General features: G+C 40.2%; 2 protein-coding genes across 5 annotated transcripts in view; one reads left to right on the top strand and one right to left on the bottom strand.

The window, feature by feature from the left end:
* Positions 1-3,349, bottom strand: part of LOC131300583 (thioredoxin X, chloroplastic) — a 9,693-nt gene extending 6,344 nt beyond the window's left edge. The window contains exon 1 of the mRNA XM_058326495.1: positions 2,846-3,349. Coding sequence (XP_058182478.1) covers positions 2,846-3,181 — 336 coding nt within the window. The 5' untranslated portion in view covers positions 3,182-3,349. The remainder of the gene's footprint in view (positions 1-2,845) is intronic.
* Positions 3,350-38,752: 35,403 nt separating this feature from the next.
* LOC131300580 (uncharacterized) lies at positions 38,753-45,633 on the top strand. Of its 4 annotated transcripts, XM_058326489.1 has the most exons (6): positions 38,936-39,060; positions 40,252-40,342; positions 40,490-40,607; positions 41,758-41,889; positions 44,728-44,893; positions 44,979-45,633. In XM_058326489.1, the coding sequence occupies exons 4-6, from the start codon at positions 41,793-41,795 to the stop codon at positions 45,232-45,234; spliced, it is 519 nt and encodes a 172-aa protein (XP_058182472.1). In that variant the 5' UTR covers positions 38,936-39,060; positions 40,252-40,342; positions 40,490-40,607; positions 41,758-41,792; the 3' UTR covers positions 45,235-45,633. The 4 variants fall into 4 exon arrangements, with proteins under 4 accessions (XP_058182473.1, XP_058182474.1, XP_058182475.1 ...); XM_058326491.1 differs by lacking the exon at positions 40,490-40,607 and having other exon boundaries at positions 38,904-39,060; XM_058326490.1 differs by lacking the exons at positions 40,252-40,342; positions 40,490-40,607 and having other exon boundaries at positions 38,753-39,060.
* The last annotated feature ends 26,456 nt before the right edge of the window (positions 45,634-72,089 follow it).

Raw genomic sequence — 72,089 nt, 5'->3', positions numbered from 1 at the left:
CTTAAGTATGTTGTAGATGAAAAATATTCGGGCCAAAATTGAAGAAGAAGAGAAGGACAAACTTCAAAAGCTACAACAAGAGTAAGTATAAAACATAGGATATTTGTTGATGACTTGAGATACAAAGTGCTTGCCTGTAGTCTCTTATGTGTTATTTTTGTTTTTCAAATTGCTTTGGGTGTCCTCTTTTTTGCTTAAGTAGGGAGGGGGAGCTTCAAGCACAAAAGAGGTAAAAGCGGAAGATAAAGGGGAAACCACGATTATCTTTCTTTCACCGTTGATATTGAAAATGGAAGCGAGGAGGAAGACGAGAAAACAGCAAGTATATATCTTGAACTCACTTACCTCGAGCTAACAGTTTTTAAATAGATCAATGGTTAAAAGTTATAAGCTAGCTCCCTGGGATCTTGGGGTGATCTGGATGGTGCCGGCTGATGTGGATGGCTACTATATTTTTTGGGTGGGGTGTGAAGATGATGTGATGGGATTGAGACAGGATTAGGTGTGGTTGAGTTGGTGTCTCAGTCACATTGTTACGTAAGTGACAATGTAGATGAATGCGATTGGATTTTAAGTTCTTTCTTGTTGCAAGCGTTAGGTGACACTGGGCACATAAAGTATATTTAAGTTGTATCCGGTGGTTGAAAGGAAATTGGTCAATTTGGAATTTTAAGTTTTTATGTCAAAAATTCATTTGATGGTGGAATGTTAGCGGAGACGGGTGCTTTTATGGTCTGGGGAAATAAGACAATGTCTCTAATTGTTAGCTTAGACCATAAATACTTCTATGTCTACTCTTCTCTAATTGGTAGGAGCAAAAGTGTTTGATTATGTTGACTGTAACGTCTCTACACCTATAGATTTGATTGACAAACGCTTCAAGAACATCTTAGAGACATTTCATAGATTACTTCCCCTACTGTTAGAAATCCTAGACTAAGGAAAATGGATGTTTCCAGTTACACGAAAGATGAAACTCAATACAGATGGATGCACCCAAAAGTAAACCCGGGAAGGCAAGATTTGGTGGCATCTTCAAAGCTGAGAGAGGTCAACGCGTAGCCAGCTTTTATGGCAGGATGAAGGATATTACAGCTTTGGAAGCTGAGCTTTGGGGGATCTCTGAGGCTTTTATTACCTCCTTGAATAGACAGAAGTGGACCTGGAATCAGTCTCTCAAGTTCCAGTCAACATGATCAAAGAAGTAAGACACGCAGCATGAAGGAAATAGAGTGCCATATGGTCTTGCCTACATGGGTGTCGAACAAGAATGCGACATGGTGTCACTTCTCAATCTTGTGACTCACATTTGAGAGCTCCAAGAGTTTATGTTTAATTTTCTTTTGGCTCAAAAGGAAAAACAAAGAAGGTAATTGCAACACATATCTAGAGCTATTGTCTTATCTTCTGATATAATATGAAATTTTTCTAATAAAATCGCAATGTGTCTCCAAATGCATTTGACTCATTGGTTGTATATCAAAAGACTCCATGCTTGAATATTTGCAGTGGCATGCCACGAGAAAAATGCTACTGTAAACTCCATCTAAGAGGCTTGAATTTTTATGGAATTCCTTTTACTAAATGCTACATGTGTTTTGTAGGTTGAGCCGTTGAGAAGCTCTCGTGTTATACACATGTGCATGATTCATTTCATTAAATGGGCCTTCTTAACAATGTTGTTCCTATAATTGGCTGGTTGAATGGAAAAGGCATGGAGAAAACGAAGAGGACTGTTAGGTGTAATAATTGTTTTAGCGAAAGTAAGAACGGCCATAAACCAACTTGTATATCATAGATTGATCACTACTTTGATCCAGTTTTTATATATTGGTCGTATTTTCAAAAGAAGGATTATATTACATGATATGTGATTATAGTTAGAGAGAAATGTCTGGACAAATTGTTCATGTGCTCTCAGGCATGATGCCTACATGATTGCATACAGGAAGTTGGTCAAGTTTATGGGATACTCGTCTGCTACAATAGTACATGGTGAAGATGTTGTTGGGGAACAAGACAGGTGAAATATGCAAGCCAGAGCTCGTTTGCTTTTGCTATTAAGCTCTAACCTTAGTACTAACTTACCTTAAAGATGCAGTGAGATGGTTGTGGAGTTCTTTTTTGGCCAATGGTGTATTTGCTTGTGTATTTACTCTTTTTTTCTCAAATCAGACCACATAGTAAAAACTCAAATTCGAAAGCATTATAATGAGCGCGCATATTCATGCAACGCACGAATAGTGGCACTAGTTTTAATGGTGAACAACTTATGCTCATATGCATTGTCTCTGTCACAAGGGGATCAAAATTTGGTTTTTACTGCTAGAGATAAAGCCTTCAACCCAAAGTCACATAATCCTTCGGGCACTCACTCCTCGCTCTCCACTCCTCCCGCTCTCCATTCTTGTTGTCGCGAATTTTAGTAGTTGGGAGGTTTTCAAAAGATGCTCTCCCAAGTCAACTAATTGGCCGTGTCAAGTTGGCTACATGGATCCTGTTTCACCATTCCGCTCTATAAGGGGCATAACAATATTAAAACATCCTTCCAGCTAATTTATGCAATAAAAAGGAAACAGCAAATAAAATACATGCACGTATGTGCTCAAAAATATATTTTTTCCTAACTTAGGTGTCGAGCTTACACGCATCTCGACTAACCATAGGGCCTAATCCCAACGCCCACTTGAACCAGAGAGGGAGCAAACCCAAGTCTCCGGCCTTTGACCACCAGGCCAACCCTTGGGGTTCGTGCTTAAATATATATATTCAACTTGGGTTTTCAATGAAATTGAACAGATAGAATCAGAAAAAAAGAAAGAAAAAAAGAAGGAAACATTCGTACTTGTGAAACCCAGTCGATGGCGGGAGAAATCAAACGGCAAGGGCCGCACCAATTGGCGACGAATTCGACGAGGACGGGGCGGTCGGAGTTGAGTACTAGGTCGAAGAACTGGCTCTCGTTTAACTCCGTAACGCCACGGGTAATCACCGACTTCCTTCGAAACGAAGACGAAGAAGAATCAAGCCCTAACCATATTATCTTCCGACGGAGCAAAAGTTTATCCGGCGGAGGAGCGAAGCAACTGGCTCGGCGCGAGTTACAGGTGGAGCCCGTTGTACGGACCGGAGCCAACGGTCGGCCTGAGAAAATGGTCGGATTCGAGACCATTGTCTCCATGTTGGATCTCTTCAGTTTTGGAGAGAGAACTGGAGAGAGAGAGAGAGAGAGAGAGAGAGAGAGAGAGTTGAGAGCGTTATCGTTAGCGAAGGAAAACTGCGTGCTGTGTGTGTTCCAACTGATTGGAATTGGAGAGAGGAGAAGTGATTTGGTGCGAACAACTCCGACCACTCGGGCGTCACGTGTAATTCGCGTGTTCATATTTCCGTTGGTTGATTACACTTTGCCGCCTTTAAGTATGCCAGTTCGTTCAATGTGGCCCTTAAAAGAAATTTATTCTCGCATTAGCCTATAGTTGCTCCCTTTGGCTTTTCGTAAATCCCATTACATCGGGATAAAATGAACCAAGCCTACTCGAGTTTTAGAAACTTGTTCGAGATTGATTTGGTGCATAAAAATTCAAGTATAAGAGCATCTTCTTCTCTCTTTTTTTCACGAAAAAAGATAGGAATTTTATTAAGAGGAAAGATGGCCCGAAGACCGTACATCATCAAGGGCAAGGTTAGCCAAAAAATGGGGGACAGGACCCCCACCCCAATTCTCTAACCTAACACCTAATAGGGATTGCTTAGCTAACGAATGGGCTACCCTATTGAAAGAACGCTTAGCATATTTAAAAACACAAGAGGAAAACAAATGAATAAGCTCTAAACAATTAGAAAGAATAGAACTACAATTGGAGAAAGATTTTTCAACTTGAGTAAGAGCTTGCACAATCTAAGAAGAATCACTTTTGACAATAATGCTAGAGAAACCTTTGTTCACAGTAGTAACCAGCGTTTCACAAAAGCCCAGTGCTTCCGCAGTTCTCAAGGAGAATAAACCAGGAAAAGGAATGGATAACGTTCCCAAAATTTTCCCCGCATGATCTCGTGCTATTATCCCAACACCAACCAGACCACCACTCTTATCCGCAGCACTATCAACATTAAGTTTAATGATACCAGGAGGGGGGAGACACCAATTAACAAGAGGGGAATGAGCAGCATTATTAGAGGAAACACAAGTAGTTTAGACACCCCATTCTGGACTGTCCAGATAGCGCTATTTTCCAATCTTTTATTCCCCCAATGATGATTATAGTCGAGAACAGTCTGAGGATGATGGTGTTTGAGCTTTGAGCGTCCCGAGCCTCTTTCAAACCCATGTCAAACCCTTCAAACCAGAGCCAAACGGCCCCAGAAAAACCCAACTGGCCTACGCTAGTACCTTGATGACGTACGCCAGTCATCTGCCACGTGTCGGTCATCGACCATTGACTCAATTTTTACTGGCGCACGCCTGTCCATATCTGGCGCACGCCAGTCAATTCCAGTCAAATCAACTTTATTCAGCCACATGGACGAGACTTCGGTGGCCACCCTGACGTCGGCCACAGTATCCCTGATGATTACTCTCGGCAGAGGCATTCCCTCTCTCTCCTACACCCCCCATCAAGGCAAATCCCATGCATTTAATGCATGGGAGGCTCCCTTCTTAACCCAAGCCAGCCAAACAGGCCTTAAACCAGACTGATCTCAGTCTATCTCTCCTCTATAAATTCCCCCATTGCATTCATTTGCAAGGGGTTAGATACATTAAGAAGAAAAAAGCCTTTTTCTCCTCTCTTCTTGCTCCATATCTCTCTTCTTCCATTGAAAGAGAAAGGAAAGCAACCCACTTCCATATACCCACTGATGTCCAGTCACCATACAACCTCCATCTTCAACCTTTAAAGCTCAATACCACCTTCAAACCTCAACACAAGAAGGTATACCACCTTTGTGTTCCTTTCTGTTTTCGGCCCCTGAAGGGAACCAGTAAGGCCCAGACTAGTGAGCAATACTAGTCCTGGCCTTAAACTGGTGAAATATGACAAATGTATGAGATGGGACATGGCGCACGCCAGTACACCTATGCCGTACGCCAGTCATGGCAGTACGAGCACTACTGGCATGGGGATCATGGATCATCATTCCTGTTGTCTTACATTTCTGTCAATCACCTTAGCATGCTAAATAACCAGTTTTACAGCTTTCTGTATCCTAGAACTGTTTAGCTATAGCATTCAATATTCGCTTTCCTCCGCTTTAGAAGGCCCTTGGGATCCTTCTGGTCATGTTCCAGAACCCAGATGATGCAAAGTCAAGCATTGGATCAGGATCAAAATGGCGTACAGCGTTCCATAACTGGCGTACGGCAGTTTGTCCCAGGATCCAGTGGCTGGCCGTTGCATCTTAGCTTAATCTTGGCCTCTTTTATGTCCCCACTATGTTTAGGGGGTTTCCTGTCTATTTTTATGGCTTCAAGCCATTTCATCCGTCTGTAACTATATATATTCTGCTCTGTTGACTGTGTGGTTTGCCCTGGTGTGCGCTGTCCCTTTCCAGAGCCCAGAGGATTGCAAACAAAGACTGAGAGACTAGATAAGTGGAGTACGCCAGTTGTAATGTGGCGTGAGCAGGTCGTATCAGCATGCACTGGTTCGGCCAGTGCATGCTGGTGCGAAGCCTGTTCACGACCCTTCGGGGCAGTGTACTCCAACTTGCTCGGGTTGCTCTCGGTGCTTGTTCTCAATCTATATTTATCATTGCAAGCAAGTCATCCATAAATATTTTGTCACGTAATCGCAACTTGTTACAGTCTTAATCCCCATTAACTGTTCACCCGCCCTAACTGGCTAAAAAATGACTAAATGAGAGAAAAATGCAAATGTTTTTACAAAATGCCTGAGTAGAGACCGATCTCTGGATTGGGCGAGAGGGGTGCCATAAAACCCTTTCCCTCTTGTAACCTGGTTCCCGAACCTCAGATATCGAAGGTGACGACGGACCGGTCTACAAGCCTTTTTTCAAATCAAACAAACGTGGCAAACGTTTTTGAGTTCGGTTCCTTGGGTGTTTTCACCGCTAAAACCCGAGTGGCGACTCTGAATCGAAGCGTTTCGCCGCGCTTTTCCAAAGAGGGCCGCACCCAATTTTGTAAACTTAAAATTTTCGGGGCGCGTGCCCACAGTGGCGACTCTGCTGGGGAGCTCATTGCATTAATCAAAATTTGGCGATTAATACATAATCGAACAATTTTCAAAAGCCTGTCAAAAATAGCACGCTTCGCGCTGCTGAAGAACGGAATGGTAACGTAACAGGATCTCAGCATCCGACCAATCCGAACTGGGGCTTTTACTATTGTTCACTTGTGTAATTTTCTCCAAGTATTGATTAATAAACGTGAGCCAAACTTCAAAAGGCATTTTTTTCCGAAACGTTGCATTTTTTTCTCATTCAAATCATTCTTCGGCATTCTTCGTTCGCATAGATGGTTGGTCAGCCCCGTTGAGGTGTTTTAGGTAACCGGCACAATTTATTGGAGCCCGGGGTCCTCGAACGCCCAACAACCTTGGACGATGATGAGTCGTACTACCGTTCGACCATTGCTTTGCTCTACGCGTTGCAGTGGGAGGTATATCGCGGCTCTAGTCAGAGGAAGCCCTTAAGCCAAAACTGGCCTCTACAGCGCTTACAAAGCACTAGAACCTTTCAACCTAAGACAGGAACCCGCAGGGTAGGATTATTTGCATCTAACCCCTATATCCTGTCTATGTGTTACCGCTTTCCTAATCGCATGCCTGTACATACATTCATGACCGATTTGCGTAGGAGCATGCTAGGGCGGCTTTTAGGATGTCTTTCGTCGAGTCTGTCTCGCGTCCCTTCGACATTGCCTTGGACCGATGACGAGTCGTGCATCTCGATGTTCCACGTTACCGAAAATCTTCAAGTCCTTAATCAATGAGACTTCGGGAAATCAACACTTCCTAAGTCTTTGTCCAATACCCCATCGAGATTTTAAATCGAAAAACTAGGAACAACGGAGAGAATGGCGTGTTGCTTACACCACTCAGGTTAAAAGTGCTAATCACTTACACCGTCCAGGCTCCGGCACAGTGCTGCTTATGCCACTTCGGTTACAGTATCACACCATCTACACCGAGTTGTTCCGAAATCAAACTTTGAAACTTCGAGAAGGGTGAAAGCCAAAGGCTTAGGCTGTTTTGGCGTCTCTTAGTGACAGTCGATTCAATCAAGGATACACCGTCGAAAAGAAAATCCGAGGATCCTATGGCAAATGTTCGAGTGTTGTAGGGCAGACTCTCTCTAGCTCTAGAGTCTAGGAGGACACCGACGACGTTGGCATGCTCAATTTCCATTCTTTTCGTTTCTTTCAAATAAAATGATTGCAGGCTATCGCTGAGCTCTTATACCTTGCTGTCTAGTCATGCCGATGTCAAAGCAGGGTTTCGAAATCAAGAGCCAAACCTACTTGGGACCGTCCGTCGAGTCCATCTGAGGGTTTGATTTGGGGTTTGTCTTTCAGTCGACCGCAACGAAAGCTCTGGCCTGCACTGTGTCACGGGAGGATTCGCCGCCGACTACTCCGCACGAGTCCCCTCCGTCTCCGCCAGCATCTCCAAAACTTGTTAAAACAGAAGTTCTAGCCATGGCAGATGTCCCACCTCCGAATCTCGCTACCGTATTGGCCGATCTACAGCACAACCTAGCCATCATGCAGCAAAGGGCCGACCAGGCCGACGCCTCTATGGCCAATCTCCGAACCCTAATCGAAGAAAGACTTCCCCTTGTAGCAGGAGGGGAAGGCGGCGAAAGGCGAGAACGGGAAGTCGCTGCCGAAGAGGAACCATTGATTGAGAATCCGGCTCCAAGCCCAGAAATGGCAGCCTTGGTCGCCAAAATGGCCAAGTTGGAAGAGGCAGTAGCTAAGATCGAAAGAAAAGGGGCAGGAGTGCTAGACATGGATCGCCTTTGCCCGTTCCCGAATGCCAGGCTGCCCGACCGGTTCAAAATGCCCGATTTCGCAAAGTTCGACGGTACCGGAGATCCGAAAACTCTCCTGTTGGCCTATCATGGTGCGATGAAACTACATGGTGTTGGGGAGGATGCCATGGCTCAGCTGTTCCCACAAACCCTTGCCGGCCCTGCCTTCCAGTGGTTCTTATCACTCGACATTTCCAAGAGACGGACATGGGAAGACATCGGCACAGCCTTCAATGCTCAGTACAGCTACAACGCCCAGCTCAAAATGACCACCCGGGAGTTGGAATCCACTAAGATGAACGCAAAGGAGTCTTTCGCGGACTTTATTCAGAGATGGAGAGCCAAAGCCGCTCTCATGCCCGATCGCCCGAGCGAGAAGGACCAGATCCGCATCATCTCCCGCAATCTGCAGCCGGACTTTGCCAAAAACCTTGTGTTGGTTCAGGGTGCGAACTTCAAAACTTTCTACGACTCCGGGCTGGCCATCGAAGAAGCCCTCCAAACTGGTGTTCTACCCAGAAGTGACAATTCCTCCTCCACCTCAGCCTCAAAATCGAAGCCCCGTGCATGTACCGGAAACAGCACTGCTTTGTTCGGTGGTAACAGCTATGCCAACGCAAACTCTGCTAACAACCCCTCTGCCCAAAGCTCCAACCACATCGCCGACATCAACCAAGTTCAAACCCCTCAAAGACCCCGAAACCGCAACCAACCCCGTAACTTCGCCAATTTTGAGGCACCACTTTCCTCGGTATTAGAGAAGTTAGTCAAAATCGGGCACCTTCGGCCTCTAGCCCCAACTCCACTCCCTCAAAATCCACCCCATAGCCATAACCCCAACGCTTTCTGTGCGTATCACCAAATGCCCGGCCATTACACTGACTTTTGTTATCGCCTCCGTCATGCGATACAAGATTTGGTGGACAATGGCACCCTTCCAACTCCGCCTACCAAGCCCAACGTTATTTCCAACTCCTTGCCTAAACACGACCCCAACCCTCAAGTAAACCAGATAAACCTCACTCCACCATATTCAACCCCACCGACCATATTACCTCAACCGTCAACCCTAAACCAGTCGTACCCTTTCCTTCCGAGCCAAGTATTAACATGATGGCAGCCGGTTGGGCCACAGAAGACAAAGCTAAGGAATGGGAGGAGCTTTGCAATGATTGGGTCGAACAGTATAACATGGGATTTCCCGCACACCCGCAGGTCAATCCAATCAGATGTGGCTAGATCAGTGGGAAGGAGAATGGAATGCGGCACAGGCTAACCCTCTGGACAGACTCTCTTCGTTCGCACTCTTTTACCAGCCCGAACTGAACCAAGTTGAGGTAGAAGTCAAGGAATATGTGTGGGATCCACAACCCGATGAATGGCAGATAGATCAGGGTCTCAAAGCTGATTTGGACCAAGACGACATCAGTGAGGAGTACTGGGACCACTTTCAAGAAGGGGAGATTGTGCCCAATATCCGTCGCCCGCTCGGCGCCATGCTACCTTTGATGAATACGATTACCGGGATGGTCGGCCGTTGCGCCCATGAGGTTGACCCCACTCTCGACATCGTTTCCGTGGAACAGCCTCGCCCTATCGTTTCGGCCCCCGGAGACGACTACTCGATCATGGTCCTGGATGCACCTCCTGCCGACCTTTGGGATGCAGAGGAAACTGTTAAGACTCCACCGCCTGCTGATATTTGGGATGTCAACAACATTGTCGATCTGAACATGGGGAACGAGGTGTGGACTGTCAACACTGCTCTTGTCGATGGAGGGTTTTAGGACGTTCCGTTCATCACTAACCCGGGGGCGCCCTTTGAGGAAGATGCTACACAGGACCCTACCTTTTGGGAAGGATTAGTGATGGAGGATTTGGAATGGGACACAGCTCTGGGGCCAGACTCGTCCGCAACGGTGGCGTCGACAGACAAAGGAAAGCGCAAGCTGGAAGAAGTGCCCGCCGATCTGTGGGATTCTATTAACTCGTCTTCTTGGTGGGATGTGGCCAACATCACAAGGAATGGCCGAGTGTTTCAGCTATCCAACCTCCAGGCTGGAAGCTCGTCCAATCCGCCGGCTCAAAAAACCACCGCTCCCGCTGCTCAGAGGAATGATCCGCTCTTTCCAAATAGGGTTCCCGAAGAAGACGCCATTCTGAAACAGCTTGAACAGATCCCGGCCACCGTATCTATCTGGGGTTTGATATCTTCGTCAAAGGAGCATCGTGAAAAGCTATCCTCCGCGTTGGCCCGACTCACAGTGCCAATTGACATCACCCTCGAGGCCATGATTGCTCTGGTGCTGCCCCTCCTCTCTAAGCACTCTGTCACGTTCACCGAAAGGGATTTGCCCGTCGAAGGAACCGCTCACAACCGCCCGCTGCACATCACCGTCAAGTGCCGGGGACATTGGGTGCCAACCGTGCTAATCGACAATGGCTCTGCTATCAACGTTTGCCCGATGAGAGTTGCTTACCGTTTGGGGCTCACCAAGAATTACCTAACACCTTCTAATCTGGCCGTCAAAGCATATGACAGCACTCGCCGTGCGGTGGAAGGAACTCTGATGCTGAAACTGGATGCTGAGGGTTTCGAGATGGACGTAGAATTTCATGTCGTCGATGTCCCTGCCACCTTTAACCTGCTGCTGGGCAGGTCATGGCTTCATAGGGCCGACATCATGGCAGTACCTTCAACTCTGTACCAGAAGGTCATGTTGGGGCTCCCTACTGGAACTTTGACAATCTGCGGGGACTCGGGGATCCGCCCGCTCACGGATGATGGAACGCCTGTCTTGGGCATTATGCATGGGGAAGAAGACTCGGACTTTGGAGGATTCTCTTTCGACACCTCTGGCTCAGTCCTCGCCATCGCCATGGATGATGATTTCACCATAAGCTCAACTATCCTCGAAATGATGAGGAAAATGTCATTCATGCCTGGCCTAGGACTCGGGGTCAACCAACAGGGGATCGCTGAGTTCCATGTCTTTCCTTTCACCGAAGGCCGCTTTGGCTTGGGATACACTCCGCCAGCCAAAGATGCCAAAAAGAGGAAAGACACGGGAAAACCTTGAACCCTTTTTGGTAACCCCGATAGCTATTTTGTTCGAGAGGGAGGAGGCTCTGCTTATTCGGGACAGATAGAGCCATTTTGGGATCCAGAGACTTCCACTTGGCTGCCGGGATTCGAAATCTTTGCTGCGGACACCTGGGCCGACGGTGAAGAGGAAACAGCCGAAGAAAAGCTTGCTAAAAGGGAATTCGAGAAACGGCTGGGTCGGACCAAGGAGGAGTTTGACTGGCTGAAGGCTTTTGATCAAGGGGGTCTGGGGATGCTGTTCTCTCAAGTAGGTTTGGTTGGCAAGGGCGAGGAAGCTGAAGTGCTGATGCTTGGGCCCGACTCATCAAATGCTCCCGAGGATCCTACTTCCCTCATCGTGAAGGCACAGGGAAGTATCAATAACTGTATTTTCACTCCGTGTCTAACATGCATTGACGATGTATCTGAGTCTGACACAGAGTCTGTCAAGTCTAAGTCTAGCTCAGAGTCGGAGTTTGTGCCTCTTGGCCCTCCACATCGTAGCTTTTGCTTTGAGTTCGAGTCTTTTGTACTTGGCAACCCTGTTGGGTTTTATGAAATGCATGATCCTACTTCCGACTACTTTGCTAGCTTCTATATAAACTGTGTCGACCCTGACGATGAAGGAACAGACTTCGACGGAGACTTCCCGGCTGAGTTGCGTTCCCTCATCGAAAAGGAAGACGAAAGGCGTGCTCAGCCTCTAAAAGAAGAAGTAATTTTTGTAAATTTGAAAGACGAGGATGAGCCCCGCATGATGCAAATTGGTGCGAATCTGTCCCCGGAAAATCACACTGGAACAATCGAGCTTCTCAAAGAGTTCCCCGAGGTTTTCGCATGGTCTCACAAGGATATGCCCGGCATCGACCCTGAAATAGTACAACATCGAATCCCGTTGGAGCCCGGGGCTATCCCCGTCAAACAGAAGTTCTGCAGGATGAGGCCGGATTGGGTTCAGAAGATCAAGGAGGAGGTTACCAAGCAAATTGACGCAGGATTCATAAGGGTAGCAAAGTACCCCAAATGGGTGGCCAACATCGTGCCTATCCCCAAGAAGGATGGAAGGATCCGAGTCTGCGTCGACTTCAGGGACTTAACAAGGCAAGCCCCAAAGACAGTTTTCCCTTGCCACACATTGACGTGCTTGTGGACAACATGGCGGGGCATGCCTTGCTCTCTTTTGTCGACGGATTCTCCGGATACAACCAGATCTCTGTGGCACCCGAGGACCAAGAGAAAACGACGTTTGTCACGGAATGGGGCACTTACTGCTATGTGAAGATGCCGTTTGGGTTGAAGAACGCCGGATGTACTTTCCAAAGGGCCCAGATGACCCTATTCCATGACTTTATCCATAAGACCGTTGAGATCTACGTCGATGACATGATTGTGAAGGCAAAGGAGGAAAAAGACTATCTTCCTTCACTTAGGCAGTTTCTTGAAAGGCTTCGCAAGTACAACGTGCGTCTGAACCCACAAAAGTGCACATTTGGGGTCACATCAGGCAAGATGCTGGGATTTCTGATCACCGCAAGGGGAATTGAAGTGGACCCTTCCAAAATCAAAGTGATTCTCGAAATGGAGCCGCCAAAGTCTGAGAAAGGTGTGCGAAGCTTTCTAGGGAAGGTCCAGTTCATCAGCAGGTTCATTTCCAAGCTAACTCTAACCTGCGAGCCATTATTCCGTTTGCTCAAAAAGGGGGTCCCATTCGAATGGACAGGGAAATGCCAGGCCGCTTTCGAGTCTATTCAGAGGTATTTGCAGAACCTGCCTGTACTGATGCCGCCTACGCCCGGCCGACCTTTGATTCTTTATCTGTCTGTCTCTCCAACCTCCATAGGATGTCTGCTAGCACAGGAAGGAAGCAATGGGGTCGAGAAAGCTGTATACTATCTGAGCAAGAAGATGGTCGGATCCGAGGAGCGCTATACCCCTCTGGAAAAGACGTGTTGGGCTCTGGTTTGGGCTACCAAAAAGCTTAGACACTACATGCTAGCCTATTCGGTGAGACTGATTTCTCGGATGGATCCTATCAAGTATCTATTCGAGAAGCCTGCGCTCACCCATAAGCTAACACGTTGGTTGCTTCTGCTGGCTGAGTTTGAACTCCAACACGTCACGAGAAAGTCTGTGAAGGGGCGTGCTGTGGCTGAATTTTTGGCTGATCATCCGGTCAATGGTCCAGAAGACGTGGATTTCACTTTCCCCGATGAGGAAGTGTTAGCAATGGTCGAGGAAGTATGGATGCTCTATTTTGATGGGGCTGCTAACCAAAAGGGATTTGGGATAGGAGTGTTGTTGATTACGCCTGCCGGCGCTCACATTCCGCTCGCCTTCAAGCTGAATTTCGATGTCACCAATAGTCAAGCTGAATACGAGGCCTGCATCGTCGGAATGGAAGCTGCTATTGCCTTAGGAGTCGAAAAGCTCGAAGTAATTGGGGATTCAAACCTGGTGGTTACCCAAGCCAATGGAGATTGGAAGGTTCGTGAGGAAAAGCTGAAGCCTTATCACCAAGATTTGGAAGAACTGATTCCTCGCTTCAATAAGGTGACGTTCACCCATGTCCCACGCTTGAAGAATCAGTTCGCCGATGCTTTGGTGACTTTGGCTATTTTCAGATAGCGCTATTTTCCAATCTTTTATTCCCCCAATGATGATTATAGTCGAGAACAGTCTGAGGATGATGGTGTTTGAGCTTTGAGTGTCCCGAGCCTCTTTCAAATCCATGCCAAACCCTTCAAACCAGAGCCAAACGGCCCCAGTAAAACCCAACTGGCTTACGCTAGTACCTTGATGACGTACGCCAGTCATCTGCCACGTGTCGGTCATCGACCATTGACTCAGTTTTTACTGGCGCACGCCTGTCCATATCTGGCGCACGCTAGTCAATTCCAGTCAAATCAACTTTATTCAGCCATATGGACGAGACTTTGGTGGCCACCCTGACGTCGGCCACAGTATCCCTGATGATTACTCTCGGCAGAGGCGTTCCCTCTCTCTCCTACACCCCCCATCAAGGCAAGTCCCATGAATTTAATGCATGGGAGGCTCCCTTCTTGACCCAAGACAGCCAAACAAGCCTTAAACCAGACTGATCTCAGTCTATCTCTCCTCTATAAATCCCCCCCTTACATTCATTTGCAAGGGGTTAGATACATTAAGAAGAAAAAAGCCTTCTTCTCCTCTCTTCTTGCTCCCTATCTCTCTTCTTCCATTGAAAGAGAAAGGAAAGCAACCCACTTCCATATACCCACTGATGTCCAGTCACCATACAACCTCCATCTTCAACCTTTAAAGCTCAATACCACCTTCAAACCTCAACACAAGAAGGTATACCACCTTTGTGTTCCTTTCTGTTTTCGGCCCCTGAGGGGAACCAGTAAGGCCCAGGCTAGTGAGTAATACTAGTCCTGGCCTTAAACTGGTGAAATATGACAATCATATAAATGGGACATGGCGCATGCCAGTACACCTATGCCGTACGCCAATCATGGCAGTACGAGCACTACTGGCGTGGGGATCGTGGATCATCATTCCTGTTGTCTTACATTTCTGTCAATCACGTTAGCATGCTAAATAACCAGTTTTACAGCTTTCTGTATTCTAGAACTGTTTAGCTATAGCATTCAATATTCGCTTTCCTCCGCTTTAGAAGGCCCCTGGGATCCTTCTGGTCATGTTCCAGAACCCACATGATGCAAAGCCAAGCATTGGATCAAGATCAAAATGGCGTACGGCGTTCCATAACTGGCGTACGGCAGTTTATCCCAGGATCCAGTGGCTGGCCCTTGCATCTTAGCTTAATCTTGGCCTATTTTATGTCCCCACTCTGTTTAGGGGGTTTCCTGTCTATTTTTATGGCTTCAAGCCATTTCATCCGTCTGCAACTATATATATTCTGCTCTGTTGACTGTGTGGTTTGCCCTGGGTGTGCGCTGTCCCTTTCCAAAGCCCAGAGGATTGCAAACAAAGATTGAGAAGCTAGATAAGTGGAGTACGCCAGTTGTAATGTGGCGTGCGCAGGTCGTATCAGCATGCACTGGTTCGGCCAGTGCATGCTGGTGCGAAGCCTGTTCACGACCCTTCGGGGCAGCGTACTCTAACTTGCTCAGGTTGCTCTCGATGCTTGTTCTCAATCTATATTTATCATTGCAAGCAAGTCATCCATAAACATTTTGTCACGTAATCGCAACTTGTTACAGTCTTAATCCCCATTAACTGTTCCCCCGCCCTAACTGGCTCAAAAATGACTAAATGAGAGAAAAATGCAAACGTTTTTACAAAATGCCTGAGTAGAGACCGATCTCCGGATTGAGCGAGAGGGGTGCCATAAAACCCTTCCCCTCTCGTAACCTGGCTCCCGAACCTCAGATATCGAAGGTGACGACGGACCGGTCTACAAGCCTTTTTTCAAATCAAACAAATGTGGCAAATGTTTTCGAGTTCGGTTCCTTGGGTGTTTTCACCGCTAAAACCCAAGTGGCGACTCTAAATCGAAGCGTTTCGCCGCGCTTTTCCAAAGAGGGCCGCACCCAATTTTGTAAACTTAAAATTTTCGGGGCGCGTGCCCACAAGTAGGAGCATTGGCATCATCCTTTAAATTCAGAACAGATCGCAAAACTTTCTTCCAAGATTCTGGAGCTATTCCATTTTTGACTTTCAAAGTGGGTTTTATTGTGGGCTTTCCATAAGAACCAGCAAATTGACGCAAGAAGAGCCCCCACATCAATACCACCAACATATGACTGGGAGATGATAGCAAGACCAAACCACCAATCTAAAAAATGAGCTGAATCCAAGGAACTAGAAATAGTATGAGCAAAGAGGGATTGACACCACACATTTCTCAAAAATTTACATTGGAATAGCATATGTTCCAAGGCTTCATGCTTGGAGCTGCACCTTGGTGTAGACACCATATTTTAGGCTTTCCAGATTAGTTTACTTATGGTATTCGATTCCCCGATGATGAATAAGATCAAGAACACCTTGAGAATGTTAGTGTGTTTGAGCTTTGAGTGAATAAATCCCTTGCGAACCCTTTAAGCCAGAGCCAAAAAGCCTTAACCGAACCCTACTTGCATACGCTGGTCCCATACTAGCATGCACTGGTCCACTACCACGTGTTGGTCATCGGTCAACTTTGACCATTGACCAGGCTTGGACCTGCGCACGCAGGTCAACAACCAGTGTACACCGGTCAAAGTTAGTCCCATCACCTTTATTCAGCCACATTCACAGGACTTTTGTGGCACCCCAGTGCACTATTTGATCGTCTAAGAAGCAACCTTGGGGCATAGAATGTTCCTACCCCTCTCACATGCCACCCATCACCTTGTCTAGTGCATTTAATGCATGAAGACTTCTTGGACAAGGCTAACCAGCCCTTTCAGCTGGTTACACCCCTAATTCTTCTCCTATATATACCCCTATGCATCCCCATTACCAAGGGTTACCAATTTGAACTCTCTTTAGTTGAAAATTCAAGCCTCAAAGCACCTTGTTCATCCCTTTCTTCCCTTTGAAAGGCATTGACAAGTAACACCACCATACACCACTCCATTCTCACTTATTCACTCTCATCCTCCATCAACCTTCCAAGTTCAAAGCTCAAAACATTCCTACAAACTCAAAAACCAAAGGTATACCACCTTTGACAACTCTCTGTTTTGATCCCTAAAGGGGCTGGCAGGGTCAAGGCTGGTAATCAATACTAGTCCTGGCCCTAAAGTTGGCAAAGTTTCAAAGTTGTTCATGGCTAGAACTAGTGCACGCCAGTCATATGTTCGCGTACGCTGGTCATGGCTGTATGTGCAGTACTGGCATGGGGATGAGTGTCTAGCTGTTTTATCTCTTTCTTTTCATTTTTATCACCTTTGAGCATGTTAAAACCAGTTTATTGCTTTCCATAATTAAATCTGCTAGTTTTACTTTTCAATATTTATATCTGCTGCTTTGGAATGCCTATGGGGTCTTTCTGAACATGTCTCCGAACCCAAAAAGTGCAAAGCCATGCACTGGACAAGAGGTTACAACAAGCGTACAGTAGTCTTCTACCCACGTGCGCTAGTCCACCCCAGTCCAGTGGCTGGCCCTTGCATGGCAGTTAAGCCTTAGCCTCTATCTTATTCCCCACACTGGTTATGGGGTGCTTTATTCATTCTGTGACTTCTGAGCCCATTTAACCTGCTTAGAAATGTACATATCTGTATATAGAACTACTTGGTTTGCCCTAGGTGTGCACTGGTCATTTCCAAAGCCTAGAGGGTTGAAAATAAGAAGTGTGGGGTTAGGCTTACTAGCGCATGTTGGACCGATAATGATGTACGCAGCTGCAATTAGCATGCAGTGACTTGGTTAGTGCATGCTGGTTTCTTCCTCCGCACGTCACTCCGAGTCAGTGTATTCCAGTCTGTTTAAAACTCCCACAAGAGTCTGTTTTCAATCTATACTAATTGTGTCAATAAACAAGCATGTCATTTTATCACATCCAGCCAATATGTTACAATTTTAAACCCCTTAAGTGTTCCTCCGCCCTAATTGACTAAAAAAATCGATTAAAAAGAGAGAATCAAACATTTTTGCAAAATGCCCGGGTAGAGACCGATCTTCGGATTGGGCGAGAGGGGTGCCTTAAAACCCTTCCCCTCTCATAACTTGGCTCCCAAACCTCAGATATCAAGGTGACCTCTCATAACTTGGCTCCCAAACCTCAGATATCAAGGTGACGACGGAGTAGTCTACACCTTTTTAAAATCAAAAACGTAGCAAGCGTTTCAAGTTTAGTTCCTTGGGTGGTTTACCGCAAAACCCGAGTGGCGACTCTGAATTAAAGCGTTTCGTCGTGCTTTCCATAAAGAAAGGGCGCACCCAATTTTAAACAAAGATTTTTAGGGGCGTGTGCCCACACTTGGACAATATGGGGAAATATCTATGTTCTTCCGATTTTAATTATTGAGAGCCGTAACAGCATTATGGGAACAACGCCATAAAAACATCTTAATTTTGTTTAGAACAGATAAAGACCATAACGCTTTCTAAAAAGAATCTGTAGGGTTACCTGAGCTAGGTCCCCCATGTTCACGAGAATGGTTCGAAACAATACACCTTCTAGCCAGGTGGTAGGCTGACTTGACAGTAAAAGATCCATTACAAGTATAGTGCCATATTACTTTATCACCAACACCTTGGGAGCTAATAGGGATTGAGATGAGAGATTCTTCATCATTCTTTGAGAAAAGCGATTTAACGAGGGGATATTCCATCTATGGGTATCGGTATCAATAAGATCAAAGACGAAGCTTACTTGGCTAAAGGGGGCATCTAGTGGTGGAGGTGGGCTTAGAACTTTGAAAGAGAGGGAACGGGGAAGCCATGGATCATGCCAGATATCAATTGGGAAGCCATTACCCACATTCCAGCGCCACCCCCTACAAAGAATGGCCAAGCCCAAGATGACAAGCTAGGGCAACAAGCATCCCAAAAAGAAGTGTTGTGGAAATACTTACCTTTAAAGAGGCGCTGGCATAAGGATTGGAGGTTTTGTAGCAGCCTCCATCCTTGTTTAGCAAGAAGAGCTAGATTAAAAGCATGGAGATCTCGAAATCTTAGCCCTCCTTCAGCCTTACGATCACAAATTTTATCCCAACTCACCTAATTAATTTTGCACTCCCCAGCCTTAAACCCCCACCAAAATTTGCGGATGGCGCTACAAATATCTTTGCAAATCCGTTTTGGCAAAAGGAAACACTGCATAACAAAATTAGGCATAGTGAGCGCAACTGATTTAATCATGACTTCTTTACCTGCCATGTTAAGAACCAAATCCCTCCAGCATTTTAATCTGCTCATAACACGATCAGTTACATATCGAAATACTTCGGTTTTTGATTTACCAATGATAGATGGCAATCCCAAATACTGTCCACCTTGGCTCTCACTACGGATGTTCAAAAACTGAGAAATACATTCCTTGACATCATTTGGAGTGTTGGGGCTGAAAAACAAGGAGGATTTTTCACGATTGACCATTTGGCCTGATGCCCCTTCATATTTTCGAAGAATTTCCTCAATTTCATGACATCCAGATGCAGTGGCTTCCTAAAAAAGAATTGAGTCATCGACGAAAAAAAGATGGGAAATGGTTGGGCAGTACCTCCCCATCTTAATTCCATAAAGAGCTCCCTCCCCGATTGCCTTCTAAATAAGGTAGTGAAATCCTTCCGCACAGAGAATGAATAAATAAGGGGATAGTGGACATCCCTGTCGAATACCTCTAGAGGGGCTGAAAAGATCACCCTTCTCTCCATTGATAATTGTAGCAAAAGATATCATAGTGATGCAAGCCATAACCCATCGAATCCACTTTTCGTCGAATCCATATTTGTGTAGAACTTCTTCCAAATATGTCCACTCAATATGGTCAAAGGCCTTTGCCATGTCCAGCTTAAGAGCTACCCAACCCTTTTTACCATGACGCCTATTTTTCAACGAGTGCATTAATTCATGGGCAATAAGAATACTGTCTGAAATCTGGCGACCACCAACAAAGGCACTTTGGTTTTCTGAAATTATCTAGGGAATAATAGGTTTCAATTGGTTGGCTAGAATTTTGGTAATGATCTTATATGAGACATTTAAAGGCTTATAGGTCGGAATTGACTGGGTTTTGTGGGGCAATTAACTTTAGGGATAAGAGTTATGAGGGTTTGGTTAACACTCCGTAAAAGATAGGATGTGTGAAAAAAACTCCTCACTGCAGCTATAACATCTTCCCCCACCGTCGACCAATAAGTCTGAAAGAATAATGGGGTCATACCATCAATTCCAGGGGCTTTAGTAGATCCCATATCCTCAATAGCTGCTTTGACCTCCCAATCCGTAACAGGTCGAACTAACGACTAATTCATGGCGTTAGAGATTTTCCAGGGGATAACATCAACAGTTTCCTAGATATTAAGGTTAAAGCTAGCGGTAAAAATACCTAAGAAAATTCTGAAACACTGTTTTTGATAAGCACCCGATTATGCAATAGAGCGTGCCCTAGTTATTTAGTTTTAGTTTATTTTATCGCTTAAACTCAGTTGTTTTGATTGCTTTCTGCTTGCGAGATGTATTGGTTTTGTTTTGTAGGAAATCACCTAATAACAAAGTTTAAAGACCCGATGGCCAAGGCATGTCAAGAGACGAAGGTGACCCGACAGCTCGCCAAAGCAAGACAAGACAAAGCAGAGCAAGAACCAAGGGCTGGTCATAATTATCTCGACATCGGTAGACCATGTATCATTCCATCGGTACCGACTGGCTTCAGCAGCAACCCTTAACAACTTCGGCACCGGTAGGCCATATTACATTCCATCGGTACCGAGGCCTCCATCACAGCAGCCTAAGTCCGTTGCCATCAGTACCGAGAGCCTTAGGAGAAGGATTTTTGGATCTCCTGGAGATTATTCCTTGCACGTACCTTGGAGTATAAAAGCCCGTGATGTCATTGTACAAACAAGTAGAATAGATTTGATTACATTATTTTTGGATCTAGATCTAGATTTTGGATTGTTCTTCATTTTCAGTACTTTAAATTTAATTTTCTGCCTTAGTTAATTAGTTTTTGCTATTGTAGTTTTCATTAAAGTTGTAACCGCTACTCCAATCTATCGTTTAATCTAATTTTCTTCTAGTGTTGTTATTTTAATTATGCTAAGTAGATTTTTACTTGCTCTTATCTTCATAGATATGTGTGAGTAGTTTTCCAAGGTTAGGTCATGGGGTGATTAGCACCTCATGACTCGAGTAAAAATTGCATTTTTCACCAATAAAGTTTGAATTTTGTATTCGAAAATCGATGTGGGGTTCGGGTTTATTTGTCAAATTGCTAAGGTGTTAATCTCCTTGATCATATGTAGGTAAGAGCATCGCCTACTTACCACACATGATGCTTGGAGCTCTGTCGCACGAGGCATTTGCTAAATAAATCCTAGAGCTAGCTTGGTAATCGAACTATCTTATTTTCCAGTTTGGGAACCTTAATTGAGTATCTTAAACCATGTAATTGGGTGAAAAATGCAGTTCAACTCGAGTCGTCGGTGTTAGTAAATCCTAGACCTAACCTGCTTTTTATCCTAGTTTATTCTCGTTTAATTTAGCCTTTGTACTTTCCACCGCAAATGTAAAACAAAGTTGGCTACCTAAAAGCCGAAAACCCGTGCTTACATCTACAAATCCAGCAAAGCCATATTAATTATTCCCGTGGGTACGATTCCAGTCTTCCGGATTATTATGCTTCAATTGGACACTTATACCCTACGCTTGGGGCGATCTTATTTGATATATCGACGAACGAAGCATTTTTGGCGCCGTTGCCGGGGATTTCTTATTATGGCTTTCTTGGAGGTTCGACAAACCACTTTAAGTATCCCACTTTCATCTAGTAGTAGTAGTAGTTTAGTAGTTTATGTGTTAGTAGTTCGTATTTAATTTGGTGGATACCTCTCACCTGGTTTCATACCAAACCTGAGGTGTAACGAAGCCAGGCTAAATATCGAGATTGTTCTTAGTTTAGTGTAGTTAATTTAGTTAGCTAGTTTAAATTTGATTGCATTGCTTAGCCAAGGTGGTGGCATAACCCCTCGCATATTCTGTTGTTGAGATGAGGTGGCGGCATAGCCCCTCCAGTCTGGTAGTTTATTGGTAGTTAGTTAGTATTTGTCTTTGTTTATGCCTGTTTATCGAAGCCCAGTTTCCAATCGGTTTCATCGTTCTTCTTCACTGCCAAGAATCCGTAGCATGGCCAGGGCGTATCCTGCCCACTCTCCGCCTTGCAAATTAAATCGCACTCGCAAAGGCCCAATGGCCGAAGAAGCTCTAGTTCGTACTCTGCATGATTATCTGAATCCAGAACGGCCTCCTCAAGTATCACCTATCGTTATTCCGAGTCCAACTGCTGGGAATACGTTTGAATTCAAGGTTGAGTATCTTCGGATAATTCCAGAATTTTGGGGGCGAGAATTGGAGGATCCTTATTTGCATATCCGGGAGTTTGAGAATATTCTACACTCTTTCGTTACAATTTCGGGGCAACTTGATCAAGCTCGCCTGAAGTTATTCCCATTCACTCTAAAGGACAAGGCGAAACAATAGTTCAACTCTCTGAAGCCTCAATCTTTGCGTAACTGGGGAGATGTCCAGGATGCTTTCACCACTAAATTCTTTCCAGCCAGCCGAACGAAGTTACTTATCGATTAGATTCAAAGTCTCAAGGAAAGGAATGGAGAGACTTACCACAAGCATTGGGAGCGATACAAGGACATGCTCATGTCGGTTCCTCATCACAACTTTCCATTGTATCTCAGAGTTAACTATGTCTACACAGGATGTTCCCAAAAGAGTAAACAACTTCTAGATACTATGGGTGGAGGTGATTTTATGGGGAAGACATCGGAGGATGCTTGGGATTACTATGAGTCACTAGCTGAGAAGACCCAGTCTTGGCAGTTTGCAGATCCAGGAGATAGAGCAATGTACAATCAAGGTCCTACTGGTTCAGGGAAATTCTCTATTGCGGAGCATACAACTTTTGAAACTCGATTGGAGGAGATTGCTCGAAAGCTTAATAAGTTGGAATTGAAGAGTGCTCAATCTCAGGAGGTGAAAGCAGTACGCCAAGTGACGGAAGTATGTGTTATTTGTGAGATTGTGGGCCATTCTACCGAGACATGCCCCAACATTCCTGCTCTTAAGAACGTGATTAATGGGATTGCTCCAGAAGAAGTACATGCAGTGCAACGTTTTGACCCTTATTCTCAATCTTATAATCCGGGGACTCGTCAACATCCAGCCTTCCGTTGGAATCAACCTGATGAAGGGAGTTCTTCTCAAGTTCCACCCCCCGCTCCTCAATTACCTTGGAAACAACCTCAGAATGCTTTATGTTTCCCTCAAGCTCAAGGTCCGCCAGGATTTGCTCCTTCTGCTCCGTTCCCACATGCAAACCAATTTCAACAGCCACCTGCCCAGTTCCACCAACAACCACCAAAGCGTTCTTGGGAAGATCAATTCAATGCTCTCTTGCAAGGTCAAACTGCTATCAACGAACAACAAACTCAGATGATGAATGATATCAGAAACCAGTTGGGGAAATTGACAACTACGGTGGGTTTATTACAACAAGAGAAAAGGAAGTTTCCTACTCAACCTCAACCTAATCCACAACCGAATTCTAATCCGACTTCTCAAAGTCTTCACTTTGCTAGCTCTTCGGTGACTTTCCCCGAGCAAGCAAGGGCTATTATTTCTCTTCGAAGTGGCAAGACGGTGGATAATCAAATGGTAATGCCTCTGGAACCTACCTTATTGCCCCCTCCTATCGAACGTTCAACACTAACTCTTGGGGAATCTCCCAAGGAAGCAAGCAAGGAGGTTTTAGAGGAAAAGGATAAAGGAAAAAGGAAGGAAGAAAGTGTATCGGAACCTCGAGCTATTCCAACACCGGCTCCATATCCTAATCATTTGAAGGCTTTGGCGAAACCAAATTTGTAACGCCCCGAATTTTGGGTACGTTGAATAGACAATTTTATTGAAAACTTAAATGGAGTCTGGCTCATTATTACATCATAACTCTCATGAGAGCACCTTTATTACACAAGGGAAGGGAACTAAGGTTCCTAACTACAGCTCCGCCTATTCCTCCATCTGAGCCAGCTTTTCAGCTCCAAAGGCTTCCAAGGTGTATAGCTCACCTCGATCATTTACAAAGTCTGACACATTATACCAGCGTCGCCACCGATATAATATGTCAGGGTCACCAAAGGTAACACCATGAGCTAAAAAAGCTCAGTAGAACAATCTCATACCCGCTAACCCATAACTTACAAACAATAGATCATATACAATAGACAGTAACAATAACACATCCACATTTGCTATTCAAACTATTGTAGGTGTCCATGATTCTCTTGGTTTCTCCTACGCGACTCATCGTAGACCGTGTCATCGTTTTCACTTTAATTTTCCAAATCAACATTTCCAAAATAGTTTTTAACACACCCAACCTCTGTTCCGCCGTTCCGGGTTCCCGAGTATCCTCACAATGGTTCCGCTGCACCGGGTTCCCATTGGCACACAAAATCTTGCATTGGCTCCTCTCCGCGGATAACCAAGCCATACCTCACCATGGTTCCGCCGGTCCGGATTCCCATGGGAACGCACACAACCTCACAATGGTTCCGCTTTTCCCGGATTCCCATTGGAACACACACAACCTCACAATGGTTCCGCTTTCCGGATCTCCATTGGAACACACACAACCTCACAATGGTTCCGCTTTTCCGGATCTCCATTGGAACACACACCATTGGAACACACACAACCTCACAATGGTTCCGCTTTTCCGGATCTTCATTGGAACACACATAACCTCACAATGGTTCCGCTTTTTTCGGATTCCCATTGGAACACACACACACGTTCCCACAATGGGCAAGTCCGGCCACATTGGGGTTTCAAAACTTTTTCTCTTTTTCAAAACACACCTTGTCATTAACACACCCTAGGCATCATGTTTCTACTTCCTTGATTTTTGTGTCTCGTTTTCATGCAACGACTCCGCGGTAGGACATATCACATACGTAAACATAAATCAAACATCCAACATGCTCTTATTACTCTTATCAAGCAAATTTACTAATTATCATGCATTTCAACATATTAGTAAAACGAGCTTGCTAATTACTTCTAATACTTCAACTTGCCTTATCATAGACAAAAATAACTAAAGTTATACTAGGGAGAATGAGTAGAGATTTATCTACCTTGATCCGAAACTAGTCGGGGCCGAATAAGCTAGTTGGAAAATCCTACGGGTGGTGAAACTCGCAAATCTGGACCGAACTTTGGATGGTAGTAACTTGGTCAATCTTTGGCCGAATATGATCGTTCTTGGGTCGAAATCAAAGTTCTAGAAGCGCTCTACAACTTTCGTGAAGGAAGTTAATCCTAGAAACTACTTTAGGTAGGAGAAAAATGGTGATAAAGGAAGAGACAGTGTGCTGTCTAAAAATGGAAATCCGAGATTTTTACTGAACTTCGGATGCCAATATCTTTGTCATTTCTTCACCGATTGGGGTGGTTCTTGGGTCTAACTTGTAGGCCTCGAAGTGCTCTACAACTTTCGTGAAGGGAGTTAGCTCTAAAAACTACATTAAGCAGGAGAAAAATGAAGATTTGTGAAGGGCAGTAGGCTGTCTGGAAAATGGAATGGTTTCTATAGAGAAGTGAGAGCAAAGAAGTGAAGGTGTGAGTTGACTGGCATGAGGGTGGCTCTATTTATAGCCAAAACTTTGGCTCTCCCTCTCTCTCTCAAGGCCCCCCCCCCTCTCTCTCCATATCTCAATCTTTAACAACTTGTCATGAAATCTTAGAAAGATCAAGGCCTAACCCTAGGCTTCCATGGCTAGGATTGGTACTTTGGATTGGATTATGGAAGATTTGGTGTTAAACAATCATAGGACAATTGAGAGATAGATTTTTGGCTAGGAAGAAGATACACCTAAGGATTTGAAAGGATGTAAGAAGATCATGGTGATCCAAGCATGTACAACAAAATCTTCCTCTCTCTCTCTCTCTCTCTCTCTCTCTCTCTCTCTCTCTCTCAAGTACATTTTATATATATATATATATATATATATATATATATATATATATATAATGGCCAAGTACAAGGGTACTAGATTTTCCAAATCCAAAATCCCATTAAAGAAATCCAATTAGGTACATGTCTCCCTTAAACTAATAGATATTGTACCCTTGAAAATCTATATCTATATATAATATTGTATATATGTACACATGCCTATATATACATACGTACCAAGAATCAATAGCTTAAGATTTCCCCATTAAAATATAATATAGGTACTAGTACTAATCTACTAATCAAGGTACTAAAAATCTAGGGTTTTGATTTATCCACATATTCTAATGCTTAAAAGCACATGGAAAAATCAATACTTGAATATTAAATAGGATTCTTGTACTTAGTAGGAAGATTGGAGCTATTACCCAATGGGTAATAGTTTCCCTAGCGGTTAATAACCAATGGACAATGGGGGGTGGGGTGATATCTAATAAACAATGCCTATTTGTCCTTTGCACATGTGGATATACCCTATATAATACTATATCCTTGTCCTTATCAACATATCTTAAAGGAAAGCCTATTGTCCAATGGATAAAGATTACCCTAACATCTATGGACCAATGGGTAATGGTTCAACTGGTAACTAGGTGAGTTGGTAGGTGAATTGGTAGTTTGGTTTTTTCAACTAGTCGGTTAAAAGCTAACTAGACTTGCCAAGTTGGGCCTCTAGCTAAGAAATATACTTTTAAAGGACTAAAAACTAATTATGATGAATTAAAAGAGATTTAAAAGAAATCCAAGTAATTTTTAAAAAATAAATTTTAAATATTTAACGAAATTTTTATTTACCGAAAATCAGGGCCGTTACAAAATTACAATGCGGAGTTGCATGAATTATTCAATCAGGTGAAGATCAACATTCCTCTTATGGATGCGATAAAACAGATTTCGTCATATGCTAAGTTTCTTAAGGATCTATGCATTCGGAAGCGCAAGCTTAATGTTCAAAAGAAGATTTTCCTTACTGAGCAAGTGAGTTCTATCATTCAAACGAATATCGCGCCCAAGTACAAAGATCCGGGGAGCCCTACTATCGCGATTACCATTGGAGGGAAGCGTATTGAACAAGCCTTACTTGATCTTGGGGCCAATGTTAATCTACTTCCATACTCTGTTTATCAAGAACTTGGTTTTGGGGAGATGAAGCCTACTCGTGTCACACTACAGTTGGCCGATAGAAGTGTTCGTGTACCAAGAGGAGTAGTGGAAGATGTTCTAGTGCAAGTTGATTAATTTGTCTATCCGGTGGATTTTGTGATTCTCGATACAAATCCGACCGACTCTTCTGCTGCTTCGACTGCAGTGATTCTTGGAAGACCCTTTTTAGCCACGGCAGATGCAGTTATCAACTGTCGAAATGGACTTCTCAATATGACCTTCGGTAACATGAAGATGGAGGTCAATGTTTTTAATGTGGGCAGTCAAATGGGAGATGACGAAAACGTGAATGAAGTGAGCCTTATTGATACTCTTGTAGAAGAACACGTGGACAAGTTGCTCTATAGTGATCCTTTGGAAGTTGCTCTTATTGCCGACGAGGTCGAATTTCTGGAGTCTTCTGAAGTGAGTTATTTGTGTTCATTGCTCAATGAGGAAGATGAAGCTTGTGCTATGAATTCTTGGATTCCAAAGTTTGAAGAATTTGAAGAGCTTCCACCAATCGAGAAGAAGGTTCTTCCATCTAGCGTTGAGCCACCAAAATTGGAATTGAAACCTCTGCCCGAAACTTTGAAGTATGTTTTCCTTGGAGAAAATGAGACCTACTGCTTGACCGATTCCTAGACCTAAAATAATGGGTTACCCCAAGCGTAGGGCTGAGACCGATGTAGCACAATACCCGGTAAGACTGGAGTCGAATCCACTAAGGACGGTAAAGTGTGTGTTGTGGAACCTCGGGTTGTAGTATTAAAATAGCTCTTAGGTAGCCACCCCTTGTCTTTTAATTGATTAACTAATGCTACTGATAAATTGCTTGAAAGATTAAAAAGAGAGGCGCGATCGTAGGGAATCTAGCGCTTGCTACCCAATCAGAATCCGCTCGCTTTCTAAAGTTCTAAAACAAATGATTAAATTCAAAGAAAATTAGAAACCCCGAAGAATGCGAATCCTAAGGTTGCCGGTCCCGTACACAGTGGCGAACAGGTTTTGGTCCCCCATTTCCGCTCACATGAGCCCTGGCAATGCCTTAGATTCATCCAACGGATGTAGTTTTCACCAACTAAATTATTTAATTAAATTAATGTGCAGAAAAATTGCGAGATGAATTCTAATTGGGTCGTGGTGCGCCTTTACCCAGCGATCATACCTCAGAAAAATTACTCACTCATTATTAAAAATAAAAGGAAATAAAAATAAACCTTAACTTGTATCATGCTTGAAATCTAATTTAAACAAGAGATTAAAACTAAGTTAAGATCCACGAGCAACTTTAATTAAGAACGAAACGTAAAATAAGTTATCGGAAGATGTGTTCTTGAACAAAACTTGAAGATTTCGAAGGAAAGAGCTCTGAAAAATTAAGAACGTAAAAAGAAAGCTGCTACCTCAAAATTCGAACCCTAAAAACGGAGTACGGATAAACCCCCAACTATTCGGAAATAATAAAATAAAAGAATGAAACGACGAAAACCAAAATTTCCCGTTGCGACCTGCGGTATCGATACTGGCAATTGGGGTATCGATACTCATAGTTCTGTTGAGCCTCTAGATCAATTTTGCAATTCATTGTATTGATACATGCATTTACTGTATTGATACCGTGCGTGTTAAAATCATTCTCCGGGCTTTGCATGGGGTTTGGCCTCCCGATGTCACCCGACGTTCATGACTTAGCCTTGGCATCCCGGCAACGTATGAACCGACTTTGAAAACACTCATTCCAACCTTGGCGCTAAGTCCGCCTTATTACCTGTGAAAATAATAAAAACACAAAACCAAGACAAAACACGGCATCAAGTAGAAAATGAAATAAAACGCGCCTCTAATGCGCTAATTCGCCCTACTTAGGCGCTCATACCTACGATATCACGCGCCTATCACCTACCCTATGGTTATATCCTCCTCTCTTGGGAATCTCTGAGAGACGAAGTTGATTAATTTATTAAGGAGGCACATGAAGGCTATAGGATGGACCATTGCGGATATCAAAGGAATTGATGCTACTCTTTGCTCTCACCATATTGCTTTGGAGAATAATGTCAAGCCGTCTCACCAACCCCAACGCCACTTGAACCCTATTATGAAGGATGTAGTTCGCACCGAGGTCTTAAAGCTCTTGGATGTTAGGATCATTTATCCCATCGCTGATAGTAAATGGGTGAGCCCGATTCAAGTTGTACCAAAGAAATCCGGGGTTACAGTTGTGCGTAATGAGGAGAATGAGCTAGTGCCAACACAAGTTCAAACGGGATGGAGGGTATGTATTGATTATCGGAAACTCAACGCAAGCACAAGAAAGGATCATTTCCCTTTGCCGTTTATCGATCAGATCTTGGAAAGGATAGCCGGACATGCATTCTATTGTTTCTTAGATGGTTATTCCGGTTACAATCAAATTGAAGTTGCTCTAGAGGATCAAGAGAAAACGACTTTCACTTGCCCCTTCGGAACTTTTGCTTATCAACGTATACCGTTTGGTATGTGCAATGCTCCGGGAACGTTTTCAAGGTGTATGATGGGGATTTTTAGTGACATGGTCGAGAAGATTGTAGAGGTTTTCATGGATGATTTCTCTGTTTTTGGTGACTCATTCGAAGCTTGCTTGTCCAATTTGGAGAAAGTTCTGACAAGATGTAAGGAAAAGAATTTGGTGCTAAACTGGGAGAAATGTCATTTCATGGTTACTCAGGGTATCGTTTTGGGCCACATTGTATCGTCGAAGGGAATTGAGGTGGATAAGGCCAAGGTTGATTTAATTGGGAATCTCCCTACTCCGAAGTGTGTCAAAGACATCAGTTCTTTCTTGGGGCATGCTGGGTTTTATCGACATTTCATAAAGGATTTCAGTGCTATTTCTCGACCCTTATGCCATCTTCTTGCCAAGGATGTACCGTTTGAGTGGTCTCCCGCATGTGAGCAAGCATTTGTCAAGTTGAAGGATAGTCTCACTTCTCCTCCTATCATGCAACCACCCGATTGGAGCCTCCCATTTGAGCTTATGTGTGATGCAAGTGACTATGCCGTAGATGCTGTTTTGGGACAAAGGAAGGACAAGCATCCCTATGTGATCCATTATGCAAGTAAGACGTTGAATGATGCGCAAATGAATTACACTACCACAGAAAAGGAGTTATTTGCCGTGGTGTTTGCTTGACAAATTCCGGTCATACCTGATCGGTGGCGCTCCTATTACCATTTATACGAATCACTCTGCTCTCAAGTATTTACTCACCAAGCAAGATGCCAAAGCTCGTTTGATAAGGTGGATTTTACTTCTCCAAGAATTCAATTTGACCATTAAGGATAAGAAGGGTGTCGAGAATGTGGTAGCCGATCATTTATCGAGGCTACAGTTTGAGGATCCTACTCCGAATCTTTCGATTATGTACACGTTCCCGGATGAACAGTTGCTCACAGTTTGAGGATCCTACTCCGAAGCTTTTCCTACATTCTTCCAAATCACTTGTTGAAGCTTCTCGTCGACTCCAATGGGTTTGTTCATGCATTCTTTCAACTGTTTTGGAGAGTATCACTTGTTTCTCACTTAGAATGGTACCCAATGGACTAGAGTGAACTCATTGTGTTAATAAATGAGAAATGGACGTTATTGCACATTGAAATACGAACGATACACTTGAATGTCTAGGGATCCGATGAGTAGTATTGCAATCCGTTTTCTCTCGACTCGTAGAATTCTTTAGATTCCTTTAGTATATGCTTTACGGACTCCAAGTATAGAAACTAGAAGACCGGGCATCGCAGAGTCTAGTCGTGGGTTGATATGTGGTATGTGAAGGTACGGGGGTGTACTTAGAGGTACGGTGAGGACGTGTGATATTGTGGTATGCTTAAAGGGAAGGACGTGTATTAATTAATTAGTCGGAGTCTTGATATGGTTGACAGTTTGGAATGTTTTGAAATGTTTTGAAATGTAATCAATGTGGTGGATTGGTAGATTGTTTAGAATGTTTGAAGTTAAAATCGATGTTGTGAAAGAACTGTTTGAAATGATATAATAACCGGTGTCCTCACGACTCGTCAAGTCTTTCAATTCTTTTGGCACCCTTCCTATGAGGTTCAAGTGTAGAAACTAATGAAAAGGCATGAACATGTACATTTGGGGAGTTATGTAATGGTTGATTGAAGTTTTGTGGTACGATCGATAGATTGATGATGAAATTGATTATGAAATGATGACGATTAAGAAAAGTGTGAGAGGTGATCCAATTGATTATTATTATTGAGCGAATAGACTCAGGGTGACCCTACGCTCGAGGGAACTAGACCCGAGGTGACCCAAGTGATTATTATTATTGAAGGAATAGACTCAGGGTGACCCTACGCTCGAGGGAACTAGACCCGAGGTGACCCAAGTGATTATTATTATTGAGGGAATAGAATCGGGGTGACTCTACGCTCGAGGGAACTAGACCCGAGGTGACCCAAATGATTATTATTATTGAGGGAATAGACTCGGGGTGACCCCACGCTCGAGGGAACTAGACTCGAGGTGACCCAAGTGATTATTATTATTGAGGGAATAGACTCGGGGTGACCCTACGCTCGAGGGAAATAGACCTGAGGTGACCCAAGTGATTGTCGATGGGAAACACCTGATTAAAAGAAGGGAAAGGTTTTTGCAATACAGGGACTTGATGATGATCAACGTGGACATGAGAAAGATTGTAGTACCGTACGAAGAATAATAAGATGTTTTTGAATTGATTATAAACAAATGTGGAACGACGTGAGTTTATTAATGTATTTAGTTTAAAAAAAGTAAACGGTTAGTGACATTTATGTGAAGTCTAGGACCCTTAGACTAAAGCTTGCAGCTTGTTGGTAGTCACTCGTACTATGGCCATATCTGTCAATATTCACTCATTCATGGTGCATGATTCATCAAATTTACATATAGTTTGAGCATAGAATTCTCTGCTGGGCACGTGTTTGCTCAACCTACCATTTCAAGTTCATTGCAGGTCATGGTTATGGAGTACTTGAAGTGCATGCTGGCATTATCAAGTAAAACTATTTTGGAGAGTACTTTATATTTCTTGTAAAACAAACTGCTTGTTATGAAACTCCTATTTTGAAAAGTTGTAGTTGTAGGCTAGTTCGTGGATATTTGAAAACTACATTGTATTTTGGGGTAATGTTCGTACGATTGTGAGGACTTTATATTCCAAATGGTATTGTTAATATATGTTAAAAACGAGGGGGTGACAAGGGGGCTGCCCACACCCTGACAATTCCAACAAATCATTGGGTGGCGGGAGACAATTTGAGGCTGGTCTCCTCCACCATAGCTAAGCTTGTATCTTCATTCACCAACGCCAAACCATTCACATCATGTGCCTTTTTCCAAGCCCCGGTAGATGAGTCGTTTGTGGTACCTATAACTCCAAACAGTTTCGGATCTTAAATGTAGAGACCCATATTTTTCAAAAAATTATTTAAAGGTTTATTAATATTAAAAATTGTGGAAAATATGAAATATGTGTTTATATGATTTAGGTTCGAATGAAGGTATTGGGAGTTGAGGGGGTGCAAGTGTGATTAGTGTATAAGTTAGTATATATAGGGTGAGAGTGTGTGTAGGGGATAAAAAGTCCTCCTCTCCCTCTCCCTCTCTCCCTCCCGTTTGACTCTCTTTCCCTCTCTCTCGGCTTCTCACTCTCTCTCTCACTCATTCCACCACCAAAGCTCAAAACCCAAAGAACCCAACATTCTCTCCATCTTCCTCACGTGCTATTGAGTTCGTAGCTCGTCCAGTTTGGCTCAGAAAGGAGTATTTTGGGCATATTTCTAAGTTTGAGTTCAAGGGTTCGTGTGGCCCGATCTCTTCGCGTGTTTGCTCTCCTACTTCGAGGTAGGGATTTCTTACTCCTTCTATATGCCTATGAGTTAAATTTATACTTTGATCGTGCTTGAAATTGTTGGTTTGAATATTGGGAATAGTTTCGAAAATCTACAGAAAATCTGCTCGAACTGGTCTGGTATCGATACCATTTGGCAAAGGTATCGATACCTTTATGTTTTAAAACCCAGAAAATCACATGTTATCGATACCATTTGTCTTAGGTATCGATACCCTTGCGTCTGGAAAGTTTCTTGGTCAAATGGTATCGATACCGTTTGGCTAGGTATCAATACCTTTGGCTTATGGACAGTTTTTCAGCTTTGTTCTAAACTTCATCTTTTTGACCTCCGATCATTTCTAACACCTCTAAAGCATCATTGAACCCTCTCTAAGCATTGTTGCTTGTCCTCTAATGACTTATTGCTCGTACTCCAATGATTCATTGATCATCTCCCATTCCTTAGTTCTCTTTTTTTGAGAAAGAAAAGTGTAGGATTAAGTAAATGTGGTACTCGTGTAGTATCGGTGCATTTGGTTGGTCAAAGTAGATATTGTGACATGTTTCATGAACAATATTGACTTGTTAAGTGCTATGGCATGACTTGATGTTTGGTAAGAAGAAGACGTACTATAGAGTGTATAAGGCGTACTGTCGATTATAAGGATCATTGTGGGGAACATACGGGTGGATGTGAGTGTGTCTAGTGATCCAAATGACGTTAAGATAATATAATAACTTGTGTCCTCACGACTCGTCGAATCTTTCAATTCTTTTGGCACTCGTTCTATGAGGTTCGAGCGTAGTAACAAATGGATAGAGTATGGTAAAAATTATATATATGGGCTTAGTACGTTATGTAGGATGCTGATTTGTGAACTAATGAAAATGCATGAACATGTATATTTGTGGAGTTATGAAGGGCTGATTAAAGTTTTGTTGTACAACCGATAGATTGATGATGAAGTTGATTATGAAATGATGACGATTATGAAAAGTGTGAAAGGTGACCTTAGTGGTCGTTATTGAGGGAATAGACTCGGGGTGACCCTACGCTCTAGGGAACTAGACCCGAGGTGACCCAACCGATTATTATTATTGAGGGAATAGACTCGGGGTGGCCCTACGCTCGAGGGAACTAGACCCGAGGTGACCCAACCGATTATTATTATTGAGGGAATAGACTCGGGGCGACCTTACGCTCGAGGGAACTAGACCCAAGGTGACCCAACTGATTATTATAATTGAGAGAGTAGACTCGGAGTGACCATATGCTCGAGGGAAATAGACCCAAGGCGACCCAAGTGTTTATCGATGGAAAATACCTGATTAAAAGAAAGGAAAGGTTTTGTAATGAAGGGGTTTAATGATGATAAATGTGGACACGAGAAAGATTGTAGTATCGTACGAAGAATAATAAAATGATTTAGAGTCGGCCATAACCTAATGTGGATTGATGTGAGTTATTGATGTATCTAGTCTAAGAAGTGAACGGTCAGTGACATTCATCTAAAGTCTAGAATCTTTTGGCAATAGTGTGCAGCTCGTAGGTAATCATTCATACTTTGGGCGTATTTTGTCAGTACTCACTCACTCGTGGTGCATGATTCATCACATTTCCATATAGTTTGAGTATAGATTTCTCTACTGGGCTAGTGTAGCTCAACCTATCATTTTCAGGTACATTGCAGGTCATTAACATGGGATGCTTGAAGTGCGTGTTTGACTTCATCTTTGAAAGCTAACGAGGGGGAACTACTTGGCAACTTAGTAAACTCTTTCGAAGATGTAATTGAAATTTCGAATATTGTAAAAATCATTTTGACTATGGAATCTTGTAAACTCTTAATCATCTCTTTCAGTATTAGTACTATGCCAGTTTGGGGCCTTCGAGCCGGTGACAAAATCTTTGAGTTCAACTTGTGTTTATAAGAAAGAATTGTCCTTTGGGGTATTATTTGTATTATCGCGAGGATTTCAATTATCCAAAGTTATTAATATTTATGTTGAAAATCGAGGACGTGACATTAAATCTCCAGAGAACGTTTGCCATTTGAATTGAGGTGAGGTTTAGGAGCAATTGAGGGGTTGAGGGCAATCTGGCGATTACCATTAATTTCCCTTAAAGCTCGTCAGCGACTAAGAGCAGGAGTTCCACTTTAGGCAAGCATTTTTTCCAACCCTTTAGAATGCGAGGCCCATCAACAATGGGAACATCAATGAGGATGGGGGTAATAATAGAAGAATTATATGTAAAGATGGGAGATAGGGGATCATTAGACGAGATGAGAGGATGGTAATTTCTGGGGAGGGAACTGGTGTAGAGTGAGGTGCACCAAAATTTTGGACGAGAGAGGTATGGACGATATTGGGATGAGATTGTATAGGGTGAGATGGATGGGAGATGGGTTTTGAGCTGGATTGGTTAGAGATATATCGGGTACCGGTAGGTTCGGTAGGATTTGGTGTGGTATGGGCTAAGGGGATTTTGGGATTGGTTTCAAATGGAGTATTTGGGCCTGGTGGGATAATTGGTAAAGCTGCTTGAGAGATGGGTTGGGCCAGGGTGGATTAGGCCTAGGGGTGGGTATAGGCCTTGAAATTTTTTTGAGGATCTGCTCCATAAATGGGGTAAGTTGGTTTCCTTTGGGCTCAGGATAAGGATGGGGATTAATTTCCACGAATTTCTCCGCAAGAAAAGCTTATGTTAGCATTTTTTCATGGGCAGAATCTTTGGCCTTATCAACCATTACTGAAATATCCTCCTTCCTCAATTGTCGAGAATTTGAGTTTGAATTCCCAACCCGAGAATCCCTCCCTTGATTTCCGGCTGAAGATTCTCCAGATGCCGAATTCGATTCCTTCGCCCTAGAACGCCCCGCCGGAGCAGGACCATCATGACGCCACCCTTGGGAATCTCACCATACATCCCCGCTTAAGAGGTTGCGTAACATTCAAATTAGTTTTGATACGAAGGAAACGACCATCTCTACTACGAGTTTGGGGGATTATAACCTCATCGACATCCCCAAAACGTAGACCAAGTTTGACCCCCACATCTTTGGACAGAAATTGCAGAGGTAAACCCCACGCCTGAATCCACATAGGTGTAAGATCAAAAGAATAAATCCTTGATGGCCTTATCAGGCTGCCATCGTACAAGATTAAGGAAATGATTATTAAAGAACCATGGTTTTACCCGGAGGACACGTGAAGCATTCAGTTCCGTAGGAAAGATGAATTGGAAGACCCCGTCCTCGACCGCTAGAACACGAAAATTTCGTGGGTTTCCCCAAACTTTCTCCATGGTGATCTTGAGGCCCACCAGATTAGGGGGCTTTTGAGAGATCACTTTACCTAACAAGCTAGTACGGCACTCAGCCAAACTTTCCACAACATCATATTAGGAAAGGAGGATCTCCCCTTGTTCAGCATCAGTGAGAGTAAAAGACTTGAGACGCCGCGATAACTCATCATCAACTTGAGTGACAGCAGCAATCTCTAAAAGTGGAGAAGTTTTTGCCATGGTAAGAGAAAGGAGAGTGAAAGAAGACGAGAAAAGGTTTAAGAGATATGGTGGAAAAACTGTGATAGTGGGACGATGGGAAATAGATGAAGAAGGTGATCGGAGGGTGAGTAAGGACGAGATGGTAGTGGAAGAAGAGAAAAGCAGGGAAATAGATGGGAACCCTACTCAAGTAGTAGACTAAGAACTTGCAAAGCAAGACTGGAAACCCTCAAGGAGGGACTCGTCAGGTCCAATTCCTATTCGATATCTCACATCGCCCATAAAAGAGCATCTTCAATCCACACGTTCGAGTATAGATTTTGTTGACTTATGTGGCAATTTGAAGACTTATTTTTACAGTTTGTAAATTTGTGACTCCAACCCACTTATCAAATTTGGGATTTTACAAAATATTTAAATTTTTATGTGTGTAAACCCCTTCAATGGATATTAAATTAAATTGCTAAAATGGTAAGTAATGGAGAGACCTACCATTTGGTGAGTGAAATTGAATCACTATGGTTGAAGAGGTATAGAAGCCCACCGACTTTAGTGCTCTTTTTTAAAGGGTAGGTTGGAGTTTTTTTTTTTAACATAACTCATCAAAATACATGAAAAATAGTATTTGAGGAATGGGTTGGAGATGCTCTAAATACTTTTTGTTCAAATTAATCAAATTTTTAAATTGAATTTGAGAAATTGTCTCATTAACATTATGACCAAGGTTTTGAATTATGTATCGTACTAGTATTGACCAAATTCTAGTCCCCTAAACAGCTACACTTCTCATTTTATTTTGGCTCAAATATCGATCGCCAGCCAATATTGGTTGTACCGATCAATACCCAACAGTAACGGACACTACTTCTAAATTTACTTTTTTCTTATAGTATCGGACAATACCGGTAAAATATCAAATAGTACCAGCCTACATTTAAATTTAGGGATTTGGATATGGAAATTTAGGTCACCGAGGTTGATTTTGTACGGAAAGTATACTTCTTTTTTTTTTTTTTTGATCCGCTCGGAAAGTATACTTGGCTACGCAAGAATTAGGGTTTGGATCAAACACGTTGCTAAAGGAAACACGTTGCTAAAAGGTTCCAAAATTCCTGGAAAATTGATCAGGCAACTGAGGAGACCATCTCACTGGGAGGTTTTGGCTATAAAGATTCCACGAGGGAAAGATTGAATTGGTGGACGACAAATCTATCTGTTGTTCAATTGAAAGATTTGCCTTCTGATGTAGAACACATGTAGGCCCAATTTCATGTTCAATTGGACCGGTTAAAGTTTCGGAAGTCCAAACATTGCTTAATTGTAAATTACTCGATTTGGCAAAATTCGGACACTCTCGAATCGGGTCCAAACTTGGTGGGCTGATTTATTTTCGTGCTGCGGTCAAGACTCACCACCTTAAGTCATGTTTGATGATGTTTTCCGGCCTAATTCTTTCGTTTAGGCCTTCAATTTGATATTTTTGTCATTTTAAGAAAGTTTTGATTCGTTAATAACTTTTAAACCGTAATTCCATATTAGTTTTTTTTTTCTTGGAAAAGTCCTGTTTTTCTTTACCATTTTTAATTTTAGGAGTTTCCCCAAACTATGGTAACTTTTTTATTTTTTGGCTTTATTTTTTAGGGTTTCGGGGTTACACCATATAAATAGGTTGTAACCTAATGTTTGAGTCACTTTTTCATCAATAATATTTCAGACTTTGTCTTTCTTTTTGTAGATTCAAGAACTGCTCATGGCTACAAATACCTATTTCGTTTGGATTAGTACACTAACTAATCTCTTATTAATTTCGCTACGCCTTGGAAATTGGATATTAGACTTTTTGGGCTTTCTGGCTTTAAACTAGGCTTTCTAAGTGGTTACAAAGTCTCACAAAGTCCCTCTAGCTTACAACAATCACTAACTTGCACGTTATTGGGATGGTCCCCAAAGTGGGATCCGAAATATCTATCGAGCTAAATTGAAATGTCAGAAAGTATCTACATAAAGTATTTGGATGCAAACCTCGGCTTTGTTCTTCGTTTGGGAGAGATTAGGAGTGAGAGTGAGGAGTTAAGGTTGTCAGATAATTCAACAAAATTTAGAGTCTATAATATATTAATCATCTTAATTTATTATTATGACTAATTTTGAAGTTTTTGGTAAATGTGAGAAATTGTATTTAACTGTGAGACGAAAGCCTACACAACAGAGAGGAATCTCATAGGGGCAAATGGACGTCCACATACCGGACAAATCATTAGAGGGCAATCAAAGCACAGTATGTGCAACCCTATTTCAAACTCGCCTCGTGAGATCAAGTTCGCAAAAAATAAAACTAATAGTAATACCAAGCACATGACCCATACCAATAAATCACTGGACTAAGTTCGGACAAAAAACGAAATAAAGCAAGAAAATTACACTTCCCTCGGTCATTGAGCAGCCCTTCTCTTGTTTAGCCCCCTATCAATCAAGCTCCCAAGTCGGGCGACCCATGAAGCCACCGACGACCACACAACTGCAAACCCAGAAGCATTGCGGCGGCAAATAGCAAGCGGTTTTGATTTTTTTTTTTTATACATTAAATAGTTATGTTATGGTGAATCCGGAACATACCGTGATATTGTATATAACTTTGCTTAAAAGTTTTCAAATCAGAACTTCACGCACACTCACTCTCTCTCCCCCTCTCTCATCTTTACCATCGATCCTGCTAGCAACGACGGCCAGACAAGAGGCTTCGACTGCAGCAACCTCCGAGGTAGAAACTTTCACGAGCAGAGTGCCCTAATTTGATTATTAACTTTTCCTAATTTGCCGTCATAGTTTTCTGTGAATACAAGGGTTGCATGTGATCCATGTTTAAAGTGCCCTGAATTTTCCCAATTGGTTCTAACTGCTTCTGAATTCCCCCTTACTGGTCTGGTTATGCAGTTCTTCTCATTGTTTCTGAATTCGCACTGAATGCTAGTCTTACTGAATCTATAGAATTTTTTGGATTTTTCTATGAGCTGATGTCCGGGCCAACTTGCCCGCACTCCGACTAACTCCGGGGCACTGAAGTTAGCGACCAGGTAAAGCCTCCAATGTTAGTGACCGGGTAAAGCCTCCAATGGCTCCAAGGTTTGGAATGTTTGGCCTATGTGGAATTCAAATATGTTACCTCATAGAATATAGAATTTTTCAGTTACCGAGTATTTTACTTCTGCCTGTAGATTTTTCAGTATGCTGTGTTGGTACATCTGAAATATTGCTAATCCTTTTTGAATTAGGAAAACTCTCGAAGGCGACGTACATAGACACTAATGTTGGGTTGATAGGTAGCTTTTCTTATAAATTTGAGTTGTCGAGGGAAAAGTCAAAAAAAAAATGGTAGCCTTTTTCTTTCCTTCCAAATCAAAAAGATTACGCCACTTGGCTGAAAGTGGAAAGGGCTTTTTCTGGAACTCCCAGGAGGTTTCATCCGTGGAGAAATTAAGAAAAGCGAAGTGTCGGGATTAGAGAGAGTCATCGGAGAAAAGTTATATAGAGAGAGTCTTTGCAGATTAGACCTGGGGCTACAACCTTGAATCTATATCTCATCCAATAGTAGAGGCAAAAATTCATAGGGCGTGCTACCTGAAAGGTTGTTGTCAGCCTCGTATTCTATGTTTGGAACCCTTGGAAAGAAAGCGAAAAGAAGAGAATAATTCGAAGGGGAATCCTAGAGGGTGGAACGTGTGCTTTACATATTTTGATTCTGTCCTTGCTCTTTCTTTTAGGTTCCAAACAAGTTGAGGAGAGAAAATAATTACTATTCCTTCCTTCCTACAATTTCCAAACCTAGTGTAATCTCAATCTTCGAAACAGAAGATTTGGACAATCCTAAAGAATGTAGAACCCTTGTTGTTGTCTTGATTTAGTAGTTTGTTGGAGTATGGCACGTCAAAAGATGTTGCATTTTGTTGTTTAGGTACCTTTTCAACCCAAGTTAGGAGACCAAGTGGTGGTGATTCTTTTGAAGGGTTTACAAGTTGGAAGAGCGAAAGGTTGCAATTCAAGAGGTACATGTTACTAGTGTTAGGGCTAGGTTTAGCAAATTTCATAGCAATGAATCGAAAACCACATTTTGAAATAGGTTTCTCTGAGTTACCTGGCGAAGCCAGTTATTCTTATCAGATTCGGTTGTTGCTTCTGTTGACTGCAATCAGTATCTCTTGCAACAATGGCTTCCATTTTTTTGGAATGAGGGACCCGACATTCAAGTAACCACTGGAAGTTTCTTCAGGTTTTGAAATTTATTCCACAGCAAAACGAGAATTTCAAGAGGTATTGCTTTAAAATATGCACCAACTCAGACATTATTACACTAGCGCATGACGTAGACGCAATATGACCTATCACCCATATACTCGACACAATAAGTTCGAGATATATCATTATATTTATCCATTCTGTTAATTTATCAGCTGAGATTGGAAGAAACTTATTAATTGCGAGAATAAGAAGTTTCTCGTTGCAGCAAGGATAAGGTCTTTGGAACTTACCAATCAAAGTGTTGAGAAATTTCTTATTGCAAGCTAAGGTAATTGGCTGTGTGGTGTTGGACAGGATCAAAGGAATGGTGGTTGGTGCCAGAGCTAGAAAGGGTTGAAGCAAGAGTCGGGAGTCAGTTGGTTAAGAAATCCGAAAATGTTTTATCCCTTTTTGTTTTTTTCTGCAATTTAACTATGAGACAGTGAAACCTTAGGTGACTGCAATACATGCAAAGCAGCAGCTTTGGCTGATGACCAGAAACAGCGACTAGAAGTTGTGGCGATGGACTGGCAGCTCGCACAGACGGTGAGTGGCTGTGAGGTGATGTCGATGGCTTTGGCAGTGATTGAGGCTGTCAATAGGGCGATGATGGAGATTGGGGATTGGTGGCTGTTGTTGCAACTAGTGAAAAAGACTGATGGTGTTTTGATGGCCGTGACCGGAACTTAGGAAATCTTTGGTCATCAGGGTCAACCGGTAATAGATGGTTGTGTTAGTGAAGGTGCCGAAAGATATCAGCCATGTGGGCTCAAGTATGGACAGAAATCTGCGTGGAAATATATGTTGTTTTGCTTGTATAGTTGTATGTATCATCCATTAGCTTAACTGAGGGCTCTATGTATTAGCTTAAAATTAGGGTAGTACTGCAAAGTTGTGAACATATAGTTAAATGATACTAGTGAACATATGAGTGTGAATGTGTGTTTTATCTTATCAAAACTTTTTAGAGGAGGCTTGAACGTGATCAACCCAAAAATTAAAACAAAAACACAGAAAACTGTAAATGGGATTAATGAAGAGGGTAAAGGCTCTTTTTTCTTTTTCCTGTTTTTGATTTGTGTTTTCAGTTGCTATCTCTCTCTGATAGCAGTCTTTTAGACCTAGTAAAATAATCAGCCGCTAGACTTTCAGACTGACGCACTGATTGAACTTCCCAAAATAGGCAAAACAAGTCACCAACCGAAGCATCAGCCAGATATGGAAGAGGATAAAAAAAAACAGAAGCATCAGCCAAATATGGAAGAGGAAGGCAAAAAAGAGCAGGCAGAATCCCCAATAGATTCACAGCAGACAAGTATGTTTCCTTACTGTTCTCTACTTGATTTGTTAAACAGTTACATAGCTGCATACATCCATCTACATGAAAATGGTAACTCTTCTTTTTTGGTTTTTTTTTTGTTTTTGTTTCAATGTGTGAGTAACTTTGGCTTTGGTGAGGCCAAGCAAAAAATTTGGCTTTGGTGGGTAAGGAAAGATACAAAATCAGAAACCAATGACACGGCACGAGGGATAGAAACTGTCAATCCTAGGACAAAGAACCTAGAAAATAACCGAGGGAAAACCTACAATTCAATTCCACATGCAGAACCCAGTTTACTTTTCCTTGAAAATGTGGTATATGAAAGTTATCAGTACGGCTAATGTTGAGGACAAGATCTTTGACATTGTGCGCAGTGATGCATTGGAATCACAATTAGACAGTAGAAATATCAAGTATGGAGTGGGATACCTAAATGCTGTCCCTTTTGACTCTTTTCTATGTCTGTTCGGTCAATATTTTGACTTGGTTTTGACTTCGAAACTTCTCCCTAGCCCTCTAATCTTCTCCTGATCCTGCATTTGGCACCAAATGCTACTAGTAATGATAAGCCTTTGTGCCTTGAGGAGAAGCTGCCCTGGACATCGAACCTTGACGTACCAATGGAAAATGACTAACATGGGAAATGGATGATGATTTTTGAGGTAAATTATCGGGATTGGTCGAGTGAGACAAGGAGTGTATGAAAACTTCTAGTGAGGGATCCCGCACGCAAATAGCGTGCGGACTTCTAATCTTAGCCGTCGAATCTCATCCGATGGCTGAGATTAGAAGTCCGCACACAAGAATGAGCGGGATCACTCACTAGAAGCTGACTGCGTGTGTGTGTGTGTGTGTGTGTGTGTGTGTGTCTATATATATATATATATATCGGGGCGGTTCCGGGGACCCTTAAAAAAGCACTCCAAATCTTAATCTCATAGTTCCCGATCAAATTTTGATGATCCGAGCCGCTCAATATGTTCAGAACGTGATTTTAAGGGTGCCAGCGAGAAACTGGCAAAAAAACTAATCGGGAAGGGCTTGATTTGAGCAGTTTTTTATTGGACCGTTCAATAAAGTTCAATAAAAAACTGTTCGGACTTCGGATGAAGCCCTTCCCGGTCTTTTTTTTTGCTGATTTCTCGCGGGCACTTTTAAAATCACGTTTTGATCATATTGAGCGGCCCGGATCATCAAAATTCGATCGGGAACTATGAAGTGTTTTTTTAAGGGTCCCCGGAACCGCCCCGTATATATATATACACACACACACACCATGGTTCACATGAGGGATCCCGCACTCTCTTACGATGCGGGACTCCCCTTTTCCGATTGAATTTCGATGATCTGAGCCGCTCAATGTGTGCAGAACATGATTTTAAGGGTACCCGCGAGAAATCAGCAAAAAAAATGACCGGGAAGGGCTTCATCTGAGCAGTTTTTTTGAACCGTTCAATGAAAACTGCTCGGATGAAGCCATTCCCGGTCATTTTTTTTGTTGATTTCTCACGAGGACCCTTAAAATCACGTTCTGATCACTTTGAGCGACTCGAATCATCGAAATTCAATCGGGAAGGGGAGTCTTGCATTTTAATTAAAATGCGGGATCCCTCACCGGTACCTGACTGTATATGTATACATATATATACATATATATTATATATATACACACACGGAGCGGTTCCGGGAACACTTAAAAAAACCTTCCAAATCTTAATCTCATAGTTCCCGATTAAATTTTGATGATCCGAGCCGCTCAATGTGTTCAGAACTTGATTTTAAGGGTGCTCGCTAGAAACTGACAAAAAAACTAATCGGGAAGGGCTTGATTTGAGCAGTTTTTTATTGGACCGTTCAATAAAAAAACTGTTCGGATGAAGCCCTTCCCGGTCTTTTTTTTTTTGCTGATTTCTCGCTGGCACCCTTAAAATCACGTTCTGATTGCATTGAGCGGCCCAGATCATCAAAATTCGATCGGGAACTTGAGGGGGTTTTTTTAAGTGTCCGCAGAACCACCCCGATATATATATATATATATATATATATATATATATATATATAGAGAGAGAGAGAGAGAGAGAGAGAGAGAGAGAGAGAGAGTGTGTCCTAAGGGAGCTATGATTTCTTTCTTCTCTTACCTAGCTAAAAGCGTCAATCCAATAAACATAGTGGACAAAGGGACTAGTTTGGGCAAAGCTTGAGGTGAGTTGGAATCAAGCTCTTAACAAACTTGTGGTGCTTCTGGTGCTTGGGTTTTATTTCCTAAATTTGGAGAGGGAAACTGTAGAGGTCAAAGCAATCCATACAAGGTGCCACATTCGGGATGTTTTGACATTGTTGATCCCAATTTTGAGAAGATATAATCACTTATGCAAGGGGAGAAAAGAAAACAATGTAAGATTTGTTAAGCTGAAAGAGAGTGATGGTCTTCAATGATTTGCTTCACACAAGTTGCACTCTCTTTTTTCTTAGAGGTATGTACTACTGTTGTTGAGGTGGTCTACCTAAAGGACTGAGATAAACGTCTCACAATATTCGATGTCGAACTTTAGATTAGAATTCATTGTGACAAAACGTCCAGGGATCTGAGATTTACAACTCTTAAACTTTAAGAACTGAAACCTGTTAATTAGTACAAATTATGCTACTTCCTTTTATATTGCTTACTTTGTTTATTTTTCTTCTTGTCTCGCATCCTTGTTATGTTCCTTTTCCCTTTGCAAGCAGTGATGGTCCCCAGTGCGTACGTTGCTTATACTTATTGTATGTAGTAACACTTTACCTGTAGTTGAATTTAGAATTCTCATCCGGTTTACTTGTTGTATGCCTCAGTTTCTTCTGATGATGAAATCGACTACTCCGTCAAACCAGAATTTTATGATCCTAGTCTTGATGACAAAGATGAATTGTGGGTTCAAAAGAAAAGGAAAGGTCAATATTCTGATGCTGTGCTTAGCTGCCCAGCTTGCTTTACCACCGTAAGTCTTGAGTGCCAAAGGTAAGTAATCATATATGGGTATAAGTTTTGGTATTCAGACTGTAAATTCGTGTCTTGTTTGTAACTGACAGTATTGCTGTTGTAGGCATGAAAAATATGTTACACAGTACAGGGCAGTTTTTGTTTTCAACTGCAAGATCAAGACTGATGAAGGGTCAAATGTAGGGAGTGTAAAACGAAAAAGGGGCAAAAGAGGGAGAAATGCAGGTGACAACGAGGCGGGTTCTGCTGGTGGTGAAACATTTAAGCCAGTATGCTGCTCAGTTTGTTCAACGGATATCGGAGTAATTGATGAAGAAGAGGTCTATCATTTCTTCAATGTTCTTCCCAGTGAATGTTGATATCTCTAGTTAATTACTAACAACATGGAAGAGCTTTGTGTTGCCCGTGATCACTTCATTATGTGAATGTCTTTCTGCTATAATTGCAAAACAGAGAAACTGTGGTTCTGCGATGGGTATTTTTGCAAGTGTCATTGCTAACTTGGATATATGCTTTTGCATGTCTCAGCTGCTATGTAACTTGGACTTATGTGGGAATATTGGGTATGGGTACTTGTCCTAGTGTCAAACTATCCTCTGCTCAACTTATTTTAGAATAGTGGAACATGTGTATAAGGGTAGGGTTGGGTGCAAAGACACATCTTGAACCCTCGTATGTAACGTATCTAGTTTCTTAGACGAAACATCGCAATTTATTACTAAATGTGGGTGAAATCAAATGAAATTAAGTTGAAATAAGGAATCTCTTATTTTCATATCCTAGGCTTGGCATATTTCTTTTTAGCTTACGTGAATTATTTATTTTCATGTCTCACAGAAATTTAAGAATTCAAGTGTTTTAATTTGGTATGGTTATTGGACACAGTTCGCATCCTTCCCCAAATGCCGAGTGCCGGACATGGATATTGACATTCAAATTGATGTATAATTAGGTAGAGCGGTCTGTAGTTCACTTTTAACGAACTTTTTTTATCTCATGGTTTTTTGCAGGATAGTTGTTGCTCAGTTGCTAATTCTCTTATCGTAATGTAAAATAAAATGTGAAGATTGGACTATATTGGTACTGTTTGTGAAAGCTTTTAGAGGATGATTTTTGATTAATTACAATGTCTCGGAAGCTATATACGTCTGTCGCAGCTTCCGTTTCTATTTTGAGACTTGTTCATTATCTGGTATATACGTGGAAGGACTAACCGCATGGCTTTTATGTAAGGGTGTAAACGAGCCGAGCCTAATTGAATTTTAGGGTGTTCGATCTTGACTCATTTAAAACTCATTGAGTTCGGTTCAAACTTGAACATCCGAGCTCGAGATCGGTTCGAGTACTAAATGAGCCTAGCTACGGCTAACTCGGGCTCGGCTTATTTGTTAAACCAGCCAAAACTTTTGTTCGAATTTGGCTTGTTTACTAAACTGATTGAACTGAACCGAACCTTTGACGAGCCGAACCTCGAGTTGTTTGAGGAGCACCTCGGTTTATTTGCATTTGGTGTAAGTTTCACATATCTCTCGGCTGATATTACTGCTGCTTCCTTCCATAATCATCATGAATCTTCAATGGGCTCTGTGATCCTTATCATTTAATAGCAAATAATTTTCATTTCTCCACCTTGTCCTAAGCTGGAATTGGCATCTTGAGATTTGACATCTACCACTAGCCCTACCCACCCCCACTTACAAAAATGGTAACATGTCTTGTTACTACTTTTGCACAGACATGATTTTTTTTATGAGATTGATTAGGTCATCTTTACAAAAAGATGTTTAAAATAGGGTGTTCTGATTTCTCCAAAAAATATTTTTTTTAAAAAGAAGGTAATTTTAAACTCAAAAATTGTGTTTACGCAAATAATTTTTCTACCAATATAAATCTTGTTTGATAGATCTCACGATCTTTTATACGATGCAAAAAACAATCAAAAAATTATTTTTTATTTTCATTATATTTGAATTTGAAAATTGAAAAAAAAAAACTTTTAAAATAAGAAGGTAAACTGGAACACCCAGTTTTGTCAAGAATCATGACATGCCAATAACTAACCCCACTTTGGGTTGACACTTGACAGTAAAAGAACGATTGTCTACGTATCAATTCAAAAATCTTTGATGAAAAAATAGAGAAGCAGCAGCAAGAAATTGAAGACCAAGTGAATAAATCACTGTGTTTATATGATTGTGTGTGTAAGTTTGTGTGATGGTAGCATATTTGAAATAAAAATCAAGAAACTTCTCCAAAAACTGTGATTTGCAGAAGTAAGGGCTGCAACATTCATGTCATTAATACAACCAAATTGACGAGAGAGAGAATGTGCTACATAAAATGCTGCAAGGGGTGCAAACCGCCGAACCAAGCTTTGTAGTGTTTAAGGGCGGAAGTACACATGTTTGAGGTTGGGCAATAGCCCATGTGAGATTAAAAAAAATAAAAAATGGAGGCGACTATTTGCAACCTCTTATTTTTTCCATTAGCCCGTTAAAATTTTTCAAATAATTACAGCATGACCCCCCAATGCGAAATGTCCTACTTGCCCTTCTAACTTTTTAGACACAACCCATCATCATCTTCTTCCTCCCTTCCCTCAGTTAGTTGACACCTCCTTCATCTCCATAGCTCGCCACAGCCACCACCACCCAATCAAGAACACTGCCGCACCACCACCTCTCTCTCTCTCTCTCTCTCTCTCTCTCTCTCTCTCACACACACACACACACACACACACACACACAATACAGTTGCCATTGAATCACCACATTGCGGTCAGTTTGGAAACAATTTCAGTAACTAACTGTCGAAAACATATATATATCCCCTTCTCATAAGGACCACTTCATTTTAATAAAATGCGGACCTCCCTTTCTCGATCGAATTTCGATGATCCGAGCCGCTCAATGTGTTCAGAACGTGATTTTAAGAGTACTCGCGTGGAATCAGCAAAAAAAAGACCGGGAAAAGCTTCATCCGAGCAGTTTTTGTTTATTTTTTATGGAACGGTTTAAATATAAATTGCTCAAATCAAGCCCTCCCCGGTAATTTTTTTTGCCGATTTCTGAAGGGTACCCTTAAAATCACGTTCTGAACACATTGAGCGGCTCGGATCATCAAAATTCGATCGGAAAAGGCGAGAAATGGGAAGGTCCGCATATAAGGTCCTCATTTTAAGGTCCTTACCTGAAGATATATATATACGGGGCAGTTCAATGGATAACTATTTAGACACTTAAAAAAATACCTCATAGTTTTCGATCAAATTTTGATGATCCGAGCCGCTCAATGTGATCAGAATGTGATTTTAAAGGTACCCGCGAGAAATCAGCAAAAAAAAAGACCGAAAAGAGCTTGATCTGAGCAGTTTTTAACTCAGATTTAATGAATGGTTCAATTAAAAACTGCTTAAAACAAGCACTTTCCGTCATTTTTTTTTGCTAATTTCTCGCGGGCACCCTTAAAATCATATTCTGCACACATTGAACGGTTCGAATCATAAAAATTTGATCGGGAACTATGTGATTAGATTTGGGGTGTTTTTTTAGGTGTCTAAATAGTTGTCCATTGACTGCCGAATTAACTGCCGAATTCTGGTATATACTTCGGTATTAGGTTACCGAAAATTTATTTGACAATATTATATTACTGAAGATTAGAAAAGTCCTGTATATATATATACATTTTGGTAATTGACTGCCGAAAACATATAAACATTTCGGTAACTAACTGTCGAAATTATATAAATGTTACGGTATTCAAATGTCGAAAACGTTACATTTTTTCGGACCTGAAATGCCGAAAATCTGGTTCAAAAAATTGAAGATTCTGCGACGAAAAAAACACAGTGCTCGATCGGCTCCCAAGTGGGTTTTGTTTTGAATTTTTGGGTTTCGGTTTTTTGGTTTTGATATTCTTGGGTTTCAATTTTTGAACTTTTTAGGATTTTTTGGGTTTTGATTTTTGATTTTGAATTGTGCACAGAGAGAGAGAGAGAGAGAGAGAGAGAGAGAGAGAGAGAGAGAGAGAGAGTAAACTTGAAGAGAGGAGGGGAGGGAGTGGCGGTGGTGGGGTAGCTTTGGTGGTGGTGGCTATGGAGATTTGGTGTTTTGGGAGGAGAGGGGTATAATGGGAAGATATGGGGAAATTAATGGGTTATATGGAGAAAAAATTTATTTTAAAATATTGGGAATGGGTTATGTGAATGAAGTGGGCTAATAGAGAAAATAAAGTGTTGCGAATAGTCGCTCCCTAAAAAATTTATATGTAAAAATTTTAGCCCACCTCATTTATTTTTTTTGTAACCCAACCCATCTTATATGATTATCTTCATTGAAAGAGAAGTTGTTGAAAATAGACTCAGATTCGATAATAAATTATATCTACTCTCTCAATCAACGTAGGACACAACTTCAGTATGGTACAATTTCAATAGTGTACGTTTTTTTTTGTACTTTCTTTTGTTTATTTTTGAACATTTACGTACTTTTGTAAAAGTTTTGCTAACCATTAATTATAAAACTCTTTTTTTCATATATATATATATATATATATATATATATATATATTAATTCAATAAATTTTGGGTTAGCTCAGGGCAAATTAGGTTCATGGTTCCGCCGCCTTTGGTAGTGTTCGAGCTCGGATCGTTAACTACTAAGCGAGCCTAAAACTCAAGCTTGGATCGTTCGTAAATGGGCCAAACCCAGCCAATTTACTTAATGAGCCTCTTTAAATGAGTCGAGCCTACAGAAACGAGACTGTTGGAGCTTTTGAGTGCTGAGCTCGGCTCATTTACTGAAGAGCCTAAAACTCGAGTTAGAGCTCTGCTGGCTGGAATACAAAACGAGTTGAGCCGAGCCACAAGCTGCCCGCAAGCAGCTCGCTTCGGTGCCATAAACGAGTTGAGCTGAGCCACAAGTTGCCCGCTTGCAGCTCACTTCGGTTGCAGCCGTAGCTAGAACTCTCTCCCCCACTCAGTGGCGACTCTAGGAATTTGAACTAGGGTGTTCAAGATTTACATTAACTCTACTAGCTGATCTATTAACCAATGATATATGTACAAAATCTCATTTAGTTGAATAAATAGTGCGGTCAAAAAACATAACCTCTATTCTAAAAAAATTAACTACCAAGAGAAATGAGAACTTAAAAATATATACTATTTCTTTAACAAATTTTTTTTTTTGAAAGTTATTGTGTTGCGTAGTAGACAATGTTTCAAGAATAGAGAGGGTAAAATTTTACAGTTGTCCTAGATGAGTTCTCATATTTTGTGCCAACGTTTAACCGATGTATTAATCTACTAAAAATCTTTTGAACGAAATTGTAGCGAGTATGTTCGGGCTGACCTTCTCGAAAATATGTCGTTCTTTAGGAGGACATGATAAGATTTTCTATCGCAGACTAAAATTCATAGAATATTATTCAAGTTAACGTTCAATGTAGTTGAGTTTTTTTAAAACTTTGTCTGTAATTGTATAAGCTAACTAGACAAAAAAAAAAAAAAAAAAAGGTAGCTATTGTAATGAATGCGAAATTAACACATTGATAAGCACCCAATAATGCATATTCTTGGTGCTTAAGTCCTCTAGTATGTTGTGTTTGTACATATATATTGTCGTTTTTATTCGATATTGCACGTAAGGTAGGTTTTTGTGTGTTTCAAGTAATTCGTATAAATAAGGCGCGTTTGAACGCCAAGGAATGCTCCGGATGCTTCCAAGTACCCGAAGACCCTGTCGGCCCCTTAAAAATCTGTCTAAGTATGAAAAAATGACTTTCTGAAAAAGTATCGATTTTCAAGATAAAAAATGGCGGTAATTGATCTTTGAATTTTTCTAAGAGTAACTACAAAGTTGCAAGGTTTTATTTGAAGAGTAAGGTCATGTTTTGATCCATTTTCTCTTGAGAAAAATGTGCAGTTTTCCATTTTGTACTAAAAGTGAGGGGTTGACATTTTGATTTAATTGAAATCTTGAAATTCTGGTAACGCCATTGTTTCCAAATGGGGGGTACATTAATATTTTCATTAAATAAATTAAAGTAAAGAAAAGGTAAAAGAAAGGTTTAAAATGTAATCTTTACTTAAGTTTAGAAAATGAAAATAAGATGCTGAGGAGCTGTGAAGTTGCTGGGAGCTGTTTGCTGAAGCTGAGCCAACCTGAAATCTGCAGTTTTGCAGAATGTTATCGATAACATCCTCAATGGTATCGATACCTTTGTCCCTTTTTGATCCAGAAGTTGTCCAGACCCAAGGGTAGCGATACCTCTCCCATTTGTTATCGATACCAGTCTTCTCCGGGGGAATATTTGAGTGATGTTATCGATACCCTTTTGATAAGTATCGATAACATTGGTCTCCTGCATATATTTTTTCTGTTTTTTGGACTTTTCATTTATGGAATACTTGCCACTTTTGGCAAGTTCAGAGATATTTTGTGGAGAGAAAATGCTGAGTTGTATAAATACTCTTCTCTCTCTCTCTCTTGAAAAGGGGTAAGTAGTTAGCTTAGGTTTTAAGTTTCATTGTTGTCTTGCTCTAAGCTTTCTAAGTGTATTTTCCTTAGAACTCAAGTAAGTTTGTTCTCGTATGTTAATTTCTCGTTAATTAAAGTTGTTCGTACGACTTGGATCCTTTATAATATCAAGTTTGTTTTCGTTTTTACTGGTTAAAAATCATGTCTCATTTTTATGCTTCCTTTTATGCGTTGGCTATGTGTGAGTAGTCGATAGGCCAAGTCTCGGGGTAATCTTTCCCAAGTACTTAGGTTGTTACTTGGTTCTCAAGCCCTCGAGCTTAAAATCATGATTTTCGGAATAGAGCTTAACTTGCATTTTTGGTCTAAACAAGGGGTGTTAACTCCTTTGTAAGATGTTTAGCCAAGCGGTCTTGGCAAAAAGCTTACCGAGGGCTCGCGGCCTCCTATGTGTTCGACGAATATTAAAAACAAGTTGGTTCGTCTCCGTTTAATCACATCTTTCGTTAAACGTAGTCATTAAAGCTAAATTCTCCGGGCGTGAGCACGCGGTCGTGACTCTTGCCTGAGTTATAATCGAGAACCGGTAACGGCTTAAGTCAAGGGTTAGACGATCCCTAGACTTGCCTCTTTTAAATTAATTAAGCATTTTCCTAGTCTTTTGCCTTGGCAATTTTCACCGTTTCAAAGCATCACCAAGTTGGCCGTCTTGAATGCTGCATTCTACCATATAAAACCTACAATCCGATTAAGTTATATTCGAATTCTCTGTGGGTACGATCCCGGTCTTACCGGTTTATTATGCTACCGACGACCTAGCCCTACGCTTGGGGCTTTTCTCAACCTTATTTGAAGGCGAGGTTCGAAGGCTAAGCACACATTTAGACCATCGACAATAAAAATGGATAGAGAATGCAAAGCATAATACTTACCCCTACATATTCTTCATTTTCTCTTTCTTTTTCCAATGTTTTAATTATGATTAGGAGCTTTATTTGAGGTATATAATGTGTTAGGTGTTCAAATTATCTGGATTGATGTGTTATAATTGTGTTGGGTTGGGTGTTCAATTTTTTGGGTTTGGTGTTTAAGAATATTAGAATTAGATGTTCAATGATATTTGAGTTGGGTGTTTAAAAAAAAACTAACACACAATTTTCACATGTATTCTAAGTAAAAAAAATTGTTTGGGTGTTCAGTTGACCATGCAACACTCTACATAGAGCCGCCTCTGCCCCCACTCTGGCTATTACTGATTCTACCATGGCACCTTCGTCAATCATCATTGCTATATACTCCCTCTTTCCCCTTTTAGCTATCTCTTACCCAAAAAAAAAATGCAATTTTCAGATAAAAATAAAATACTTCATTTCATAAATTTTTCAATTTATTCACATCAAATTAAAGATCTCAATTAGTTATTTAAATTTATGCAAAAAAAATTTAAAAGTATGAAGTACTTTAGTTTTTGAGAAATAATAATGCCAAAATTGTTTTTGTTGGTGGCAAAACACTAGTGCACAAAAGGCTTGTATTATGTGCAATGTATAAGACTTTTATGTGCTGAAATTTTGACATCAGCGAAAAAATAATTTTGGCATTATTACCACCATAGTTTTTTATTCAGAAATTACACGTCTTCAAGGGAATACTTAAAAGGAGACTGAGTAATTAGTATAATTTTTAGCATTTATTGCCGGAAGAAGGTTCAGATCATTCCCACTTGCGTTTATTTTCTCACATTTCAAAATCCTTTTTTTTTTTAATGCATTTCGTCGTATTTTGGTCAAAATTATTTTACTTCTCTGGAATGAAGAATCGAAAATTTTTTAAGTGAGTTTTCCCCCCTTTCTATTTTGCTTCATTTTTAATTATAAGACATCCTGATGCAAACCAAATCAAGAATAGATTTCATATGAGTGATAAATCCCTCAAAGGGGAATGCAAGGAGCAAAAGCTCTCAAATATCTATTATCAATATATCAAAAACTAACTAATGAGGACACAAGACACCTATTTATAGACTCAAAACCCTACACATACTAAAGACACTAAAATGACAACAATACCCCTAAATCCTACTGCATCATGCACCTTCTCTAAAGAAAATAACTTGTCCTCAAGTTGGACAAAATGACTCAAGACAACTAAATCAAGGAAAACATAGAACTTTAGAAGTATTTATTATGCAGCTCCGAAGTAGGCATGCGGCTGCATTTCTAGATCCACGCAACGATCATGCAATAACTCATCTTCAATACGAGTTTCCATTTGTGTGCATCCACCTCATCCTTGCTTATGTGCCTATAAATCACCCATTTGCCATGCCTCTTAAGGCTCAACACTTCCTCAACATAGGTGACTACACTTGGTTCCAAAACGTCACAAGAATCATCAACCTTCGCATAGAGAAAATTCAACTTCACCACATGTCCAAGATCATACCCCAGACTTTCTCGAGTGAACATCATTCCCAAAGGATCTTCAAGGTGTTCTAAATAGTCTATCCCCTCTTTTAGTAACTTTGTAGCTAGATGAGGTACCAACGTAACACACACTTGAACATCTTGAGCCATAGACAATTCAAGAGGCATCTCATATAAGCAACTATCAAGCTTTGGCTCTATGAAATCTTCTAAAATGAGCGGGACATCAAAAACAACCTCTTCCGACTTTTGTAACACGCCAACTCCATTCTCTACTTGTGCTTGTAACACACCAACTCCATTATCTTCTTGTGCTTCCTCGCTTTCTTGTTTTACCATAGCGAAGCTTTCCTTAATCATGTTAAAGAATCTTCCCTCTTCGATGTGAACACTAAGCTCTTCTTCACACTTGTCATATATGGGAACGCCATCTAAATCACTAGCCCCAAAGACAAGTTCATCCTCAACATCTTCACGTGAGAGTCTCTCACATTCAAAGATAGGAACATCATCATCATTACTATCATCGTTTGCATACTCATCATACACGGGAATTCCTTCAAGATCATTTCCAAGTTCCTCATTTGGAAACTCATCAAAGACGGGAAGGTATTTGAAACCACCATCTTTAAAATCAACTCCAAGCTCTTCACGTGAAAGCTCATCAAAGATAGGAATATCATGTGAGAACTCGTCACAATAACATTGCTCCTCATCCTTCTTAAATGCATCCGGGTTGACACCCGTCTCTTCTTTCTCAAGCACATCCGGTTTGAGATTTTCATAGGACTTGGAATCACAGTAACCATCACTATTCTTGAATGAAACAGACAAACGTTGTAACTTTTTCTCTAAAGTAGCAACTTCTCTTTTCAATAACATTAATTGCACCTTATCATACAAGGTAGCAACTTATTCACTCAACTCTTTAATCTCATTCCTATTTTCATGTGAATTGCAATCATTTTCCCTTCGACATTGTGGAATAACCTTCAATTCTTCATCATTGTTCACCAAAAATCCTCTTCCTCCACCTTCCCGTCTTCCTCTACCTTTTTGAGCCATTTCAATAGTAAAATCAGCCAACTCAATAGTAGTCCCAGTCAACTCAGTCCCAAATAGACCCAGTTAACTCAGTACCCAGTCAACTCAAGACTTCATACCACCACAAATCGCAAGCAAACAACAAATCCCCAATAAAATCGCAGCAAACAACAACAAACAAGACAAACCCAGCTAAAATCAAGCCTAAATTTCATATTCGGGTGCCAAAGAGTAGTTCAAAGATCCTTACCATTGTTTTTGAGTGCTGAAAGAGGGTTAATCGAAAAATTCGACTTGAATCTAAGGCTGTTCAACACTAATCAACAATTTCGAAGTCAATCGAAGGCTGTTCGAACTGTATTCGAGTGATTCGAACACCGTAGGAGCACTACGCAGGTATGGGTCTCAGTTTCGAGCTCCGAAATGGCTGAATCGAGTGCGAAATCACCTGTTTGATGTCTGAAACAAGCAGATTTGGTTCCAAATCACTGTTTCGAGCTCGAAATCACTGTAGCAGGCTTGATTGAGTGCAAAAATGCTCGAAAATCCAAAAACGAGTGCAGATCTGGTCAAAAATAGAGATTCGAATGCGTGAATAGTGTTGAAATGAAGATTCAAACACTAGGTCATGCATGAACAGTGCTGAAAATGGTCGTATAGTGCTCGAAATCACTGTAGCAAGCTCGAAATGCTCTGAAATGGGTTTTGATGTCTGAAAACAGCAAGTATCAACTCCAAATAGTGGATTAGAGAGTTTTGAGGGCCGAAATCGAAGTTTAAAGGGTTGGGTTGAGCAGATCTGGAGATTTGGAATGAAATGATGTCTCCGGCGAGGTTTTCCGGCAAGATTTTCCGGGGAGGCTCAGGTTTCGGGTGAGGGTTCTGGCAAAATGAACGATGGGGATCGAGCCTAGAAGCTCTGATACTAAATGATGCAAACCAAATCAAGGATAGATTTCATAAGAGTGATAAATCCCTCAAAGGGGAATACAAGGAGCAAAAGTTATCTATATTCTTTTATCAATACATAAAAAAAAAAACTAATGAGGGCACAAGACACCTATTTATAGACTCAAAACCCTACACACACTAAAGACACTAAAATGACAACAATACTCCTAAATCCTACTGAGGAATTTATTTTGGCGTTTGGTTGACATTTGAGAAATCATACAAAAAAAGGCCACAAAATAATCAACAGTGCCACCATTTTCAAAAAAGAAATTGATTTTCGCGCTCTACTTTTTACTGATGGCGCTCCAATTTTAACGTGAAGTTACTATTAACTTCATGAACAAAGTGGAGCATCATCAATAGAAAGTGGAGCGCGAATATCAATTTCCTTTCAAAAATCGACAAATAGTGGAGAGAGAGAGAGAGAGAGAGAGAGAGAGAGAGAGAGAGATCCGAGAATAAGGGAATTGAACGTGGATTAGTACTGACGATAGAGAAAACTGAGCAGTAAGAATTGTAATAGATGGCAGCGGATTCATTTTGAAAAATAACTTACGAAAAATTAAAGGTAAGTCATTTTCATCCAATTAATGATAAATATTTTACTTGTAAAATATTTTTCTCATTTTTTATACAACCAAACATCGGAAAATAGGTAAAATATTTTACGCCCAAACAAACAGAGTTAGTACATAAAATTCCCCGCTCAATTAATGTTTGAATTCAAGTCTGATTTGTAGCTAATTATACTCTTTAGCGCTCGTAGCACACTATAAGACCTTAGGCGCTTTGACCTCGACATATGTGTGGTGGTATACATGGAATCTTTTGTAGATGACAATAGGTGAGTTCACGCTATATTTTTTGTCTTCAAACTAACGCCAAAATACCACTTGTTTTTACTAAAAAATATCATTAATTAGTTAGAGAAAATGAGTTATCTAGAATAGTGAAAAATATTTTATCTAAAGTAACAAAAGTACAGTTTAGTCATGAATAGCGTGAATTCACCCACAGGTTCTGCATGGGAATAGTATTCCTGAGTCGTGATGGGTATGTGAGATAGTCTATCTATATCTATTTTGACTGAAAAAAGAAGAAGAATGTGAGTGATTTTGGCACTCTTCAAATTGATGGGAGTATGGTTGTGGTTATCAATTTGGGAAGTGTCAAAATCAATTCCAAAAAAAAAAAAAAGACAAGGCTTTTTTCTTAGCAATGGCATTGGCTGGCTAGTCTTTTTCATCTTACAAATTCTACAAGAAAGAGGTTACAAAGAAAAACTGTTCCTCTTTCAAAACAAGTGAATCATGCACACCTCTTTCTCTACTTCGTTATAGAAATTCATAAGATAAACACCAAAACAAAAAAGTGAGTAAAAAAAAAAAAACCAACTCCCATCTTACATGGACCATGCACGTTGATAATTTGCGGTCTTTATCCAAGGGGACACCCCTTTGGTGTCACCCTCCAAATTCCATCTCACAAATAAATCCAAAAATTGTTGAGATGGTCCAGCTGTTTGACAGTTGACGACTTTTGTGGCCATAAATCTTTCATAACTCTCTTCTTCTTCTTCTTTTTTATTTTTTATTTTTTTGTAATATACAGTTGAATGTTTATCTTTATTTTAATTGAAGGGTTGGCATGGTGATCCAAACATGAACTTTTAAGTTTGTTCTCTTTCAAGCGCCAGGCGCTATTAGCTCCTTTAGAGTCTGTCTTTTAAGAGAGGTTACCTTGGCTTTAGTTGAACCCCTACTACAAAAAAAGAAAGAAAGAAAGTATATTTGACAATGAAATTGAGCAACGAAATTTCATCGCTAAATGAGTATATTTGGCGACGAAAAAATAAATTCACCGTTGTTTTGCCAACTTCCCGACGAAATTATTTCCTCGCCAATTATACCTATTTAGCGTTGAATGCCAAATTTTGTCTCTAAATTAAATGTACCAATTGACGAGAAAAAAATAATTTTGTCTCCATATGGACAAACTACATTTTTTGTCGCCAAAGGGGTACATATATATGTTATGGAGACAAAATTATTTTTCCTTGCCAAAGATAATCATTTGGGGAGGAAATATATTTTCGTTGGAAAGATACATTTCATTGCCAGAGATACCCCTTTGGCAAGGAAAATTGTATTTTGTCGCCAAATTTACGAATGCCTAATCAACGAAATGTATTTCATCGTAGCAAAATTTAACGTACCATGTTATTTATGAATAGATATTTATGACGACAAAATTTATTGAAAGGTTGCATATAAAAAATTATGCTAAGTTAATTTTTTTGCCGACTGTTTTTTTCCTAACGTGCATATTACACAGACTTATTACACAGAGATCCCGTACAGATTTTTGAGTGGGCCCACTGTGGGTCCCACACAAACAATTCGGGTCCCACACAAACGATCCGAGTCGTTCATTAAATGTAAAATATTTTTTCAAGTGCCTACAAAAAATCAGCTCAATCCGATACCTATAGATACTTGATCTAATCATCTAACATTTCATTATCATAGAAACCGAATGAAAAGTTTGATGATTGGATCGATTATCTATAGGTAGCAGATTGAGCTGATTTTCTAACGGGGGCTCTTGGAAATATATTTTACATTTAATGAACGACTTGGATCGTTTGTGTGAGACCCGTAGTAGACTCCACACAAAAATTTGTGCACGATCTGTTACCTATTTATCTGTGTGAATAGCACAGTTAGTATATTAATGTTAATGGTACCAGATGATTTGCACTCTAATACTCCCTCCGTCCCTTTTTAAGTGTCCTGCTTCGTAATTCCAACTTATTAAAAAAACATCATCATTATGCCTTTCACATCAACTTTTTCCTCCACTTTCCCTACTTACCCATCATCATTACACTTTTACTCACTTACTTTTCAAAAAGAAATCTACTTTTAGGGATAAAATAGACAATGCATCAACTTTTACCCACTAACTTTACAAAATGGACACTTATTAAGGGACAGCCCAAAATGGACTACAGGACTATAAAAAAAGGAACGGAGGGAGTACTAATTTTGTACAGCAAGATAATGAGGTTTAATGAATGAATTTTGAGCTACAATGACTTGTAGTTTCAGTTCTTAACTACGAACTCCAATGAAAAAGGATGCAGAAATTTCGTTAACATGAGCCAAGTATATGATTTACTAGATAGAGTGGAAAGGCGAGCAAAAGTAAGATTCCCTGTCTTAAATACACGAAATATGTGAAAAGTCTAGAACTTTCGAGGGCCTCAAACGCTACTCCCTCCGTCCCTATTTAATTGTCCACTACGGTTTTACGTGCATTTTCAACGGCTTATATCTCTCGACGTATATTGCTAAAAATATGCAATATGAATCTTGTTTGATAGATCTCAATTTTTTCTATAAGACAATGATTTCAAAAATATAAAACATGATATACGTCAAAAGATATAAACCGTTGAAAATGCACGCAAAACTGTAGTAGACAATTAAATAGGGACGGAGAGAGTATTTTGTATGGTGAGTGGCAGCAAATTATTAGACATAAGTTGTTTAATAAAACCGAAAGTTGAAAGCTGAACGAGGAAAAATTAAGTAAAGAAATTTGAATCCTGAATTTTTAAATTGAAAAATTGATTGTTAAAAATATAATAAAGAGCTAAATTAATATTTAATACAACTTATAAACAAAATGAGTGTCGTTAGTTGATAGTGTAGCGGTGTTGGTTGTAGCAGAGGTAGGATAGCGGTGGCTGCAACAGAGTCAGTGTGGTGGAATGATGGTGACGATGTTGGTGACGATGGAGAGACGATGATGGTGGAATGCGGTGATAGTGATGACAGTAGCAAGCGGGGGTAGTCATGGTGGTGAAAAGTGGGGTGAATGTAGCAGCTAAACTTAAAAGAATTTAATTGCCGCCATCATGATTCACGTCAGCTTTGGCGCTAAGGCAATTTTGAATTACGAATTTGGGGTGGAAGGACAAAAATTGAAGGTTATAAATTTTCCTTTTTTAACTAGTAAAAATGGAAAAGTATTTTGGGAAAGTTAAAAATAGAAAAATGGACCAAAATTTTGGGACGAATATTCTTTATATTTCATCTCATTTCCTTATTGTTTGGTTTTCTTCGTAAGAAATCCAATGTGTCATTATGTAGGTTGAGTGATTACTCATTGCTCCTTAAGGATCGCCAACACTACAAGAAATTTGGTCTTTGGAGACGAATTGAAATCGTCACAAAATGTATGTTTTTTGTTGCCAATAGTATAGGTGATGAAAATTAATTTTACCACTTATAGGTTGTCTACAAAAGTCACCTAATAGTAACTTTTAGAGACGAAAATTTTCCTCTCCAAAGGTGATCTATTGTAGACGAAATTATTCATTACCAATATAAGTAACTGATGCAGGAGCATAATGAAGCTACTAGAAGGAGAAAAAAAAATCGAGCAGGCGTTTCTCAATTCTTCTAATCATGTCTTTAATTTTTTGTCAAAGTCTTTGAAGTCATTTCGTTAGTCAAAGAGTCTTCGAGTGGATCAAAGAGTCATTTAGTTTTTTTGTATGCAAAAAGAGTCTAAAGGTTGGTGCTAGTTTCAAGGTTATTTATTTTGACTTGGAAAGATTAAGAGTCGAGTATAAATATGTTAGCAAGTCTATGCAAAGGAGTTGATTGAATAATATTGAGTTTTAGAGAGAGAATATCTTTTATCTTCCAAATTATTTGGTATTCTGGGGAATCAACAAAGTATTTGATGCCTTTATTTCTGGGTATTCTGAGAATCAACAGGTTTAGAGAATGATTTATTTTTCAGGTATTCGTGCGCGAATCAACGGATCTTAACTCGTGCTAATTTTGTATTTTCTTACGTTTGCGATGTATCCTTAATCGGTGACGAAGTTTTTCATTGCAAAAGATGTTTTCATATGAAAAAATCGTTAATGATATACGTACCGACCATTTGTTGGGAAACCGTACCGACAGGCCGCGCCGGGCCGTCTCTAGCCACCGGACGGCCGATCCGAGCCGTCCAAAAATTTTTAAAAAAAACCGAGGGGCCTACATATACATGAAAAAATGGTGTTTAGATCAAGCACCATACACACATCGGATGCCATTGATTCCCGCGTGGGCCTCTCGGTTTTTTTTAAAAAAAATTTTAGATGGCTCGGATCGGCCGTCCGGTGGCCGGAGACGGCCCGGCGCGGCCGATCGGTACGGTTTCCCTACAAATGGTCGGTACATATATCATTAACGGGTTTTGAACCAGGTCTTCACGCACAAGCTGTAACGCCCCGATTTCTCAAGGGATTTTGGAAGCATTAACCCTAAAATACACTGAATTTTACAAACTATTAGGCCCCTATTTACCCTTATACAAAAATTACAATTTCAAAATAATACAAAAATCTATGTAACAAAAGCAACTCCAGAGCGACTCTAGTTTTGACACGAAATTCCAAGCAATGTTGGCCCAGACTCCGTTTCAGGGGTCCCACCTGTATCAACTGCTCCACTGTGGAATCCTGCACACTCTGGCAAATTGAACGCCGAAGCAAACGATTTGCCAGGATACAAACGTATCCTGAGTGATAATTCACTAAGTAGAAATCCTAAAACCCAATACCACAATATGCAGATCAACAATATAATAATTCATAATACACCGAAGGTACAAAATAATAACACATCGTCTTTTTATTTACTATCCATCATCTTACATGAAATCTAAGGATCATCTCCACGAGATCCTTTCCTCCCACATCCACTAACTACAATCGTCTCATGGGTCCACCCTTCCTCTTGCTTATCCTGCACCAGGGTCCTAGGTGAGCGCATCTAAGTTATGTACCGAGTATGTTCTCACTTAAGACCATAACAGGAGGATCGAGTCATCCCATGACGTATCGTACATTAGGGTCGGACATCCACTACCCCACGCTAACTATAACCGTCTCATGGAACCCATTCTCTTCCTCAAAGAGAAACTTTCCATGACGTATCATACATTAACGTCTCACTAACTATAATCGTCTCATGGGACCCATTCTCTTCCTCGAAGAGAAACTTCCCATGACGTATCATACGTTAGCGTCACAACACCGGGCCCCTCAGGTAACCCATTTCAACACAGGGCCCCATAGGTTACCCTTGCCATCACCATGGCTCAAATCACAATCCACACAATCACACTTCCAACACTTTATCAATTTCCATTTACTTAACATCGTCTACATGAGTCACTACTCGTAACCACCCAGGGAACCTATTTGTCCAATCTACAGCCACAACAAAATATCGCACGGTTCAATATTTCAACTAAAAGTACTAACAACACATAACTATGCGATAAAATTAATCATGTCATAGAATTAATCATGCGAGTAACAAAATAATATTCAGTCAAACAATTAATTACTACACTTAAAATTAAGTCTGTTTCCCTCATTTAGAAATTTTATAAAACATTTCTACTATTTATACATTTTTCTTTAACTATCGTATTATTCATAGATTTTACAAACAAATTTTTATTGGAAAATACTTATTGCTAAATTTAGTATTTACTAACTATATTAAATATTAATATGAGATTTTTATAACAACAAAATTATGCGAGGCTATTTTAGTCAATATTTATTAGAGTTAAAGATTAACTAATATATAATCTAAAATATTTCTTGTTTACAATCTAAATAAAGTTTTACTTATAAAATATTCTTGTTAATGTTTCATAAATATTTATCTACTCCAATAATTTATTAACCACGTAAACGTCCATTCAAATACAAATTAACAATGCAACATCAATAATAATTTCACAATCAAATATTTGTTAAACGATCATAAATTTTCACAGGGTATAACACTAATCATTCCAGCACAACCAGACTAAATTTTAATATAAACAGGACTAAAAATAAATTAACAATTTAACAGCAGATCATCGTCTTCAATAAACTTTAAATCTAAGTAACTCCATTAAAATGCAGATAAAGGTTTTGGGTTTTCGGAAAACTACCTCAAACGCGATTCTAAGTTTGGATAAGTGTTATACGGTGTCCGTAGATCGCTGTGGTGGTTTTGAAATCTCGAGGCAGCGTCCGGCGGCACTCTGATAGGGCCCGTAGCAGCGGTGTATCCACGAAACTCACAACTCTCTCTCTCTCTGTCTCTCTCTCTCTCTCTCTTTCTCTCTCTATTCTAGACTCAACAATATAATTGAGAGTAAAATAATATACTGGTGTTCAATTTTCGGATTATGTGGGTATGTATAATGAGAGAGAATAAGGTAGTAAGAAGGTGAGAGGATAAGTGTAAAAGTGGTGGAATGAGGAAGGAGAGTGATACTGATAACGATAAAAAGATAGGGGACAAGTGCCACATTTGGGGGGTTTTCAATTCTAATGTATGTGGATGCATGTATGTACATGGTGAGAATGTATCTAGACGCTTTTATGTATAGGATGAGAGATAGAGAAGTGGAGAGTTAGTTTGAATAGAATTCTACTTAGGGTTTAGATAGGAAAGATAAGAGATGAATATGAATCACTGATTTCTTGTATATCTAAAGTTTAAATACATATCTTATACAATAATGCAAATAATATCAATTGCACACATAATAATATATTTTAATTATTCAATCTAATTAATTATTGAATTAGGAATTTAAAAATATAAATTTGTATTAAAAAAAATTGGGTCAAAAATCCGGGTCGTTACAATCTATCCTCCTTAAAATAATTTCGTCCTCGAAATTGTGTGTTTAGGAATTTCAAACTAAAACAATAAAAAAAATTTATAACTCATTTATGTTGGTAAAAGATATTTTCAAATTTTTTTTTTTTAAGTTTTTGAAAAAGAATCCATTTTAAGAATCCCTGAAAGATATATTTAGATTCCAAAAAGATATTTGTTCAAAGAGATTAAGAATGATGAGTAACTGTATGTTAAATAAAAATTTTTAATGAAAATTAATTTTGATAACAACCATGAAATTATAATTTTCAAATTATTATTTTTTTGATCTTAAAACCATTGGAGTCACACGACAACATTACACTCAACAAAAAAAAAAAAAAAGAGTTCACGTATCACATAAAAGTCAAGTAAGTAAGACCTATGTTTTCTCACAGTACGTTCTCGAAGTCTAAGTCGGATGACCAACAAATAGTATTTATAGATTAGACTTAAAATACATAAGTAATAATTACGATTAACAACTCGAGTCTACGCTCTCAGAAGTGTGATCTACCCAATCTACCCAAGTCCGAGAGTTGAACCTATGCTCTGATACCATTCTGTAACGCCCCGATTTCTCAAGGGATTTTGGAAGCATTAACCCTAAAATACACTGAATTTTACAAACTATTAGGCCCCTATTTACCCTTATACAAAAATTACAATTTCAAAATAATACAAAAATCTATGTAACAAAAGCAACTCCAGAGCGACTCTAGTTTTGACACGAAATTCCAAGCAATGTTGGCCCAGACTCCGTTTCAGGGGTCCCACCTGTATCAACTGCTCCACTGTGGAATCCTGCACACTCTGGCAAATTGAACGCCGAAGCAAACGATTTGCCAGGATACAAACGTATCCTGAGTGATAATTCACTAAGTAGAAATCCTAAAACCCAATACCACAATATGCAGATCAACAATATAATAATTCATAATACACCGAAGGTACAAAATAATAACACATCGTCTTTTTATTTACTATCCATCATCTTACATGAAATCTAAGGATCATCTCCACGAGATCCTTTCCTCCCACATCCACTAACTACAATCGTCTCATGGGTCCACCCTTCCTCTTGCTTATCCTGCACCAGGGTCCTAGGTGAGCGCATCTAAGTTATGTACCGAGTATGTTCTCACTTAAGACCATAACAGGAGGATCGAGTCATCCCATGACGTATCGTACATTAGGGTCGGACATCCACTACCCCACGCTAACTATAACCGTCTCATGGAACCCATTCTCTTCCTCAAAGAGAAACTTTCCATGACGTATCATACATTAACGTCTCACTAACTATAATCGTCTCATGGGACCCATTCTCTTCCTCGAAGAGAAACTTCCCATGACGTATCATACGTTAGCGTCACAACACCGGGCCCCTCAGGTAACCCATTTCAACACAGGGCCCCATAGGTTACCCTTGCCATCACCATGGCTCAAATCACAATCCACACAATCACACTTCCAACACTTTATCAATTTCCATTTACTTAACATCGTCTACATGAGTCACTACTCGTAACCACCCAGGGAACCTATTTGTCCAATCTACAGCCACAACAAAATATCGCACGGTTCAATATTTCAACTAAAAGTACTAACAACACATAACTATGCGATAAAATTAATCATGTCATAGAATTAATCATGCGAGTAACAAAATAATATTCAGTCAAACAATTAATTACTACACTTAAAATTAAGTCTGTTTCCCTCATTTAGAAATTTTATAAAACATTTCTACTATTTATACATTTTTCTTTAACTATCGTATTATTCATAGATTTTACAAACAAATTTTTATTGGAAAATACTTATTGCTAAATTTAGTATTTACTAACTATATTAAATATTAATATGAGATTTTTATAACAACAAAATTATGCGAGGTTATTTTAGTCAATATTTATTAGAGTTAAAGATTAACTAATATATAATCTAAAATATTTCTTGTTTACAATCTAAATAAAGTTTTACTTATAAAATATTCTTGTTAATGTTTCATAAATATTTATCTACTCCAATAATTTATTAACCACGTAAACGTCCATTCAAATACAAATTAACAATGCAACATCAATAATAATTTCACAATCAAATATTTGTTAAACGATCATAAATTTTCACAGGGTATAACACTAATCATTCCAGCACAACCAGACTAAATTTTAATATAAACAGGACTAAAAATAAATTAACAATTTAACAGCAGATCATCGTCTTCAATAAACTTTAAATCTAAGTAACTCCATTAAAATGCAGATAAAGGTTTTGGGTTTTCGGAAAACTACCTCAAACGCGATTCTAAGTTTGGATAAGTGTTATACGGTGTCCGTAGATCGCTGTGGTGGTTTTGAAATCTCGAGGCAGCGTCCGGCGGCACTCTGATAGGGCCCGTAGCAGCGGTGTATCCACGAAACTCACAACTCTCTCTCTCTCTCTCTCTCTCTCTCTCTCTCTCTCTTTCTCTCTCTATTCTAGACTCAACAATATAATTGAGAGTAAAATAATATACTGGTGTTCAATTTTCGGATTATGTGGGTATGTATAATGAGAGAGAATAAGGTAGTAAGAAGGTGAGAGGATAAGTGTAAAAGTGGTGGAATGAGGAAGGAGAGTGATACTGATAACGATAAAAAGATAGGGGACAAGTGCCACATTTGGGGGGTTTTCAATTCTAATGTATGTGGATGCATGTATGTACATGGTGAGAATGTATCTAGACGCTTTTATGTATAGGATGAGAGATAGAGAAGTGGAGAGTTAGTTTGAATAGAGTTCTACTTAGGGTTTAGATAGGAAAGATAAGAGATGAATATGAATCACTGATTTCTTGTATATCTAAAGTTTAAATACATATCTTATACAATAATGCAAATAATATCAATTGCACACATAATAATATATTTTAATTATTCAATCTAATTAATTATTGAATTAGGAATTTAAAAATATAAATTTGTATTAAAAAAAATTGGGTCAAAAATCCGGGTCGTTACACAAGCCTTCAACCAACTGCATCGCACACATTTTAATATATATTTGAAATATCTAATAGATAACATATATGTTTAACATTTATTTAAACATTTTTTGTTTCCAAAGGTACCCAACCATTTTTGTTACCAAAGGTACCCATTTCGTCACCAACAGTATCTATTTTTCGTCACCAAAGATACCTATCTTTTTTTTGAATGGCCAAAAAAAAAAATTTATTAACCTTCGAAAATATTAAAAAATTAACAGGAACTAGAAGAGAACATAAACACCTAAAGGCCCTGAAGCACGTGGTGCTCCAGGTGTCCAGGTGCCATTGATAATTTTCCCTAGATTCTAAATTTCTAATTAATGAGAGTAAATAAAATTAAATAGAGAATGGGCCCATCACCTGGTTCGAACCCAAGTCATTGGGAAGGGCCATGCCCAAATTGCTTCCAACATTGACAAAAAAATCTCCGAGGAATGTGTGGAAAACCCGGTCCGGACTTTGGGTCCATAATTGTTGTGTTCGACTATAAAATAATAATACCCAATTGAGACCGTAATCATATCATATATTAAAAATTGATTTTGACACTCTAATTTTTATTACTGGCACTCCATTTTGTGTGTTAATCATGCGAGAAAATAAAACTAAAAATGAAGTGCTATTAGCTAAATTTAAAGTGCCAAAACCACCTCCCGATATTATACTGTAATTGCGGATAACAAAGAATGTCCCTTCATATTTCCTTTATAAAAGTACTATCGGATTGCAATCAAATCAGCCTTCAAAAAAGGCTATCGCTATCCCGTGGCAAGATTTTCAATTGTCATTTGGCTAAACAATCCATACAGTTACTGTATGCATGGTAGTGGTTGGAGAAAATGCCAAATATAGCAATTTTACTGGTTTGCGGGGGTAATTTTTTAATATCTTATGATTAAATTTATACTATAATTAATTGAAATTTTAACTTATATATGAGACATTTTCCAAGTGACTGGGGGGTCAAGAATCAAGATATGCATCAGGTTTAATCGAATACTCGTTGCCGGAAAAAGTTGCTGCCACTAATACCACCACTGCTGAAAGAACTGGAGCCTACCAACATCATTAAAGTAAACACCGTTTATTGCCGTCGAAGTCCAATTAATCCATCACAGATTGGTGATGATCGAGCCAAAAATGCAGAAGATTGGGAGATCTCATCTCTAAAAGAGAAAGTCAGATCTACAAGGATTGTAGAGACCCAAAAGAGGAGAGGAGAATGAGGAAGGGGACGGCTTGGGCAACAGCGGAGATACTGAGGGGCTAGTCGCACAAAACCCAAACCAGAAATCGCAGAAAAAAAAAAATTGCACAAAACCCAAACCAGGAAAACGGTAAAAAAAAGAAGAAGAAGGAGGCGTAAATAGTACCTCAAATCGCACACTAGAAATCATACAAAACCGAAACTAGAAATCGAGCGACAGAAAAATCGCACAAATCGCGCACCATTACACAACCCAGATTTTTGTAAAGCGAAGAGGAGATGAAGAGGGTGTATGAGGGATAGGGCTGTAAATGCACTGAGCAGCTTGCGAGTTCGGCTCGGTAAGGGCTCGGTTCGGCTCGATTTGAAGGATAAATGAGCGAGCTCGAACCTAGCAGGGCTCGGCTCGAACAGGTTTGTCTTAGATCGAAATATATAGGTTCGGTTTGGCTCGGCTCAAATATGCCAATGTTCAGTTCGACTTGGCTCGTTTAGCCAATTTTTCAATATTAAGACTGAACTGTTGACGAATTCGAGCTTGAGCCGAGCCGGCTCGTTTATTCTAGACCGAATACTGACAAGCCGAACTCAAGCTTTGTACATGTTTGGCGAGTCGAGCTCGAGCCATACGAATTCTGATCGAGCAAAGCACAAACATGCCAATATTCAGTTCGACTCGGCTCGTTTACACCCCTAATGAGGGAGGGTAGAAAGGTAAAAAAAGAAAGTGTTTTTGGGTCGGATGAGCTATTGCGAGCTCGAAAGGTAGCAAAATTTTATGGCCACAAATCCGGCTTCGCCGGGATAAAAGAAGAAGGGAGATTAAGTTATACAGGGGTGTATTGGCTTTCCAAATGGTGCCAAAACTGTCCCTTCAGGGACTCATTCGGGGGTATTGTCTTATACACCATTTACTTACAGCATCCAATCGGGCCCTTAATGCCCTCAGATTAGATTAGCCTTGATAACGGGGTCTGTGGATTCTTATGCAGCAATGATGGTTGCGCCTAGCAGTTGCAACTGCAGTGGCACGAAAGGACGTTGAGCTTTAGCTGCAAGTGGGAATCCTCCATCTTACTCCAGCCACATCCACGAGTGGACTGGTGATCTATATCAACGCTGTTGCAATTTTGGCATGATTTTTATACTATGTTATTTTTTCTTATTTTGTTTAGATCTTTTGGATCATTTGTTGTATTTTCCGTTGTTGTTGTTGCAATCTTTTCATTTTAATATAAATGAGATAATCTTGTTCGTCAAAAAAAAAAAAGAGGGTGTTTCCTCTAATGAATAAGTTGTAGACTACAATTTTTTGGTTTTGTCATAATTCAATTTTTTTTCCACGTTTATTATTTTTACGCTAAATTTTTATGTGATATTATTGGTTTGTCTCAGCAAGAGGAATTGAAAAAGTAAAAAATTACTCCTTCCGTCTCTTTTTAAGTGTCTTGCTTCGTAACTCAAATTTATTAACAAGTCATCATCAATAAACCTTTCACATCAACTTTTTCCTCAACTTTCACTACTTACCCATCATCATTATACTTTTACTCACTAACTTTTTCAAATGAAATATACTTTTAGGGACAAAATAGATAATACACTAACTTTTACCCCATAATTTTACAAAATGGACACTTATTAAGGGACAACCCAAAATGAAATACTAAACACTAAATAAGGGACAGAGGGAGTATGACTTTGTTGAGACTAATTGAAAAAATAAAAAATTATGAAATTTACACAAATATTTTTGAAATATTCAAAAAAAAATCCAAAAGTTAACTTTTTGAGTTTTTCATTGGATATTTCCCAAAATACTTGTGTAAAAATCATAATTTTTTATTTTTTTGATTTCTCTCGTCAAGACAAATCAATATCATGTAAAAGTTTTACGTAAAATTAATAAATGCAAAAAAAAAAGTGAATAAGGACAATATAAAAAAAGTTGTGATCAACAATTATTTGAAGTGTCAATATCATTTTCCCTTATTAATTCATTACTACAACAATAAATGATAAACACACAGATTTTTTGTACACAAATCATGCACAGATTGTGATTTGGGGTCCACTTCAGGTCCCACATAAACGATCCAACCCGTTCATTAAATGTAAAACATTTGTTCAAGGGTCCTCATGAAAAATCAGCTCAATCCAATATCTATAGGTGCTCGATCCAATCATCTAACTTTTTATTATCTTGAAATCTAAATGAAAAGTTAGATTATTGGATCGAATACTTACAGGTATCGGATTGCTCTGATTTTTGACAAGGACACTCGAAAAAATATTTTACATTTAATGAACGAATCGAATTATTTGTATGGGACCCAGAATAAACCCCACACTGCAATTTGTGCATAGTTGCTATGTGATTAGCATGACAGCCCAAAATAGTACTAACTACTAGTAGTAAAAATAAATGTAGACGGGTAAATGTGGGATCCGAAATACGGAGCAATACACTGCCTCGTCCAGGGCCCAAACTTCATTTCAGAAGTACGGAAACATGCGGGGCCCAACTGACAAACCCTACTTTTAAATTTCCCAGTTTTCCGCTTCTACCCTCCCAATTTGCAGTCCCAAGGAGCGTGGAAGTGCACGTGAGAGTCCCACAAACACATAAACTATTTTTAACAGCCTTATAGTTTATCTCGAATATCACTTTCGTCCCTGTATTTCTTAATTATAGCTTTGACAATCATTAAGCTTTAGTCAAGTGCAGTAGCAACCATTAGTCAATGATTGCCATCAGACAGGTTAGATGTTAGAGTAAGTTTAATCAATAATGCTAGAGTCACTTCTCTAAGCCACTCTCCCAACCACTCTTGTTGAGTTGGCATTCCAACTCAGCCCAGTATAAAAAAGAAGAAGGTAAAATTAAAATACGACCAGACCAACATAACCGCCACGAACCGCTACCACCATTAGTGCCTTCCACCAAAGCTCCGTCGATGACCAACAAGTCTATCATGGAGCTCTACCGTCCACCGAAGTCGGGGCTTTGGATCTGAGGATAAGACCAAGCACAAGTCACCCGTTAGGTGGGTCCCATCCATGGACCCATGAAAAGCGCTCTCTCTCTCTCTCTCTCTAACCTTGCCTCTGTTCTCTTTCTACCAATACACATTAAACACCAAAGGTTCTCAAAACCCATTCAGGCATTTGGGTCTAGTGCCATCATTTTCTTTGGAAAACTCTTAAGTGAATTGGGATTTTGCCGAAAAAATGTACTCGGCGATTTGTTTGTGGCGATGGATAGAGAGTGTGGGGGCCACAGAGAGTTTCATGGGTCCATGGATGAGACCCACGTGATGGGTGACCTGTGCTTGGTCTTGTCCACGGATCTGAAGCCTCAGGTGGACAACAGAGCTCCAATGACAAATTTGTTGGTCATCGGCGAAGCTCCGATGGAAGGCGCTAATGGTGGTAGCGGGGTGTGGCGGTCGTGGTGTTGGTTTGGTTGTCCCCTCTCTCTCTCTCCGTCTAGAACTAATTGAACATATTTTGATTTTAGCTTCTTTTTCTTTCAAAATGGGCTAAGTTGGCATGCAAACTCAACATGAGTGGTTGGGGGAGCGGCTCAGAAGAGTAACCCTAGTTTTTATTGTAAATTAATCATCCATAAAACAGTTGAATTACGTATGAGTTCAACTTTCGTCTTTGGAAAATATTTTAATGATTTACATGGATCTATCATATATTTTAGTTTGCAAATGAAAAATATTCTCTTAATAATTCTATAGAATGTTGAATTTTTTTTGTTTAGAAAGTCCAAATACGAATGAAAACTCTTTCATAATTTAACTCCTTAAGCCTCTATTAGCTTGACATTTGGATAGTTATTTAACACTTAGCATTGAATTTCTTAACTTATTAGTGACATGTGAACCAGGCGTACTACTTCCCAACCTTCTGCGGACCTTGCTTCTCTTATATATGATTTTTTTGACTTTTGACAATCATTTGTTGTAATTAATTTGGAGCGAATTGTGAAACTTAACCTTAGATAAACTTTAATAATTACCTTAATATAGACACTTTATTATTGCATTTTGACATGACTTTGATCATCTTTAAAGAAAGTTTGAATTATCTAACCATTTGAGAAATGTTCCTATAAGTGAGACACCCTCATGTGATCCTCTATGTGATGTAAAATAGGAGTCAAAATGATTCTATTTGTCAATATGACACTTTCGATTTTTGGGTCTCGATTTGTTTAGAGTTCATGCCAAAAAGATGAATCAATAGGAGATTAGTAACGAAACATATTTTATCACAAACAAATTTCAAATTTTAATTGAAAAATAAATTTG

Source organism: Rhododendron vialii, chromosome 9a, assembly GCF_030253575.1.
Source record: "Rhododendron vialii isolate Sample 1 chromosome 9a, ASM3025357v1".
NCBI classification, from domain to species: domain Eukaryota; kingdom Viridiplantae; phylum Streptophyta; class Magnoliopsida; order Ericales; family Ericaceae; genus Rhododendron; species Rhododendron vialii.
Note: the sequence above shows the minus strand (reverse complement) of the source record. Positions and strands in the feature narration are given on the sequence as shown.

Coding starts and splice junctions, on each gene's coding strand:
- LOC131300580 (XM_058326490.1), top strand. CDS start 41,793: ATGGAAGAGGATAAAAAAAAACAGAAGCATCAGCCAAATATGGAAGAG. Junction 41,890..44,727: donor AATAGATTCACAGCAGACAA/GTATGTTTCCTT, acceptor TGTATGCCTCAG/TTTCTTCTGATGATGAAATC. Junction 44,894..44,978: donor GTAAGTCTTGAGTGCCAAAG/GTAAGTAATCAT, acceptor TTGCTGTTGTAG/GCATGAAAAATATGTTACAC.